Below are 72,089 nucleotides of genomic sequence, written 5' to 3' on the forward strand. Positions count from 1 at the left end.
TGTCTTCTAAATGGTCTCCTCTTCTGATGATGCTTTCATTTGAGTTTTTAATTTGGTTTATTATTTCTTTCATTTCAAGCATATCTGTTTTTTTAAATAAGCTCTATCTCCCTATAAAGATGATCTTTTGCTTCTTGGATTTATTTATGTAGCTCATTGCCAAAGTGATCTTTCACTGTCTGTATTTGTTGTCTAATATCTTTGAGATCCCAAAACATCTGAATCATGTATATCCTGAAATCTTTCTCTGTCATTTTTTCTGCTGTTTCTGTTAATTCTTCTAATGATGTGCTGTCTTGAATTGTTTGTGGTACCTTCTTCCCTTGTCTTTTCATGTTGCTCTCGTTACTTTCCCATTCTGTGGGACTGGTGTGCTATTGTTTTTACCCTATAGATTTGTAGTGCTCTTTTATGGTTCCAAGATCCCTCCTTTGTGGAGAAGGACAATGTTGACAGTTTCCAATATAAACAATACATCACCTATGAGCAAATTATTGTTATTAAGACAATTATAGTTAGTCTCTATGTCTAGAAATGCTGGATTCAATTATTTTTTAAAATATAATCAGTAGTTTCATACAAGGTGTACAGTTTCTGCTGGCAGACAGAGAACTGGGGGTCAGACATATGACGCTGTGTTAAGGGGGAAAGATGTGAGGGTATGGGTTAATATAACTTAGGGAATTTGGAGGAGAACTCTAATGAATAGGGTTAGTAGCAAGGGAATAGACAGGAAGTAATTTAGGGTAGACAAGTACGTGGGAGGACAGTAGAATGCATAAAAACAAACACATATATGTATTTAGAAAATTACAAGAAGTAAAAATAGTAAAAATTAGGAGGTTGAAAGAGGAAGAGAGGGAGGAAGGAAAATAAAAAGGAAAGAAAGAAAGAGAAAAGAGAGAGAAAAAAGAAAAAAAGGGGGGCTTATGCAATTTCTCTGTATTATATTATTCTGGTTACTGAGTTCTTAAAGTTCTATTTCATGCAAAGTTCTTGGTTTCTTATATGTTGGGGTTGTGAGGACCAGAGGAGGAAGGGTAGAGGAAAAAGAAAGAGGATAAAATGGAAGAGAAGAAAACAAAACAAAACAAAAACAAAACAAACAAAAACAACAAAAATGCTCTTAGAATTTCATTTTCTTCTCTTCCAGTAGGTGGAGTTGTCTATTCCAAGCTTGAGTCTCTGCCCTCAGGGTGGTGGAGGTAACCAGTGTGAGAAGAGTTGAGCTCTCCCTCTCCTGCCTGGAGCTTTTCTAATCTTGTTCTCTCTGAGTTGCTCCTGGTTTTCATACCCCCTCCCCTCTCTTATTAGGTCTCAACTGCGTGACCTCTTGCTCTCCGCCCTAGATTTGCACCAGGTGGGCAGTGCCCTGGTCCTACTGAGCTCCTGTTCAACTGAGAGCTGTTTTTGTGATAGTCACTGTGCCGAATTATCACAGCTGGGGGAGGGGGAGTTGGAAACCAGGTACCTGTTCAGTCGTAGATCCATGCTGGTAGCCACGCGCACCAAAATATGGCGAGAAATGTTTTCCAAGGTGGAGTCTGTCTGTTTCCTGCGTTGGGATGTCTGGTGAGTTTGGGGGGAGTTGGGATGTCATCCTGCTGTGGCTAGAATGCCGTCTGGTGACTTGCATGGGAGCAGAGCGTGGCCTGGAGTTCTGCCGCTCTGCCGAGGTGCTGATTTGGTGTTTCTGCTCCACTGCTTGTGCTCAAACTTCGGCCTTTGGGACTGGAATCTGGAGTCTCACCAGAACACAGAGGCTCTGAGTTTGGCTCAGTGTTTGCAGCTCTGGTGGATTCTGCGAAAATCTGCTGTATGGGGTCCTGTCACACGCTCTGAGATGTTTATTTCATCAAGGTGAGACCCTGTGGAGAAGTTGCCTGATAGATTTCTTGTATTCGTGCACAGAGCAGCCAGAAACGGTATCTCCTCTACTTCTCCATCTGGGATCCTCCCCTGGTAAAAGACTTTTCATTGGTGCTTCAGTCTCATTGCTTGATAATGGTCTGTATATGTTTTCTATATCTTCTTGGTTCAATTTTGGAAGGTCATACATATCCAGAAATGTGTTAATATCTTCTAGTTTTTCCAGTTTATTGATTATTGGAGTATAAATTTTTAAAATAGTTCCTAATGATCTTCTGGATTTCAGAAATGTCTGTAGTGATCTCCTTCTCTCTCTCTCTCTCTCTCTCTCTCTCTCTCTCTGTGTGTGTGTGTGTGTGTGTGTGTGTGTGTATGTTTTGATCTCAGTCTTTTCTCTTTTTCTTTTGGTAAGTTTTCTAAGAGTTATCAACTTTGTTTATAGTTTCAAGGAACTATCTCTGTTGCATCGATTCTTTGGACTTTTTTATTCTTTATTTCATTCATTTTGTCTCTGATCTAATTATTTCATATCTTTTAATAATTTTTGAAATTAGTTTGCTCTTGCTTTTTTTAGGGACTTGAGATATAACAGAGTATTTATTTGGATATTCAGAACCTTTTATTTTATGTTTTTAAATAGGCATTCAATGCTAACTTCCCTTTTAAAACAGACTTCATATTGTCCCAGATATTTTGATATGTTGTGTTTTTATTCTCATTTGTTTATAAGATTTTTTTATTTCTCCCCCGATTTCTTCCATGACCCAGGCCTCTTTCAAACCTTTTTAATTTAATTATTTAATCTCCATGTATTAAAATGGGCTTTATTTTTCCTTTATTGGTTTCTAATTTCATTCCCTTACAATCTCATAGGGTTGAAGGAACTCCATTTTTTTTTTTTTTTTGGTATTTCCTAAGACTTGTTTTGTAGTCTAAAATATGGCCTATTTTAGAGAAGGTTCTATGTGCAGCTGAGATGACAGTGAATTTTTTTGTTGGTGAATAAAATATTATTAATAAAATATTATTGTCTGGTTAGGTCCATTTGATTAATAGTGGGTTTTAGTTCTGAAGAGTCTTTATTTAGTATATGGATAATATGTTATTGAGACAGGTGTGTTGAAATCAACTGGTGCTATTGTATTGGGGTCAATTCAAATCTCTATATTGAGAAGAGTTTGTTTTATTATGTAGGTACACTGGCATTTGGTGTATAAATATTTACAATCATTATATCTTATTGTTGGATGATTCTCTTAACCTGTATAGAGTGACCTTCTTTGTTATTTTCAGATTACTTTTGGCTTGAACTCTACTTTTTCAGATGAGCATAGCTATTCCTGCCTGCTTTTGGTCTCCATTTGCATTGCATATCTTTTTACATCCTTTCACTTTCAGTCTGTGTCTCTTTGCAAATAAGTCAAGTCTCTTGTAAAAAACATATGGCTGGATCATGTTTTTAAATTCAATCTAACAATCTATAACTTTTGATTGGAGAGTTTAGACCACTTACACTCATTGTTATTATAGAAAGATGATTTTTTTATTTCCTGTCATTTTGATTTATTTCTAATATTTAATTCAGCCTTAATTCTCCTTTGTCTATTCTTCTAGTGAGATACATCTGCGCACTGGTGTGATGCTTAGTTTTTATTTCTTGTGGGTGTAATATTTATTTAAGTATATTTAATAGTGCTAGCTTAATTGTTATGAATTCTTTTAGTTCTCATGGAAGGTTTTTATCTCATCTTCAATTCTGAAGGAAATCTTTGCTAGATATAGTTGTCACACTTATACTTCAGGGGTTGGTATATATCTTTTCAAGCACTGCTGGTGTTTAGAGTGTGGGATGAAAAATCTGAAGAAAGTCTAACTGGCTTACCTCTAAATGTGAATGGCCATTTTTCTCTGATGGCTTTAAAAATTCTATACTAGTTCTGTATAGAATTTTAATTATGATGTTTCTTGAAGATTATCTTTTTTATCTTGTCTATTTGGAGTTCTAAATTTCTCTTTTATTTGAATTTCCACCTCATTAATAAAGTTCAGAACATTTTCTGATATTATTTCATTGAACATTTATGCATTCCTTTAATTTGTATCTTGGTGTCTTCTTCTATATTATGATTTTTAAATTTGGCTTTAAATATTTGTTCTAATTAGTTATGCATGATAGTAAAATGAGTTTTGACACATAATACAGAAATGAAATAGAGGTTCTCATTTTTCTGGTTGCACATGATATAGAGTTACACAGGTCCTGTAATCAAATATGCACATTATTACATAAGGTAATAATGTCTGATTCATTCTACTTTCATTTCTACTCCCATGCCCCCTCCTCTCCTTTCACTTCCCTCTATTTAGAACAACTAAACTCCATTCTCCACCCACACCACGTTGTGAATTAGCATCCATATATCAGAGAAAACATTCAGCCTTTGGCTCCTTGAAATTGGCTTATTTTGCTTAGCATAATATTCTCCAGTTCCATTGATTTACCAAAAAAAAATGCCATAATTTCACTCTTCTTTAAGACTGAGTAATATCCTATTGTGTATATATACTACAGTTTGTTTATCCATTCATCTGTTGAAGGGAACCTAGTCTTGTTCCATAACTTAGCTATTGTGAATTGAGCTGCTATAAACATTGACATGGCTGCATGACTGCAGTATGCTGATTTTAAGTCCTTTAGGTATAAATCTAGCAGTGGGATGACTGGGTCAAATGGTGTTTCCATTTCAAGCATTCTGAGGAATCTCCATATTGCTCTCCAGAGTGGTTGCACCAATTTGCAGTTCCACTAGCAATGTAGCAGTGTACCTTTTTCCCCACATCCTCACCAACATTTACTGTTGCTTGTATTCTTAAATGATTACCATTTTCATTGGAATGAGATGGAATCTCAGTGCAGTTTTGATTTGGATCTCTAATTGCTAGAGATGTTGAACATTTTTTCCATCTACATTTCATGATCCATTGTCTTTCTTCTGGTGTGAAATGTCTGTTTTTTTCCTTTGCCCATTTATTGATTGGGTTATTGATTTTTTTTTTGGTGTTAAGTTTCTTGAGTTCTTTACATATTCTGGAGCTCAGCACTGTATCTGAGGTGTGTGTGATAAAGATGTTTTCCCATTCTGTAGGCTCTCTCTTTGCATTCTTGATTGTTTCCTTTGCTGTGAAGAAGCTTCTTAGTTTGATTCCATCCCATTTATGAATTATTGATTTTACTTCTTGTGCTTTAGGAGTATCGTTCAGGAAGTCAGGTTGTAAGCCATCATGAGGAAGATTTGGGCCTACTTTTTCTTCTGTTAGGCATAGAGCCTCTGTTCCAGTGCCTAAGTCTTTGATCTACTTTGAGTTGATTTTTGTGCAGGGTGAGAGATAGATGTTTAATTTCATTTTGCTACATATGGAATTCCAGTTTTCCCAGCACCATTTGTTGAAGAGGCTATCTTTTCTCCAATGTTTATTTTTGGCACCTTTGTCTGGTAAAATAATTGTATTTTTGTGGGTTTTCTCTATGTCTTCCATTCTGTACCATTGGTCTACATATTTGTTTGGTGCAATACTATGCTGTTTTTGTTACCATGGCTCTGTAGTATAATTTAAGTTCTGGTATTTTAATGCCTCCTGCTTCATTCAAATTGCTAAGGATTGATTTGGCTCTTCTGGTTCTCTTATTTTTTTTCAAATAAATTTCATAATTGCTTTTTCTATTTCCATGAAGAATGTCATTAGTATGCTAATAGGAATTTTGTTTAATCTTTATAATGTTTTTGGAAGTATGGGAATTTTGACAATGTTAATTTTGTCTTTTCAAGATCATTGGAAATCTTCTTTAGGGATCAGTAGCTTTCATTGTAGAAGTCTTTCACTTCTTCTGTTATATTTATTCTCCATTTTTTGAGGCTATTGTGAATGGAGTAGTTTTCCTAATTTCCCTTTCAGTGGATTTATCACTGGTATAAGGACCACATTTTTATTTATGGGTGTTAATTTTATATCCTGCTACTTTGCTGTAACTTTGCTTTAAGTCCATTTTATCTGATATGAGGATAGAAACCCCTGTTTGTTTACATAACTTATGTGAGTGATGTTTTTCCCATCCTTTCACCCTCAGTCTGTGGAGGTTTTTGTCTATGAGGTAAGTATCTTGGAGATACTTGGTTCTTGTTTTTAATCCAATCTACCAGTCTACATCTTTTGATTTATGAGTTTAGGCCATTATTGTTCAAGGTTATTATTGAGATATGATTTTTGTTCCCAGTCACTTTGACTTATTTCTAGTTTTTAATATGAATTGATTTCTCCTTTGATTGACTAATCCTTTAGTGTAGTTTCTCCCTTTGCTGGTTTTCACTTTTTTTTCTTCATTTTATCTTCATGGAATATTTTGTAGAAAATATTCTGAAGTGTAGGCTTTCTGATTGCAAATTCTTTTAATTTTTATTTATCACAGAAGGTTTTTTTTTAATTTCATCTTCAGATATAAAACTTAATTTTTCTGGATGTAGGATTCTTGGTTGGCACCTATTTTCTTTTGGAGCTTGGTATGTATTATTCCAGAACCTCCTAGTTTTGAGGGTCTAGGTTGAGAAGTCAGCTGAGATTCATATTGTTTTCCCACTGTATATAATCTGATATTTTTTTCTTGCAGCCTTTAAAATTCTATCCTTATTCTGTTTGCTAGGCATTTTTATTATAATGTGCCTTGATAGGTCTGTTGTACATTTGGGGTCTTATAAGCCCCTTGTATTTGATTTTCTATTTCATTCCTTAGATCTGAAGAATTTTCTATTATTTCATTTAAAAAATGGTTCCTTCCTTTGGTTTTTATCTCCACCCCTTCATCTATGCCGATAATGTTAAATTTGGTCTTTTCATGTTATCCCATAATTCTTGGAAATTCTGTTCATGGTTTTTTAACATCTTTTCTCTATGGTCAACTCTATTTTCAATATTATATATTTTTCTTTGTTGCCTGAGGTTATGTCTTCCAAGTGGTCTAGTCTGTTGGTGATTCATTACATTGAATTTTTAATTTGGATTATTGTTTCCTTCATTTCAAGGATTTCTGTTTTTTTTTTCAGAATCTCTATATCTTTATTGAAGTGATCTTTTGCTCCCTCTATTTGCTCTATTACATCATCTTTTACTTCACAGATCAGTTTAACTATGTATATTCTAAACTCCTCAGACATTTCTTCCCCTGTTGTGTCAATGGATTCTGTTACTGGAGTATGTTGGTTTGCTTGGGGGGAGTTGATCTCATGCTTTTTCATGTTGTTTGTGTGTCTACCCATCTAATAGTATGGATCTGAGACAGTAGAGTTTCTACCCTGTGGACTTTTATTGTCCCTGAAGGTTTCCAGTACCTCACTGTTTAGGGGGAGATGACTAATAGCAACAACCAATGCAAGCATTATAGCAATCATAATTATAGCATCAAACCATATAGTTCCTACTATGTCATCTACAATGTTAATTATCACAATAATAAAAAATGATATGATCAGTTATTGCCTATAATAAAAGCACCAACCTGCAAAAGATTTTACATTTTCAAATGGTGGATAGGGAGAAAACAGAAGTGATACAGGACGTGATGATTATGAGTGAGGAGGAGAGAAGACAGAATAAACAGATTAAAGTAAGAGCAAAAGAGAGAACAATAGAGTTTAGCAGAGGAAAAAAGATAATCAAGGAAAAGAGGTAAGAGAAAAAATATATAAAGCAAAAATTTAAAAAATTAAAAATAAAAATAAAATAATTAAGAACAAAACTAAAACATAATAATTTAACAGACTAGTTCACAAAAACTAATCCATGTAAAATAATTGGCTTCAAAAATGCTAGAGATAAGAAGAAGAAAAAATAGGAAACTGTATAAATGTCCATGTACATTTAAGTCATAATTAAATGGAGAAAAAGAATTTAAAAAGAAAAAAATATCATCATCATTCAATTTGGGAAAATTATATGACTCTAGAAATTTTTCATGCCTTCAATATTTTCTATTTTATTAGAGTACAGGTTTTCAAAGTAATTTCTAATTATCTTATGTATTTCTGTAGTGTCTGTTGTGATATTTCCTTTTTCATCACACGTGTTAGAGACTTGAGTTTTCTCTCTTCTTCTCTTCATCAGCATGGCTAAGTCTGTCAATTTTATTTATTTTTTTAAAGAACCAACTTTTTGTTTTGTCAGTTTTTTCAATTGTTTCTTTTGTTTCAATTTCATTGATTTCAGCTCTGATTTTAATTATTTCCTGTCTTCTGCTGCTTTTGGTGTTGATTTGCTCTTCTTTTTCTCAGTCTTTGAGATGTAGTGTTAAGTCAGGTATTTGTTGACTTTTTCTTCTTTTAAGAAATAAACTCCATGCAATAAACTTTCCTCTTAGAACAACTTTCATAGTATCGCAGAGATTTCTGTATGTTGTATCTGTGTTCTCGTTCACCTCTAAAACCTTTTAAATCTCCTCCTTGATGTCTTGTGTAACCCATTATTCATTCAATAGCATTTATTTAGTCTCCAGGTATTGGAGTGGATTTTATTTCTTCTTTTATCATTGATTTCTAATTTCATTCCATTATGGTCTGATAGAATGCGGTGTAGAATCTCTACTTTTTTATATTTGCTAAGAGTTGCTTTGTGGCATAGTATACGGTCTATTTTAGAGAAGGATTCATGTGCTGCTGAGAAGAAAGTATATTCTCTCACTGAAGGTTGGAATATTCTATATATATCAGTTATGTCTAAGTTACTGATTGTATTATTTAGTTCTATAGTTTCTTTGTCTAGCTTTTGTTTGGAAGATCTATCTAGTGATGAAAGAGGTGTGTTAAAGTCACCCAAAACTATTGTGTGGTGGTCTATTTGACTCTTGAACTTGAGAAGATTTGTTTGATGAACATAGCTGCTCCATTGTTTGGGGCATATATATTTATAATTGTTAAGTCTTGTTGGTGTATGGTTCCCTTGAGCAGTATGTAGTATCCTTTTTTATCCTTTTTAATTGACTTTAGTTTGAAGTCTACTTTATTTGATATGAGAATGGAAACCCCTGCTTGCTTAAGCAGACCATGTGAGCGATTTGATTTTTCCCAACTCTTAACCTTCAGTCTGTGAATGTCTTTTTCTATGAGATGACTCTCTTGGAGGCAGCATATTGTTGGGTCTTTTTTTTTTTACCCAATATACTAGTCTATGTCTTTTGATTGGTGAGTTTAGGCCATTAATATTCAGGGTTATTATTGAGACATGATTTGTATTCTCAGCCATTTTTGTTTATTATTGATATTTAGCAAGAGTTGGTTTCTCTTCTGGTTAGATTTTTCTTTAGTGTAATCCTTTCCTCTGCTGATTTTCATTATAGTTTTTTTTTATTTCCTCTTCTTGGAATACTTTGTTGAGGATGTTCTGTAGTACAGGCTTTCTAGTTGTGAATTCTTTTAATTTTTGTTTATCATGGAAGGTTTTTATTTTATCATCAAATCTAAAGCTTAGTTTTGCTGGATATAAGATTCTTGGTTGGCATCCATTTTCTTTCAGAGTTTGGTATATGTTGTTCCACAATCTCCTGGCTTTGAAGGTCTGGGTTGAAAAATCTACTGAGATACAAATTGGTCTTCCCCTATATGTGATCTGATTCCTCTATCTTGCAACTTTTAAGATTTTGTCCTGATTCTGTATGCTAGGTGTTTTAATTATAATGTGCCTTGGTGTAGCTCTGTTGAAATTTTGTACATTTGGTGTCCTGTAAGCCTCTTGTATTTTGTTTTCCAATTTGTTCTTCATGCTTGAGAAATTTTCTTATATTATCTGATTGAAGAGATTGTTCATTCCTTTGGTATGAAACTCTGGATCTTTCTCTATCCCAATAACTCTTAGATTTGGTCTTTTGATGCTATCCCATAATTCTTGGATGTTCTGTTCAGGGTTTCTAACTTTCTTCTCTGTGTGGTCAACTTTATTTTTCAGATTGTAAACTTTGTCCTCATTATCTGATATTCTTTCTTCCAAGTTACCTAGTCTGTTGGTTACACTTTCTATTGAGTTTTTCTTATTTGATTTACTGTATCTTTAATTTCAAGGACTGGGTTTTCTTTTCAGGGTCTCTATCTTTCTCTTGAAGTAATCTTTTGCTACCTGTATTTATCTCATTGTTGGAATGATCAATTTTTGCTTGTATTTGCTCATTTAGGTCATTCTTTAATTCACAGATAATTTTAATTATGAACCTTCTGAACTCCTTCTCCAACACTTCATCAACTTTGCTGTCCATAGGTTCTGTTATTATAGTGTCCTGGTTTGTTTGGGGCAGTTTCCTCCCTTTTTTTTTTCATGTTGTCTATGTATTTTACTTTCTTGCAGTGTGGATCTGAGATATTTCAGTTTCTTCCCTATATCCTTGTAGTACCCATTCAGATTGTCTGTCCCTCACCTTGATGTTGGGCTTCCAGACCCTGCTGGTGTCCCTCAATGGATGCTACTGCATCCTTGATCTGGGACCTGCATAAATTGGAGCGGGTAAATCTGGGCCACTGGGGTCGACCTCCAGTGGTAGTCTGATGGTCAGAGGGGGCAGCCCTGCACCAGAGGCTAGGCTCTGGTGAGTGTCTGCCCCACTGGGAAAGGGGTGGACCCAGCCTGCTGTGTGCCCAGCCCTGCAGAGGCTGGTGTGAGTGTATCTGGGCTGCTGGGCTTGACCTCCTGCGGTAGTCCGCTGGTTGGAAGGGGTGATCTTGCACCAAAGGCTAGGCTCTGGCAGTCTCTGCCTCACTGGGGGAGGGGTGGACCAGGTGTGCTGTGTGCCTGGGCCCTGCAGAGGCCAGTGAAAAAAAAGAAAAAAATAATCTTGATGAAATTTCAATAATTCTTTGCATTGCAGTTCAAAATATTCTCAGCTTTTCTTCTCAGTAGTTTTAAGTGGGGTCTTCTGGAGTGTGATGCTCCACCCTCTGGATTGCTGAAGTGAGAGAGGTAATCCTGTAGGCAGAATTCTTAAAGGCAGGGTTTAGGCTTAGGTGGGTTTTTGGCTCCAATCTCATCACTGGATGATAATTGGTTTGGAGATTTAAAATCAGCACACCTCCAGTGCCCAGTTATTGCTGGTTTACACTGGAAAACTTTATCCCAGGTATACTCCGGTTTCACTGCTGTGTGGGGGAGCCAATTTTTGGTTCCCTACATCACCCACAGACCCCACAATCCCTGGTATCAGATTCAGCCTCCAAACACTTTTTCCCACCCTGCCCTTCTAAGTTCCCGGTCAGATGTGTCTCTCCCAGCTGGTTCTACAAGCAATGGGATTGGAGATGGAGGGGTAAAGTGGGTGGTTTCCACAACCAGTTGTTCCCTGTGTAAGTAAACCTCTCTTCACATTTGATTTTCTTCTGGTCACTTAAGCACACTCTATTTCATGCAGTGTATGTTTACCAAGCCTGTATTTTGGGCCAAACTCAGGTTTGTCAGGAATTGGCTTCCTCAGTTGCCAGCCCCCATGCCACAGCTGCAAAATGTTTTCCTACTTTGATTTCTGCATGCCACTTGGAGAGATGGTGACTTCTTTCCCCACACATGAGTATCATGCAGCAAATCCTTTAGGTTTATTGGGCAATGTCCTTCATTTCTAAATGCTCCATATCAAGACACACCTTGGGTCTCCCCCAAATGCAGTTTCCTTTAATTCCCTTATCCCTCTACTATGCTCACTGAGGGACCTCTCTGGCTGGAGCTTCTGGCCCAGCTCTGGCAGTGGCTGTGGCAGTGACTGTGCTGTGGGTTTTTTCCCCTTATTTTATTATCCAATCTCCTGTGTCCCTCATCTACTGCGAATGTCCAGTTTTAGGTTCCAGTAACTCCCCCCCTTCCCATTTTGTTCACCCACCTTGCAGAGAAGCTGCCTGTCTGCTTTCTTGTTTTCATGCCATGGAACAGAAAGGAACACAATCTCTATTCTTCCATCTTGGATCTTCTTTAAATTTGGTTTCTTAATGTCATTCCAGATTTCTTGAATATTCTGGTCAACATCTACTTTAATTTCAAGATTCTGTACTTGTCTTTAAGGCCTGAAGATCTATCTTCTATCTATTAAATTAGACCATGTTTCAAATAAATTTATAATTTTATTTATTTCAAATAAAATTTTAATTTAATTTATTGAATCATTTTCAGCATTTCTGTTTGGTTATTTTTTGGAATATATTGTTTCTTTACTGAAATGTTCTTTCACTTCCTCTATTCGCTCTCTTAGTTCATTCCTTACTTCTTCTTTTAGTTCATTAAACACTTTACTGTTAATTTTCTAAATTCTTTACCTGACATTTCATTCACTGTGGTGTTAATTGGATCAGTCGCTGTGGGCTGTTGAGGGTGACTTGTTCCCTTGCTTTTTCAAGTTTAATTTTTGTTTCTATCCATCTGCCAGGATGATTATCTCTTCTACTTTTATGCAAGGAGTGTTTAGTGAGATTATTTCTCTTAAGACACCTAATCCAAGTTACTGTAAAAGTATTGATTCTCCCACCCACTGTGCTATGCCCACTATCCAGTACCAATTTATTAGAAGATACTAAACCATATGAACTGTGATCACTTCAGAGAAAAACCACATAGTAATAAACCTTAGAAAAGAGTTATTGAAATTTTTTTCCACAACTCCTTTAATCCAAGTATAAAATTATAGTAATGTTCTTTAATAGGTTGAGAAATTAGTTATTGAAGAGTGTAAAATTACTATTAAACTACATAGTGGTGGAAGGGGGAAAAGAGAAAAAATGGGCAAAAAATAAAAATGAAAGAGAAAAGAAAAGAAAAAAGAAATGCAAGCTAAGATAAAAAGAAGAAAATATGACAAATGGGAGATGGGTTTGTGGCAGGAGCCCATAAAAGAGGGAAAAGCAAAATTAAAAGGAGTAAATGTAAACCTGAGCTAAGAAAGCAAAGATAGGAAAAAACCCCAATTTTACTTAACCTTTTAAAGCATTAGAAGAAAGCCAATCAATTGTTTTGAGGGCTACAATATTGGCTAATAAGGGAACATATATCAATTCAATATACAAAGTAATACCTATAAGATCAAAATTGACTTTAGAGTTGTTTATGATATTCCATACTAAGCTATTTGAGGTGGGGAAATTTCTTATGGATTCTATCTGATCTGGATTTCATCAAAATATGGGCCACTCCTTGGATTTACCTCTAAGTTTTCCTGGGTTTGTAGTTAGAGATCACATCAGTTTACCTCTAAGAGAATTCTAGGAGGCCTTTTCTGATCTTTGGTGTGTTCAGATACCTACTAGTTTTCTGGTGGGTGAAAGAAGATGGTCCCTAATGTGACTGAGCAGCTAGGATACTCCCAGTTAGGGGGTGCAGTCTTGTGTTCCCTATTGAAGAAAATCTTTGTTCATCTAGCATTGTCAAGTCCAGTGTGGGCTCTCCTGGGTATACTTCAGAGTGGGGTGTGGTATTCTAAGGTAGAGGTACTGTGGTCTGGTTGAAGTGGTCTGAGTGGCCCATGGGAAGCATAGGGCTGCTGTCCCCTTTGGAGTGCACAGTTTTCAGGTTGATGGGCTTTTATCTGGTCACACTGGAAGTGGCTGGTGTCTGTGGGATTCTCCTCCTTAAGTCCTTTTGTGGGGTGTACTGCATTGAGTACATGTGAGGTCCTCTGTTGGCTGCTTGGGATCATTCTCACGAAATGCCTTTTGTAGATCCCTGCATCTGAATTAGCATTGCTTTATTTGGCAACTCTGGGACTTGCAGTTGTGGACTTTCTGAGAGGTCCTGGGGCATAGGACCCACCTCCCTGGTTCCTCCATTTTTCTTAGCAGCTGGTGCTTATTAGACTAGGAAGCCCACATCTACTTGTTTGGAGAGTGCTGCAACTGCTGGTTGTTTCTGTTGGGTGCACTGGTGTAGGGTTCAGGACTGCCACTATCTACTGTGGATCCTTGAGTTCTTGCTTTCTTCCACTGGGGCTTATTTGCCTCCACCCTGGAGGCTGCAGAACACTGGGTTTTACCCATCCCTGTGACTCAGGAGGGTGTTTGTTGGCCTGTCTTTGTCTGAGTTTCAAGGTCAGGTACTGTGACTCACTGAGCACTCACTCTCTTCTACTGGGGCTTGTTTGCAGTGGCCCTACCTAAGAACTTTGTGACTATCTGTAGCTCTTGGGCCTATTAGTGTGGGCTCTCTCTGGGTAGTCTGTGGTACAGAAACCTCAACCCTGGTGGCTGCAGACCACCAAAGGTTTACTAGTTCCTGTGATTGGGTTAGGGTGTCAGTTGGTCCATCTTTGCCTCAGCCCTTGCAGAGGCTCCGGGGAGTGCTGGGTTGGGATTAGCACTTTGTGAGAGTAATTTACTCTTGGGTCAGCTTCTCCCTACTCCCTTCTCTGTGGTGGTGATGGGTTTTGGTAAACTTTTGCTAGCAGCAATCCCTCTACAAGTTTCTTTTAGATAGATTGCTGAGAAACCCATTTCAGGGTTGTTCCTTATGGTTTTGTTTGTTACTATCTGTCAGTGGGGAGGAGCTGCATTGATTCAACTATTTTCTAGCTATAGACTTTACAAAATGGCTACTCTACCTGAAAGATTTTTGCCAACACTCTGGGATAAATTGTGCAATCTCCTTCAATATCTTTGCTGCTATTGTCCCATTTTAGCTTGGCTTGCTTTTCTTTTCAAGTGTCACTAAGGAAGTAAATTTGTGTGCTTCCCCCTCTCTCTTTCTTTCTTTTTGATCCTCCCTTGCTAACCCTACCCTGGTCAGGGTTCAGAGTTGAAAATTCTTTCCATATTTTCTGCTTCATTAACCAAATTCCAAGTTCTTCCTAGTCTCAAACTGTCCAATAATAAGATTTAGAGTGTTTACTCTGTCACTCATTTTTCTGGTCATCTCCTATTTTACTTATTTATTTTTGGACCATGGAGGAGTTGAAGGTTGTTGCCTAGATCCACTGCATCATCTTGAGCTCTCCCTGATACAAATTCTTCTAGATATACATCCAAGGTGGAATTTCTGAATCATATGGTAATTCTATTTTTGATTATTTGAGGAACCTCCACTTTTTTCCATAGCAACATCCCAGTTTGGCATTCCCTTTAACAGTGGAAGGACTCCCATTTCTAAACATCCTTGCAAGCACTTTTTGGGTTTTTTTCATAGTAACTATACTAATAGTTGTGAGGATATCTCAGTAAAATTTTGATTTGAATTTCATGAATGATTAATGATGTTGAACACCTTTTTTACATGCTTGTTGGCAATTTTTACATCTTTGGAGAAATGCCTGTTTAACTGCTTTGCCTATTTACTTATTTATTTATTATGAACACCCCAGTTGACTAATGAATTCAACACATACAACACCAGATCTCTATTCAACATGTTAAGAAGTATTTTTAAATTTTTGTTTATTTTTTATTCATTTATTAGTTTTTTAGAGCTTTATAGTTATATGTAGTAGTTGGGTTCAATTCAACAAACTCATATATACATGGAAATAGATTTCAGCTAATAATTTCCCCCTTTTCGCTCCCCTCTCCCATTATTCTTCTACTCTACTAGACTTCCTTTTGCTCATCTATTAATTTGCACTTGATTGATTCTTTATGTTATCTGATTCTTCCCACACACTGTCCTTTATTTTATTTTAGCTTTTGCATATTTGAGTTTCTAAATTTATCTAATTTCACTTAGCATGATATTCTCCATTTCCACCCATTTACTGCCTAATGCCATAATTTTATTCTTTTTTTAATGGATGAATAGAACTCCATTGTGTTCTACTACACATACCACAACTTCTTAATCCAATCATATATTGATGGACATCTGGGTTGATTTCATAACTTAGCTATTATGAATTGTGCTGCTATAAACATTGAGGTGGCTATATTGCTGTAGTATGCTGATTTTAGATCTTTTGGGGAAATACCCAGGAGTGGAATATCTGGATCAAAGGATGGTTCCATTCCTAATGTTCTGAGGTATCTCCATATTGCCTTTCCACAGTGGTTGTACTAGTCTTCAGTCCCATCAAAAAGTGTACAAGTGTGCCTTTCCCCCACAACCTCACCAACATTTATTGTATTCTTGTATTCTTGATCATTGCCATTATCACTGAAGTGAGATAAAATCTTAGGATAGTTTTGATTTACATCCCCATGATTGTTAGAGATGTTGAACATTTAAAAAATATATTTGTTGGATATTGTGTTTTTTTCTTTTAAAAAGCTTCTGTTTAGTTTTTTTTTTTTTTTGCCTATTTATTGATTGGCTTATTTCTTTTGTTGTTATTAAATTTTTTGAGTTCTTTTATATTCCGGATAGTAATCCCTTATGTGAGGTGTAGCTGGCCAAGATTTTTTCCCATTATGTATGCTCTCTCTATGTTCTTAATTATGTCCTTTGCTCTGTAGAAGTTTTTTAGTTAGATGGCATTTCACTTATTGATTCTTGGATTTACTTCTTGCTTTTTGGTGGCCTTGTTAAGGAAGTTGGTGCCAGTATTTATATGATGAAGTGTTAACCCTAAGTTTTCTTCTAGCAGTTGTAAGTTTCTGGCATAATTCTGGTCTTTGATCCATTTTGATTTGAATTTGGTGTAGGGTGAGAGAGAGGGGTTTGGTTTAATTTTTCTACATATAGCTATTCAGTTTTCCCAACACCATTTGTTGATAGTCTCTTATCCAAAATATGTTTTTGGCACCTTTGTCAAATATCAGACAACTATAGGTTTGTGGGTTTTTCTCTGTGTCTTCTATTCTGTTACATTGGTCTATTTTGATGACAATACTATGCTATTTTATTACTACAGCTCTGTAGTATAATTTCCGATCAGGTATTTGCTATGCCTCCTGCTTTGCTTTTCTTATTTAGTATTGTTTTTGCTCTTCTGGGTCCCTTATTCTTCCAAATGAATTTAAGAATTTTTTTTTCCAAATCCATGAAGAATGTTATTTTGCTGGGGATTGCTTGAATCTGTGTATCACTTTGGGTAGTAGGAACATTTTGACAATATTAATTCTGTCAATTCAAGAATATAGGGTGTTTTCCTATCTTCTAAGGTCTTCTTCAATTTCTTTCCTCAGTGTTCTATAATTTTCATTGTAAAGCTCCTTTACCCTCTTAGTTAGATTAATGCAATTTTTTATGAGGTTATTGTAAATGGGATGGTTTTCCTGATTTCTTACTTGGCCAAATAACTCTTGTGGTATACAAAATATATTGGTTTATAGGGGTTGATTTTGTATCCTTCTACTTTTCTAAATTCACTTATTAAATCTAGAATTCTGGTGGAGTTTGTTTTGATCTTCTAGAGAAAGGATTATGTCATCAGCAAACAGAGGTATTTAAACTTTTTATTTTCTAATTTTTATCTCTTTGATTTTCTTTTCTTGCCATATCTCTCTGGTTAATATTTTGAGGATTATATTGAATAGGAGTGGTAAGATTGGACAGCCTTATCTTTTTCTTGATTTTAGAAGAAATGCTTTCTTCCCCTCCATTTAGTATTGTGTTGGCTTTAAGTTTGTCATAAATGGCCTTTACAATGTTGAAATAAATTCCTTTTATCCCTAGCTAGGGAGAGTGTTTTTTAACATGAATGGATATTGGATTTTATAAACTGTCTTTTCTGCACCTATTGAGATGATCATGTAATTTTTGTTTTTAATTCTGGTGAATCACATTTATTGATTTGTATATGTGGAGCCAACCTTGCATGCCTGGAATAAAATCCACTGGATCATGGTGATTTATCTTTTTGATGTGTTTTTGAAAGTGTTTTTTTAACATTTTATTAAGAATTTTTACTCTACATTTATCAGGGATATTGGTCTGTAGTTTTCTTTCCTTGATGCATCTTTGTCTGGTTTTCATATTAGGGTTATACTGGCTTCATAAAATGCATTTGGAAGTGTTCCTTTCCTTTCAATTTCATGGGATAATTTGAGAAGTATTGGTGTTAGTTCTTCTGTAAAGACCTGATAGAACTCAGCTGCTGAAAATCCATCAGTCCCTGGGTTTTTCTTTTTTGAAAGGCTTTTAATTGTTTTTCAATTTTATTACTCAGTATTGGTCTGTTTAGGTTCTCTATATCTTCCTGATTCAATTTTGGCATATATGTCTGGAAAATTTTCAATACTTTCCAATTTTTTTCAGTTTATTGGAGTATAAATTTTCAAAATTGATTCTGATAATCCTCTGGATTTCGGGTGATATTCTCTTTTTCATCCCTGACCTTGTTGATTTTCATCTTCTCATCTTTCTTTTCTTTTTTAGCTTGGCTAAGGTTTTGTCATTCTTATTTATCTTTTAAAAGAACCAACTCTTCATTGCATTGATGCTGTGTTTTTTTATTTTCAATTTTATTGATTTTTGGCTCTGCTCTTGATTATTTTCTGTCTTCTACTTGTTTTAGGGTTAGTTTGCTTTTCTTTCCCCCTAAAGCCTGGAGATGTAACATAGCATCTTTATTTGGGGCATCTCTAATTTTTAAATGTAGGCACCCAGTGATGTAAATTTTCCTCTTTCATACTGCTTCCTGCTTTCATACTGTTCCAGAGACTTTGATATGTTGTATTTCTGTTCTCATTCATTTCTAAGAATTTTTAAACTTCTATTCTTATTTCTTCTTTGATCTATTCTTCATCTAAGATAGTATTGTTTAATTTCCATATGGTTATGTGGTTTCTATCATTTTTCTTCCTGTTAATTTCTAGCTTCATTCCCTTATGATCTGATAGGATACATGGAATTATGTAGGTTTTTTTTTTGTATTTTCTAAGATTTGTTTTGTTAACCTAGAAATTTTTACTTAACTAAAAGTAAGGATGAAGATCAAGAATGAAAGTGAAATTGAGATATTTTCACAGAAACTTACCAAGACCATCATTGAAAAGGGCTATTAAAGAATAACGTGAGGAACAAAGAAACAAAACATGGAAGGAGAATAATACAAGAAATGTTAGTTATAGAAATAGCAGCAAACATAAGGGTAAATAAAAACAAAATTAGATAATAACTTTGGGAACATAAAAACAAAGTGTTATTATGGAATTCATGATATATTCTAATAAAATCCATTTATAACAACAACAACAACAACAAAAAACCCAAAGTGTAAAAAAGGAGAGGTAGGTGATTGTCATTAACATGTTCTAAGAGTCTAGCATCATTTAGAAGAAAATAGATTCTTTACATTTTGTTTAGTCAGACATATGTGTATATTAATCATGGTTTTGTAGAGAAAATGAACCAATAGTGTACATATTTATGGGAATTGATTATAAAGAATGAGAAGCTCACAATTTTCTGTCTGCAGAATGGAGAACCAGGAAAGTCAATGTCATAGTGTGTAGGTCCAGTTGGAAGGTCTGAGAACTCAAGAACTTGATGATGTAAATCCATGAGTCCAAAGGCCTGAGTACCAAGGAGACAATGGTTGAGAGTAGAAGAGGGATGTTCCTACTCAAACTGAAGCAAATTTATTCTTCCTTTATCATTTTGTTCTATCCAGTCTCTCAGTGGATTAGATCATGCCTAATCACATTGTTGATGGTGGTCTTCTTTACCTGGGGTGCCAATTCAAATGATGATCTCTTCCTGAAACCCAGACAGACACACCAAGAAATACTGTTTTACTAGTTATTTGGGCATACTTAAACCCAGAAAGTTGGTGCATAAAATTAACTATCACAGCATGTTAACAATAAAATGTAAAAAACGAAAATAATAGAAATAGAGTCTAAAATTTTCAAGTTAGAGAAGTAAAGAAAAAAGAAAAAAAAACCCCAGTCAATTCCGTTTAAAAATGGGAAGATAGAAAGAATAAGGAATGAACACAGCAAGTAGTAACCACAAAACTCCATTTAGATAATAAATTTAAATATGTTGGAAATCATAATAATTGTAAATAAACTTCAGACAGTTAAAATATGAAAACTTAGGGCTACAGTTTAGGTCAGTGGAAGAGCACAGGCTTAGCAAGTGTGAGACCTTGGGTTCTATACAAGCACCTAAAGAGAAAAAAATTTAAAAAGAAGAAAAGGAGAAAGACAGAAACTCATATTCTGGAATAGAAAAATCAGAAAAATCAAAGAAGAAATATTAAAGGAAAGTGTATTTGTACAATAGATACTTAGTAAAAGCAATTATGGTATCTGGGTGTGGTGGAGCATGCCTGTAGTCCCAGGAACTGAGGGGGCTGAAGCAAGAGGATTGCAAGTTTGAGGCCAGTCTGAGCAACTTACCAAGACCCTCTCATAAAATAAAAGATAAAAGGGCTGGGAATGTATCTTAGTGGTAAAACACCCCTGTATTCAATCCTCAGTACAAAAATAAAATGAAATAAAATAAAAAATTAAAAAAACAAAGACAAACAACAACAAAAACGATTTAAAAAATCAAACCAAAAAAAAAAACAAGCAAAAAACAAGTCAGGTAACAGTATTAATAATGTTAACAATCAGCTTGTCTATGCCAATTTCTTTTTCTTTAAAAAAATATTTTTATTGGTGCATTATAGTTATACATAAACACAGGACTTCTTGTTTTTACCAGTTTCCAAAATAAAAAGCATTGTTGAGGATCATGTCTTAAGGGATTTTCAAGATGGTGGAATAGAGAAGTTTGCTTTCTTTGCTGCATGAAACCAAGAAAGCAGATAGGCAAGATTGGTAAATAAATAAATAAGTAAATAAATAAAGGAGGACCTTACTTGAATTTAATACTGGACATTCAAAGCAGATCAGGAACTCAGGAGGTTGGATATAATAAAGTAAGAAAGAAATCCCCTATGCCACAGCTGCTGCCAAAGCATTTCCTTCATGAGCAAAGTGGAGGAAAAAGGTAATTGAAGGAATCCACACTTTTTAGGAAGCCTGAGGCATGACTCACCTCAAGCAAACCAAGGTACTCCGATAACAGAATCCACCAACACCTCAATTAAAAAAAAATATCAGAGAATGAGTTTAGAATGTATAGTTAAACCAATCTGTGAGGTAAAGGATGTTGTAAGGCATGACTTCATGGAGAAAATACAGGAAGTAAAGAATCACTTTAATAAAGAGACAGAGATTCTGAAAAAAAATCAAGCAGAAATTCTCAAAAAGAAGGAATAAATCAATAAAATTAAAAATTCAATTGGAAAATCAGCAATAGGCTAGACCACTTGGAAGACAGAGTTTTAGGCAATGAAGACAAAATATATAATCTGGAAAATAAAGAAAATATGTTAAGAGACCATGAATAGAATGTCTAGGAAATGTGGGATAATCTGAAAATATCAAATTTAAGATGTATCATATAGATGAAGGCGTAGAGATACAAACCAAAGGAATTAACAATGAACAAAATTTCAATAAAATAACATCAGAAAGTTTCCCAAAACTTCAGAATAAAATGAAAAATCAAATACAGGAGGTATAGAGTATCCCAAATATACAAAGTTACAGCCCTACACCAAGGCACATTATTATGAAAATGCCTAACATAAAAAATGATAAATTTTTAATGTATCCAGAGAGAAATGACAGGTAACATTTAGAGGGAAACCAATCTGGGTCTCAGCTGATTTCTCAACCCAGACCCTCAAGCTAGGAGGTCTTGGAATAATATATACTAACCTCTGAAACAAAATGGATGCCAGCCAAAATTACTATACTCAGCAAAATTAAGCTTCAGAATTGATGATGAAATAAAAACTTTCTATGATAAATAAAACTTCAAAGAATGTACAATTAAAAAGCCTGAACTAAAAAGCATACTCATTTAAATACTTCATGAAGATGTAATAAAAAATAAAAGTGAAAACCAGCAAAGGGAAGAACTACACTAGAAGAATACTCAATCAAAAGAGAAATTAACTCAAATTAGAAAACAAAAATAAATCAAAGTGACAGGGAATAAAAATCATTTCTCAATATTAACCTTTAATGTAAATGGTCTAAAATTATCAATTAAAAGACATATTATGGCAGATTGGATTAAAAAAAAGACCCAACAATATGCTGTATCTAAGAGATTTACCTCACAGGCAAAGATATCCATAGACTTAAGGTAAAAGGATATGTTTTGAATAACCAATAAAAAAAATAATAAATAAAAAAAATGATACAGAAAAAAACATATCAAGCACATGGATCTTGTAAAGAAGCTATGCTCATATCAAATAAAGTGGACTTCAAGCCAAAGTTATCAAAAGAACAAAGAAGGACGTTTCATACTGCTTAAGGGAATTATACATCAGAAAGAATAATAATTATAAATATATATACCCCCCAAAATGAAGCATCTACATACTTCAAAGGTTCTTCTTGAGGAATCTAAGATTGTGGGCCAGAGGGAGGCAGCATCCTATGTCATTCCATGACCTGGGTCTCAACTAATGGGAATACTGCTTCTCTGAGAGTGATAGAGGACCTCTACACAGCTGCTCTTGGCAGAAATCACCGGTGCTGTGCTCATGTGCAGGGTTCTGGGCCTCAGCATTAGAGTAGGACACCCAACTCCTGACTTATTAGCCCACACAGAGCTCATGAGTGCCTTAGCAGAATCACTGCATCAGCACTGACATAGAACTCAGATGCCACTCCACTTCAGTTCAGGACAATCAGCTGCTACCCACCCACAGGAACTCTGGCCACCTCTCCCCTGTGGATACCAACATGGGGCTCCCCCAGTCATCTCCATCTTGCAACTCAGCAGCTATTGCCATAATCCCCTATCTTCAGTAGTCTGCCTGCACCTGGGGACATACCACAGGCTCTGAAGACAACCAAAAGCCACAGCACTGAATGCCACAGAGCTCATCTCTGAACACATTGCATGCCATCGCCTAGCTCTCCCCCGACCTGACACCCTGGTGCTATAAGCAGCCCGCCTCCATCTTGGGTCACCTTCCCTGTCATCTTTGGTGGGGGCAGCTCCCAGATTGGAACTCCAGCTGGCCAGGTACCCAGTTTCTAACTCCCCCCTATCTAGTGGCTGATTAACTACCCAACACAGAATACGGGGAAACCGTGGGCTGGACACACTCAAAGTGACAGTGGGTGTGGATGGGACCCTCTACAAGCTACAGTGGGATGGGTGTGCAGTGTAATCAGGGCACTGCCCATGGGAGCCCCATGAGAGAGGTCCCTAGAAGAAGGTGCAACAGTTTGGAGACTAACAGAGAGACCAGGAATTGGGAAACCTTCAGGCAAGATGACGAGATAGGACTCAAGACTAAATAATATGCTAACAAACACTTCTCTGTAGACGATTCATTAATCAACAACTATATGAAAAAATGTTCATCACCTCTAGCAATTAGAGAAATCCTAATCAAAACTACTCTAAGATTTCATCTAACTCCAGTCAGAATGGTAATTATTAAGAATACAAACAACAATAAGTGTTGGTGAGGTTGTGGGGGGAAAGGCACACTCATACATTGCTGGTGGAACTGCAAATTGGTGCAGTCAATATGGAAAGCAGTATGGAGATTCCTTGGAAAACTGGGAATGAAATCACTTTTTGACCCAGCTATCCCACTCCTTGGCTTATACCAAAAGGACTTAAAAATAGCATATCACAAGGACACAGCCACATCAATGTTTAAAGCAGCACAGTATACAATAGCTAAACTGTGCAACCAACCTAGATGCCCTTCAGTAGATGAATGGATAAAGAAAACGTGGTATATATATACAATGGACTATTACTCAGCATTAAAAGAGAATAAAATCATGGCATTTGCAAGTAAATGGATAGAGTTGGAGAAGATGAAGCTAAATGAAGTTAGCCAATCCCCCCCAAATCAAAAGACCTCCTGTGTGTACACAAGCAACCCCTGCTCCTGTTGGATGGGGGAGCAGTATGGGAGGAATAAATGAACTTTAGATAGGGCAAAATGAAGGGAGGGAGGAGAAGAGAGGGGGTATGGGGGTAGAAAAGATGATGGAACGAGACAGACATCATTACTATAAACACATGTATGAAGACAAGAATGGTGTGACTCTACATTGTGTACAACCAGAGGCATGAAAAATTGTGCTCTATTTGTGTAATATGAATTGAATTGTATTCTTCTCTCATATATAAAAAATTGGAATAAATAAAATTAAAAAAAAAATTCTTCTCAAATTTAAGAATCAAATAGACAACAATACAGCAATACTAGGCGACTTTAATACACCTCTCTCACCACTGAATACTTCCTCCAAGCAAAAACTAAATAAAGAAGCTATAGAACTAAAAATGCAATTAAAATTTAGACTTAACAGAGATATATAGAATATCTCATCCATCAATGACTGAATACACTTTTTTTTCCTCAGCAGCACATGGATGCTTCTCTAAAATAGACCATATCTTAGGCCACAAAGCAACACTTAGCAAATACAAAAAAAGGCAGTCCTTTGTTTTCTATCAGATCATAATGAAATAAAATTATAAATAAATAATAAAATAAAAAATAAAGCTAATTGACTACACGGAGACCAAATTATATGCTATTAAATGACCAATGGATAGGGAAAGAAATTAGGGATAAAACTAAAAAAATATGTAAAGGTAAATAATTATAGCAATACAACATATCAAAATCTCTAGGACACTATGAAAGCAGTACTAACAGAAAAGTTCACTGCATTGACTCATTCATTAAAAAAATAGAAAGTCAACAAATAAGTAACCTAACCTCAAAGCCCTAGGGAAAGATGAACACATCAACACCAAAAGCTGTAGAAGACAGGAAAAATTAAAATCAGAGCTGAAATCAATTAAATTGAAACAAAGGAAACAATCCAAAAAATTGGCAAAACAAAGTTGGTTCTTTGAATAAATAAATAAAATTGATAAACCCTTAGTCACACTAATGAAGAAAAAGACAGAAAATTCAAATTACTAAAAGTTTTGAAGTAAGTTAAAACATCACAATGGATACTACTGAAATACAGACATAACCAGAAACTATTTTGAAAAATTATACTCTAATAGAAAATTTGAGGAAATCTGTGAATTTCTACAGACATATTACCTACTCAAATTGAATCAGAAGATGAAGAAAATAGACACAAATAAATTTCTAGCAATGAAATTGAAGATGCCATCAAAAGCCTACTAAGAAAGAAAAGCTCAGAACCAGACAGATTCTCAGCTGAGTTGTACCAGACCTTCAAAGAAGAACTAACATCAATCCTCCTCATTCTTTTTCATAACACAGAAAAGGAGAGAACCCTTCCAAACTCATTCTATGAAGCTAGTATCACCATGATACCACAATCAGACAAAGACACATCAAGGAAAGAAAACAGAAGACTAATATCCTTGATGAACATAGATGCAAAAAATTTCAATAAAATTCTGGCAAATCACCTACAAAACTTATTTTAAAAATGTACTATGTTAAGTGGAGTTCACTTCACAGATACAAGTTTGGTTCAATATGTAGAAATCAATAAATGTAATTCATCATATCAATAGACTTAAATACAAGAATTATATAATTATCTCAATAGATGCAGAAAGAGCATTTGACAAGATTCAGCATCCATCCAAAACAGAAGAAAAACTAGGGGTAGTAAATATGGATAGCTCAACAATTTAATAGCTATATATGCTAAACCCAATGCTAACATCATTCTAAATGAAGAAAAATTGAAAGCTTTCCCTCTAAAAACTGGAACAAGACAGAAATGCCCCTTTTCACCATTTCCATTTAAATAATCCTAGAAACTCTAGCTAGATTCAATTAGAAGAAAGAAATTATAGGGATATAAATGGGAAAAGAAGAACTCCAACTATCCTTATGTGCCAATATTTAGAAGACCCCAAAAAAATCCATCAGAAAACTTCTAGAACTTATCAACAAATTCAGCAAAGGAGTAGAGTATGAAACAAACACCCATAAATTAATTGCATTCTTATACCTCAGTGATAAATCAACTGAAAGAGAAATTTAAAAAATCTATACATTTACAACATCCCCTCCAAAATTAAATACTTTGGAATCAATCCAACAAAAGAGGTGAAAGACCTCTACAATAAAAACTACATAACTCTAAAGAAAGTAATTGAAGAAGATCTTAGAAGATGGAAAGATCTCTCATGTTCTTGGATAGGCAGAATTAATATAGTCAAAATGGCCATACAACCAAAAGCACTATACAGATATAATGTAATTGCCATTAAAATTCCAATGACATTCTTCATATAAATAGAAAAAGCATCATGAAATTAATTTGGAAGAATAAGAGGCCCGGAATAGCCAAAGCAATTATCAGCAAGTAAAGTGAAGCAGGAGTCATCATAATACCAGATCTTAGACTACAATACAGAGCTATAGTAACAAAAACAGCATGGTATTGGCACCAAAACAGATATGAAGGCCAATGGTACAGAATAGGAGACACAGAGACAAACCCACATAAATGCAGTTTTCTCATAGACAAAAGTGTCATAAACATACATTGGAGAAAAGATAGCCTCTTCAACAAATGATGCTGGGAACACTGAAAATTCATAAATAACAACACAAAATTAGACCCCTATCTCTCACCCTGCACAAATCTCAAGTCAGAATATAGACATTAGACTATAGACCTACTAGAAGAAAAAGTAGGCCCAAATCTCCATCACATCAACTTAGGAACTGAATTCCTCAACAAGACTGTTAAAGTACAAGAAGCAAGATCAATAATCAATAAATGGGATGGTGTCAAAATAAAAAGCTTCTTTACAGCAAGGGAAACAATCAAGAATGTGAAGAGAGAGCCTACAGAATGGTAGAAAATCTTTGCCACCTGTGCCTCAGATACTGCATTGATCTTCAGGATATATATAAAGAACTCAAAAACTCAACCCCCCAAGAAATAATAATAAAAAACCCCACAAATGAATCAATCAGTAAATGAGCATAGGAACTGAACAGACACTTCACAGAAGAAGAAATACAATTGGTCAACAAATATGTGAAAAAAATGTTCAACATTTCTAGCAGTTAGAGAATTGCAAATTAAACCTATACTGAGATTTCTTCTCACTCCAGTCAGAATTACAATCATCAAGAATACAAGCAACAACAAATGTTGGCAAGAATGCAGGGGAAAATGTACACTCATATATTGCTGGTGGGACTGCAAATTTTTGCAATCACTATGGAAAACAGTAAGGAGATTCCTCTGAACACTTGAAATGAAATCACCATTTGACCCAGCTATTCCATTCCCCAGTTTATACCCAAAGGAATTAAAATCAGAATCCTACAGTGATGCAGCCACATCAATGTTTATAGTACCTCAATTCACAATGGCTAAGCTATGAAACCAACCTAGTTGGCCTTCAACATATGAATAGATAAAGAAAATGTGGAATGTATACACAAAGGGATATTAATCAGCCATAAAGAAGAATAAAATTGTGGCATTTGCTGAATGTATGGAACTGTATCATGTGATGTAAGACAATCCCCCCAAAACCTAATGCCAAATATTCTCTCTCATATTCAGATGTTAAATGACAATAAGAGAGAGAGAGAGAGAGAGAGAGAGAGAGAGAGAGAGAGAGAGAGAGAGAGTAATAGAAATTCACTGGATTAGACAAAGGGGAATGAAGGGAAGTGAGTGGAAATTGGAATAGAAAAGATAGTAGGATGAATCAAACAAACTTTCCTATGTTCTTTTTTTTTAATGGTTTAAACATTTTAAAAAATATTTTGTTTTTAGTTGTAGACACAATACCTTTATTGTGTTTATTTTTATGGGGTGCTGAGGATCGAACCCAGCACCTCGCACATGTTAAGTGAGTGCTCTACCGCTGAGCCCCAACCCCAACCCCTTTCCTATGTTCTTTAATGAATACATGACCAGTATAACTCCACATCATGTAAAAATAAAATTTTTTTAAAGGATCATATTATATGATATAATTTAAGGAATGTGCTCCTTGTATATTCATTTCTATTTGCATATCCTTTGTTAATGTATGCTAAAGGCCTAGTTTCTGGACTGTAACACCATTGGGAAGTGGTGGGGCCTACTGGGAGGATATTATGTCATTGGGGGCATGCCCTTGAAGGGACTATTGGGACCCACTTTCTATTTTCTCTCTCTCTTTCGCTTCCTGGCTGCTATGAGTTGAGCAACTTTGTTCATCCATGTGTTTCCTGCCATGATCTTCTGCCTCACTACATTTCCCCCAAACAATGGAGCCAATCAACCATGGTCTGTGTTATGATTGGGACATAAAATATTCCCTAAACACTAACACTGAAGGCTTGGTCCTCAAGGTAGGGACTTTGAGGGGTGAGGGACTTTGGAAGGTAATTGCATCATGAGAGATCTAACCACATTAATGGATTAATCCATTGATGAATTCATAATTGAAAGGACTACTGAGAAGTGGTGAAAATTTTAGGAGGTGGGATCTGGTTAAAGAAGTAGATCCTTGTGGGAATGCCTTTGAAGGCTACATCTTGCCTGGTTTCTTTTAATATCCTCTCTCTCTTTGTGCCTCCCAGATGTCATAAGGTAAGCACATTTGCTCCATCATATCTTCTCTTTTATGATGTTCTGCTTTATCATACGTCCAAAACCAATGAAGCCAAGTGACCACAAAACCTCTGAAGTCATGAGCCAAATAAGTTCTTATTTCTTTGAGTTGATTTATTGCAGGCATTTTGTCACAGCAATGGGAAGTTGAATAACATAGTTTGAAACATCTGAAACTGTGAGCCAAAATAATCTTTCCTCCTTTAAGTTGTTTATCTTAGGTATTTTGTCACATTGAGAGAAAAATGACTAACACAGACCTAAAAATATAGCCTCAAGGCAAAGCAGAAACAAAAGAAAACAAAATAGAACTATAAGAAAAAATGGACAAATCTGCAATAACTATAGAATATTTAATCCATCTAAACTATTTATCATTTTTAGATAAAAATTAAGACAGGAAAGACTTTAATAACACAATGATTTTCATTTCTTAATAGGATTATTGAATATGTTAGGAATGTAATGGACATTGAGCCTATTTCATTATTTACAGAATACCTGTTCTTTTTGAGCACATATAAAACATTTATAAATCCCAACAAGTACTAGGTCAGAAAACAAGTCTCAAAATATTCCAAACCAAATCTATAAAAACCACATTCTCTGGTCACAGCGCAATAAAAATACAAAACCAATGGCAAAACAACAACATTTTACCCTTTATACACTTGAAAATTTTTTGAGGGTTGAACCTGACACTAGTAAAAAATGTATTTTAAAAAGAGAACAATTAAAAATACTTTTTGTATAAAAACACTAAGACAGAAAGTAGTAAATATTTAGTGCTAAACATCACTGAAGAAACTGCATATGGGCTGGGGTTGTGGCTCAGTGGTGGAGTGCTTGCCTAGTACATGTGAGGCCCTGGGTTCAATCCTCAGCACCACATAAAAATAAATTTTAAAAATGTATTAATAAAAAAGTTGCATATGAAATTGGTAAACGAAATATTCAGACATTTATGATCTCAAATAATGCAATGGAGAAAAAAAGGAAGAAAATCACTGAGCATTTCATAGCATCAGATTGGCAAAAATGTAAGACTCTTAAAACTTCAAATAAAGTCTACTACTCGGAATAATGGAAATTTTCATAATGGTGGGAGGACTAACCTGATACTACCAGCTTAGAGAACAACTAGGTAACATGTACTTGAGTTGGTTTTTTAGGGCCCAACAATTGTACTTCAAGATATGTATGTTCCAGAGTAACTCAAGACAGGCACAAACATCTTCCAAGAATGTTCATAGCAGCATTATTATTATTGCCAAAAATTGGAATCCAACGTAAATATTTACCAGTAAGAAAATGGACAAATAAATCTGTTATCTTGTATTAATCAGCTTTGTGCCACCGTGACAAAAAAATACCTCCTAAAATTAACTTAGAAAAGAAAAGGTTTATTTTGGCTCATGGTTTCAGAGGTTTAGTTCATGGTGGGCTGACCCGATTGCTCTGGGCCCAAGATGGGGCAGCACACACATCATGATGGAAGGACATGGCACCTGCTAATGACCTGACAACCCGAAGGTAAAAAGAGAGAGCAGGGAGAAGGGGCCATGGGGAAGATGCAGTCTTCCAAGGCGTGCTCCCTGTGGTCCTCCTCCTCTAGCTATGCTGCAGCTGCCTACAGTTTCCAACCACTCCCTCCAAACTAGGGTGAATTGATTATGTTACAGCTTTCACAAGACAATGATTTTACCTCTGAACATTCCTGCATTTGGGGTAATTTTGAGAAATATTTCTTGTCAAAATCATATCATTCCACCCCATCCCCCAAAGTTCATGTCCATCTAACAACACGAAATGTACTTACTTCACCTCCAAGAGTCCCATAGTCTTTTTTTTTTTTTTTTTTTGTGGTGATGGGGATTGAACCCAGGTCCTTGCGCATGTGAGGCAAGCAGTCTACCAGCTGTGCTTGGTTTAGCCCTCACTCCCATAGTCTTAATGGTTCCAGCATTGCCCAGAATTTCAAGTTCAAGTTTCATCTGAGACCCAAGGCAAATTCTTGACTGTGACCTACAAAAAAAGATCAAAATCAAGTTACCTATATCTGGCATATAATGGCACACAAAAATCATGTCAAAAGGCAGGAATAGGGGCATAGAAAGAAGGTATAGGAGCAAAAATTACCCAAAACCCGGTCAGGCAAACAGATTCTATATCCCTGCATATAGCATTGAGGAAGTGTTGTGGTGATATGTGCTCTCCAAGGGGTTTGGAATGTCCTGTCCTCCTGACCCTTTGGCCCTTATAATTGCACGGCACATGGGCTCTCTTTTAACCTGGTCCCCTCTGTGACCAGCAGATTTCCTCATAGAGGATCCATGTTACTAGCATCTCTTAATTCTTGGAGTTTTCATTCCAGCATCAGCTTCACATTCACAGCTTCATGCATTGCTCTCTTGGACCCAGGCCTCAGGAATTTCAACCCTGCTGCATTTTTCCTGGCCTCTTAAGTCTTCCTTTCAAATCTGAACAGAAGCCTCCATGACCTCTAACTCCAGGATCTTTCATTCATGTAGAACCTTCATTGTGTGTATGATGCCAAGGTTTACTACCAGCTCTTGCAGTAGCTGCCCACCTCCTGGGATCAGGGCTGCAGCATCCTCTGAGTTCCCAGGCTGCTGTGTATAGTGAAACAATTTTTTAGGGCCCCCTGAACAAGTGGGATGCTCCTAGAATCTCTTCTCAAAGAATTTCCCCCGTTATACCCTGGATCCTGTAATGGGTTTACTCTTATAAAAATTTCCGAGATGCGCTCAAGGGAACATTCCCATTGTCTTCATAAAAAATACTTAGCATCTCATTAGGGGCTATAATCTCTTCAACAACTACACTTTTCTTGGCTGAAGTTTTAATTGCACCTTTTTGGTCAAACTGCTAGTTTTAAAAATTCTTCATCTCTGCTTTAAGTTCCTGATTCTTACAGTAAATCTGGTTAAAAGTTTTCAACAAAATCCATGCCACTGACTAGATGCTGTGCTGCCTTGAAATTTCTTCCACTATATTAATTAGCCTATCATTTTAAAATTTAGCCTTATGCTGTCTCAGGTCATGGGCCAAATATACACAAGTTCTTTGTCAGAGTGTGAAACAAATAGCATCTATTTCAATTCCCAATAAAATCCTCATTGCCCTCCATAACCTCAGGAGCAGTCTTTGCATTCCTTTTGCAATTCTGTTTTTATTTTCTTTTTTTAGTTCCCACCCAAATCACCCATTAACCTTTGCTTACAACATTCTAAAACATTAAAGCATTTCTTCAGCCTGCATCTCCAAGCACTTCCAAACTCCTCCCACAAGCCAGTTCCAAAGGCTTCTGATTCACATGGTCAGGTTATTTCAGCAACAACCTGACTTCTTGATATTAATTGCATTAGTCAGCTTTGTATTGCTGTGACCAAAATATGTGACAGAAACAAGTTAGGGGAGAAAAAGTTTATTTTGATTCATGATTTCAGAGATTTAGCCTATGGTAGGATGACTCCACTTCTCTGGACCCTTGCACATCATGGTAGAAGGGCATGGTGGAGGTAAGATGCTCAGAACATGATGTACAAGGAAGAAAACCCTTCCAGGACATGAACCCAGTACCCTCCTCATCCAGCCTTGCTCCAGATGCCTAGAGTTGCCATTCAGTATATTAAAACTCAAGTGGACTGATTTTGTTACAGTTCTCACAATCCAGTTATTTCACCTCTGAAAACTCCTGCATTAACACAGGAGCTTTTGGGGGGACACTTCATATCCAAACCATAACATATCTTAAACTAATATATGAATAAGTGACAACTCTCCAATTAAAAAAAACATAGGCTGGCAGAATGGATTAGAGAATAAGATTCAACTTTCTTTGCAAGAGACTCACTTTATAGGCAAAGACAATCACACAATGAAAGTGAAAGAGTGAGCTGAGCGTGGTGGTGCATGCCTGTAATCTGAGTGGTTTGGGAAGGTGACACAATAGGATTGCAAGTTCAAAGCCAGCCTCAGCAACTTGGCAAGGCCCTGAGAAACTTAATAAGACTCTGTATCAAAATAAAAAATAAAGTGGGCTGGGGATGTGGCTCAGTGTTAAGTGCTCCTACATTCAATTCCCAGTTTAAAAAAAAACAAAGAAAAAGAAAAGAAAGTGAAAAGATGAAAATTATACCATGCAAGTGAAGTCCCCAAACAATCAGGACTAGCTACTCTCATATCTGAGAAACAAGACTTCAAGCCAAAATTAATCAGAAGAGACAAAGAAAGTCACCTCATACTGGTAAAGAGAACAATCCAACAAGAAGATTAATAATAGTAAATATTTATGCCTTCAACTTTGGCACACCTAATTACACAAAACAGACACTAATCAAGTTAAAGACTCAGACTCTGGGTGATTTCAGGACACCGCTCTCACTAATGAATATGTAAAAACTCAGTAAAGACTCTTCAGACCTAAAAATATAAATCAAATAAACCTAATAGAAATAATAGAATATTTTATCCAACAGCCAAACCCTTGTTTTTCTCAGCTGCTCATGTAATTTCCTCCAAAATGACCAATTTTAGGTCACAAAGCAGATCTTAGAAAATATAATAAATTGATATAGTTCATGCATCTTATCTGATTATAATGGAATGAATTAGAAATCAAGACACACACCACACACTCACACTAACACTCAACCCTACAGAAACCATATGAACACATGGAGATTAAATTTTGATGAATGATGAATGGGTAGAAGAAATCAGGGGAGAAATTAAAAGATTCTTTATTCAAATGACTCTAGTGATACAACATACTAGGACCTAGGGATACCATGAAGACAGTTCTATGAGTGTCTATTTAAGAAAATTAGAATCATACAAAATAAACAACTAATGATGCATCTCAAGGCCCTTGAAATTCAAGAATAAACCAATTTCAAAGTCAGTAGAAGGAAGGAAACCATTAGAGGTGAAATCAAGAAAATTTAGAATAAAAAAAATACAAAGGATCAATGAAACAAAGAGTTGGTTCTTTGAAAAGGTAAACAAGATTGATAAACTATTAGCAAAACTAAACAAATGAAACAGAGAGAAGACCCAAATTCATAAAATTAGAGATGAAAAAGGAGAAATTACCATCAACGTCACAGAACTACTTTGAAAAAGTATACTCCAAGTAAATTGGAAAACCTAGGAAAAATGGATACATTTTTAGAGACACATGACCTACCAAAACTGAATCAAGAATACCTAGAAAAGCTAAATATACCAAAAGCAGCAATGAGATAGAAGCAATAATAAGTCTTTCTACAAAGAAAAGCCCACTACCAGAAGGATTCCCAGCTAAATTCTACTAGACCTTTAAAAAATTAGTGACAATTTCCCTTAATTTATTCTATAAGATAGAAAATGATGGAATACTTCCAAATTTATTCTATGAAGCCAGCATCACCCTCATAGTAAAACTAGACAAAGACATTTCAAGGAAACAAAGGTATGAACCAATATCCCCAATGAACTTAAATGCAAAAATACTTAGTAAAAATTTAGCAAGACACATTAAAAATGCATTAAGAAGATTATATAACATCATCAAGGGGGTTTCATTCCAGGGTTGCAAGTTTAGTTTCAACCTGTACAAATGAATAAATAATTTACCACACAAATAGAATTAAGGACAAAGGTCACATAGTTATATCAATAGATGCAGAGAAAACCTTTGACCAAATTCAGCACTTATTCATGAGAAAAACACTGAAGAAACTAGGGATACAAATATCTTACCTCAACATCATAAAGTTTATATATGTCAAGCCCCAAACCAACATCACGGTGAGTGGGGAAAACCTAAAAACATTTCCCTTGAAATCCAGAACAAGAAAAGAATGTGACTTCTTGAAATTTTAGCCAGAGCAATGAGGCAAGAGAAAGAAATTAAAGGGATATGAGTAGAAAAATAAGAAGTCAAATTATATCTCTTTGCTAATGACAAGATCCTATACCTAGAAAACCCAAAAATCTCCACCAGAAGACTTCCAGAGCTGATAAAAAAAATCAAAATAAGAGACTATACAGAAATTAATAGCTTCCCTATACACCAATAATAAATATGTAGACAAAGAAGCCAGAAAAACAATCCCATTTACAGTGGCCTCAAAAATACCTAAAAATATATATAATCAAGGAGGTAAAAAGACCTCTATAATAAAACTTATGGACCACTGAATAAAGAAATGGGAGGAAATGAAAGCAATCTTCCAAATTCATTGATATTCTTAAAGGTCCACATTCCAAAAATAATAACAGATACAATGCAATCTCCATTAAAATATCCAGGATATTCTTTACAGGACTAAAGAGAGGTCCTAAAATTTATTTGAAAACATAAAAGGCCCAGAATAGTCAAAGCAATTCTAAACAAAGAATGCAATGCTAGAGGCATCACAATACCTGACTTCAAATTATACTACAGGAATAAAAACAAGCATAAGAACAGGCAGAGAGGTCAATGGGACAGAACAGAAGAGATGGAGAAAACTCTGTACAGACACAGTCATCTGACCCTTGACAACTAGAAACATACATTGGAGAAAAGAGCCTTTTAAACAATGGTTCTAGGAAAACTGGTTATCTATATGTAGAAGAATGAGACTAAATCCTTATCTCTCCACCCTGAACAAAAGTCAACTCAAAGTGGATCAAAGACCTAGGAATTAGATAAAAAACATGCAACTCCTCTGAATAAAATATAGGGTCAACAGGCTAACATAAAAGTGCAGCCAATGACTTTCTCAATAGGACCCCTAAAGCTCAGGAAATAATGCCAAGAATTAATAAATGGGATGGCATCAGATTAAAAAGCCACTGCATAGCAAAGGACACAATTAAGAATTTGAAGAAAGAGCCTACAGAATGGGAGAAAAATCTTTGCTAGCTACTCTTTTGAGAGATGATTAATATCTATAATATATAAAGAAATCAAAAATCTTAACATCAAAAATAACCCAATTAATAAATAGGCAAATGAACTAAGTGGATACTTCTCAAAGGAAGAAATTCATGTAAAGATATCCCATATTTTTAGCAATTAGGGAATTGCAAATCAGAACTACACTGAGATTTTGTCCCACTGCAGTTAGAATGAAAGCCATCAATAATACAAACAATACAGTATGAAAATTCTTCAAAACCCACCTTATGGCCTAGCTGTTTCACTCCTTTTGGTATCTTTGGCATTTCCCCCCAAAAGATCTAAAATCAGCATACCATAGCAATACAGCCACCTCAGTGTTTATCGCTGCAAAATTCATAATAGCTAAATTATGAAATCAACCTATATGACCATCAATAGATGCATGGATTAAGAAATATATATATTTACTGATAAATGCCATAATTTCATTCGTTTTTTATGACTGAGTAGAGCATTTGTCAGTAAATGGATCAAAATGGGGAATATCATGCTAAATGAAATTGGCCAAACTCAGAAACTCAAAAGGTGAATGTTTTCTCATATGCAGAAGCTATAGTAAAATAAAGGAAAAGGGGAGGGAAGGATAGGATAATACAATGAAATACAAATTAGCAGATGAGCAAAAGGAAGTCTAGTAGAGTAGAGGGAGGAGAATGGGGGAAGTACAATAGAGAAAAGGAGGAGAGAAATGGGGTATCATGAGCTGAAATCTATTTTCATGCATGTATGAATTTGATGGGATTAATCCAGCTACTATGTATGACTATAAAGTTCTAATAAAAAAGATATTAACAATAATAACTAATAATAAAACAAAATAATTATAACCAAAACAAAAAATAATACAAACAGTAATAAATTCTGGAGAGGATATGAGAATAAGGAACATTTGACACCATTGGTGGGATTGTAAATTAATATAACCATCATTGAAATCAGTATGGAGTTTTCTTCAAAGACTAGGAAGGAACCATCCCACTTCTAGTTATTTATCCTAAATAAATAAAATAATAATATTAAGTCAATACATGCATACCCATGCTTATAGCAGCATAATTCATCACAGTCAAACTGTGCAACCAGCCTAATTGTCTGTCAGCGGATGAATGGATAAAAATAAAACATGGTATATATACACAGTGGAGTTTTATTTAGCCATAAAGTAGAATGAAATTTTGTCATTTGCAGAAAAAATGGATGGAACTTGAGAACATTTTTTTTTTAAGTGAAATAAGCGAAACTCTCAAAGTCAAGAGTCATTTTTTTTTTCTCTCTTATGTGGAAGCCAGATAGGAAAAAGGGGAGAACCTCAGGAAAATTGAAAGGAGATCAGTAGAGTGAGGGGACCAGTGGGAGGGAGGAGGAAAATGGTAACATATTGGGGAATGATATTGGAAAAATTATATTGTTGTATTGTGTGCATATTTACAAATATGTAACAACAAACCCTCCATTATGTATAATTATGATGCACAAATAAAACATAATAACAAATAAAACTAGAAGAAAACTTAACAATTTTAAAATAAAAAATGAGTAAGTATTCATACTATATGATATATCAGTTAAATGAACTAACTGCCACCTAGTTTATTCAGTTAAATTTCAGCTACTTAATTTGAGCACAATGAATGAAAAGCAAGTTTTAGAATGATACATAGAATGTGATTCCATGTATGTTAACATTTTTTATTTTTACCTTTTTAAATACATAGACTTATTTCTTAGAGCAGTTTGAAGTTACAGAAGTACTAAAGCAGTGTATTAAATAAGTGAATTCCATTTATTTTTGCATAAGACATTGAAAACAAAATGTAAACCACAAACACTTTAGATTATTTATGTCAATGTAAGACTAACACTGGATCCATATTACTTTGTTAAAGTCTTCAAATTACTCAGAAGTGTCAAACCTAGTTTTAGAGCACAGATTTCAGATGGGCTTGGGGGTGCATTTCAGTAGTCTTAGTTGTAGAGGAGGCTGAGGCAGGACTCTCTCATGAATTCAAGACTAGACTGGGCAATATAGAAAGACCCCATTTCAAAAATAAATACAGAAACAAATAAACAAAACCAAACCCCCAAAGCAAAAACAAACAAAAATATCCCAAAGAAACCAAAAACCCTAAAGAGTTTTGAAAATCAAATTGTTCTTTATCTTTATAGTTCTTTTTTATTTTAGTTTTTTCAACAAGACAAACATTGAAGATCCATCAATTTTCACTGTGGAAAAGAAGAATGCCAACAGGTATTTTATATTTTAATAAGCGCTTTATATTTTAATACATTTCCATATTTGTTAGGGTTCTTTTGTTTCAACTTGATGAACTCAATCATTTCTTATAAGGTAAATCTAGTAATGTGGAACTCCCATAGCTTTTATTTGTCAGACAAAAATCTTTTATTTCTTCTTAATTTTTGGTGGACAGCTTTGCGAATTATCATATTCTTGGTTGGCACTTTCTCCTGAACTATAAGTTTTCTTTATTTTTTCCTGTTCTTTTTATACATGATAGTAGAGTGTACTTTGACATGTTATACATACATGGAGTATAACTGATTCTAATCAGGCTCCCATTCTTGTGGGTTTTTTCTTTTTATTTATTCCTTTTAGATGTATATGACAGCAGAATGTATTTTGAGATATTTTACATATGCAGAGTATAACTTCCCATTCTTGTGGTTCTACAGAACATGGAGGTTTACTGAGCATGTATTCACACATGAACATAGAAAAGCTCATTGAATTCATTCTACTGTCTTTCCTATTCCCATTCCTCTTCCTTCCTCTTTATTCTCCTTTATCCAATCCAATAAACTTTTATTCTCCCCCACTCCCTTATTGTGTGTTAGCATTCACATATCAGAGAAACTATTCAGCCTCTGATTTTTTTTTGGGGGGGGGGCATTGGCTTATTTCACTTAGTATGATAGTCTTCAGTTCCATCCATTTACCAGCAAATGCCATAATTTCATTCTTCTTTAAGGCTGGGTAAAATTCCATTGTGTATATGCTTGACGTTTTCTTAATCCATTCATCTGGTGAAGGACATCTATGGTGGTTCCATAGCTTAGCTATTGTAAATTGAGCTGCTATAAACATTGATGTGGCTGTGTCACAGTAGTATGCCAATTTTAAGTCCAATTTTAAGGAGTGGATAACTAGGTCAAATGGTGGATCCATTCCAAGTTTTCTGTGGAATCTCCACACTGCTTTTCAGAATGGTTACACCAATTTGCATTCATACTGGCAATGTATGTGTGAACATTTTCCCCCACACCCTTGTCAATATTTATTATTACTTTTATTCTTGGTAATTGCCATTCTGACTGGAGTGAGATGGAAATCTCAGTGTAATTTTTGGGGGAGGGAGTTTTTCTTGGTACCAGAAATTAAACTCAGGGGTGCTTAACCACTGAGCCACATCCCCAGCCCTTTTTTGTATTTTATTAAGAGACAGGGTCTCACTTAGAGCATCGCTAAATTGCTGAGGCTGGCTTTGAATTAGTAATCCTCCTGCCTCCGTCTCCCTAGCTGCTGGGATTGCAGGTGTGTGCTACCACACCCAATTCAGTGTAGTTTTAATTTGCATGTCTCTAATTGCTAGAGATGTTGATCATTTTTTTTCATGTATTTGTTGGAAATCCATATTTCTTCTTTGGCTAAGTGTCTCTTCAGTTTCTTTGCCCATTTATTAATGGAATTATTCATTTTATTGGTGTTAAGTTTTTGAGTTCTTCATATATCCTGGAGATAAATACTCTATCTGAGGTGCAGGTGGCAAAGATTTTCTCCCATTCTGTAGGTGCTCTCTTCCCATTCTTGATTATTTCCTTTGCTGTGAAGGAGCTTTTATTTTGACACTATTCTATTTATTGATTATTGATTTTATTTCTTGCACTTTAAGAGTCTTGTCAAGGAACTCAGCTCCTAAGTCAACATAATGGAAATTTGGGTGTATATTTTCTTCTAGTAGGCTCTGTCTAATGTGTAGGTCTTTGGCCCACTTTGAGTTGATTTTTGTGCAGCGTGAGAGAGAATGATTAAATTTTATTCCACTACATATGGGTTTCCAGTTCTCCCAGCACCATTTGTTGAAGAGGTTGTCTTTTCTCCAATGCATGTCATTGGCACCCATGTCTAGAATGAGATAACTGTATTTATGTGGGTTTGTCCCTGCGTCTTCTATTCTGTTCCATTGGTCTTCATGTCTATTTTTGAACCAGTACCATGCTGTTTTTGTTCTTATTTTTCTGTAGTAAAATTTAACATCTGGTATTGTGATGCCTCTGCTTCACTCACTGAGGATTGCTTTGTCTATTCTGGGCCTCTGATTTTTCCAAATGAATTTCATGACTCCTTTTTCTATTTCTATGAAGAATAACATTGGAATTTTAATGGGAATTGCGTTAAATATATATAGCGGTTTTGGTAGTATGACCATTTTGGCAATATTAATTTTGCCAATCGAAGAACATGGGAGATCTTTCCATCTCCTAAGGTCTTTTTCAATTTCTTTCTTTAGGGTCCTGTAGTTTTTATTGTAGAGGTCTTTCACCTCTTTTGTTAGATTGATTCTGAAGTATTTTATTTTGGGTGGGCTATTGAGAATGGGAAAGTTTTCCTGATTTCCCTTTCAGTTGATTCATCATTGATGTATAGGAATGCAAATGATTTAAGGGCATTAATTTTATATCCTACTACTTTGCTGAATTCATTTATGAATTCAAGAAGCTTTCTGATGGAGGTTCTTGGGTCCTCTAAATACAGAATCATGTCATTGGTAAATAGGGATAGTTTGAGCTTTTGTTTTCCTACTCATATCCCTTTAATTTCTTTCTTCTCACTAACTGCTCTGGCTAGAGTTTCCATGACTATGTTGAATAGAAATGGCAAGAGAGGGCATCCTTGTCTTATTCCAATTTTTAGAGAAAATGATTTCAATTTTTCTCCATTTAGAATGATGTTGGCCTTGGGTTTAACATATATAGCTTTTACAATAGTGGGGTATGTTTTTACTATTCCAAATTTTTCTAGTGTTTTGAGCATGAATGGATGCTGTGTTTTGTCAAATGTTTTTTTTTTCTGAATCTATTGAGAAATCATGTAATTCTTATCTATAAGTCTATTGATGTGATGAGTTACATATATTGATTTCTACATATCAAACCATTCATCCATGAGATGAACCCCACTTGATGCACTATCTTTTCAATATGTGTTTGTATGCAATTGACTAGTATTTTATTAGGAATTTTTGCATCTGTGTCAATTAGGGATATTGGTCTGAAGGTTACTTTCCTTGACGTGTGTCTGGTTTTGTTGTCATGTTGATACTAGTTTCATAAAATGAGTTTGGAAGCATTCCCTTCTTTTCTATTTCATGAATAATTTGAGGAAAATTGGTGTCAGTTCTTCTCTGAAGGTCTGAATCCATCTGGTCATGGATTTTTTTTTTTGTAGGCTTTTAATGGCATCTTCAATTTCATTGCTTGAAATTTTATTTGTTTAAATTTTCTGTGTTGTCCTGATTCAATTTGGGTGGGTTGTATGTCTCTAGAAATTTGTCATTATAATCTTCATGATTTTCTACTTTGTTAAAGTATAGATTTTCAAAATAGTTTCTGATTCTTGCCTGTATTTCTGTAGTGTGTGTGATATTTCCTTTTTCTTCATAAATTTTGGAAATTTGAGTTTTTTTCCTTAAGCTTGGCCAAGGGTTTATGAACTTTATTTATTTTTCAAAGAACACACCGTTTGTTTTGTGCACATTTTGGATTGTTTCTTTTGTTCAAATTTTATTGATTTGAGCTCTGATTTTAATTTTTTACTGTCTTCTACTGTTTTTGGTGTTGATTTGTTCTTCCTTTCCTAGGGCTTTGAGATGTAAGGTTAGGGTATTTATTTGTTGACTTTCTATTCTTTTAATGAATGAGCTCAATGCAATGAACTTTCCTCTTAGCACCATCTTCATAGTGTCCCAGAAATTTTGAAATGTTGTATCATTATTTTTATTTATCTCTCTCTATTTTTTAATTTCATCCCTGATTTCTTCTCCTATATGTTGGTCCTTCAATAGCATATTATTTAGTCTCTAGGTTTTAGAGTAGCTTCTATTTTTATTTTATTATTGATTTCTTATTTTATTCCATTATGATCTGATAGAAGGCAAAGTATTCTCTCTCTCTTTCTTTCTCTCTCTCTCTGTATTTACTAAGAGTTGCTTTGTGGCCTAAGATATAATCTATTTTAGATAATGGTCCATATGATACTGAGAAGAAACTGTATTCAGTAATTTATGGATGAAATATTACACACACACACACACACACACACACACATATGTATATATATGTTAAGTCTAAACACTTAATTATATTTTATATTTCCCTAGCTCTTTGTTTATGGTTCCAGGGATTAAATCCACCAGTGTTTAACCACTGAGCCACATCCCCAGCAATTTTTGTATTTTATTTAAGCATTGCTTAGAGCCTCATTAAATTGCCGAGGCTAATTTTGAACTCACAATCCTCCTGCCTCAGCTTTCTGAGCCCCTGGAATTACAGGTATGTACCACCATGCCCAACTCTATAGCCTCTTTATTTAGTTTTTGCTCAGAGGATCTATCCAGTGATGAGAGATACATGTTAAAATCTACCCAGCATTATTGTGCTGTGGTCTATTTATTTTTGAAATTGAGAGGGATTTGTTTGATGTATGTAGATGCTCCATTGTTTGGGGCATAAACATTTATGATTGTTATGTCTTATTGATGTATAATTCACTTAAGAAGTAGGTAATGGCCTTTTGTCCCTTATGATTAACTTTGGTTTGAAATCCACTTTATTTGATCTGAAGATAAAAACCCTTTTTATTTAACTTCCATGTGAATGATAATTTTTCCCATTCTTTTACTTGTAGTCTATGGATGTCTTTGCTTATGAGTTGAGTCTCTTGGAGATTGTATATTATTGGGTTTTATTTTTTAATCCAATCTTTCAGTATATGTCTTTTGATTTATAAGTTTAGGTCATTTACTTTCAAGGTTATTATTGAGATATAATTTTTATTTCCTGTCATTTTTATTTATTTATTTTTTGTTTCTAATTGGAGTTAGTTTCGCCTTTGTTTTTTTTAATTAATTTTTATTGTAGGTTGTTCAAAACATTACATAGTTCTTGATATATCATATTTCACACTTTGATTCAAGTGGGATATGAGCTCCCATTTTTACCCCATATACAGATTACAGAATCACATCAGTTGCACAACCATTGATTTACATATTTAGTTTCGCCTTTGAATGAGGATTCCTATAGTATAGTTCCTTCTTTTGCTAGTTTTTACCTTTATTTTTTATTTCTTTTTCATGAAATATTTTATTGAGTATGTTTTGTAGTACAGTCTTTCTAGTTATGAATTCTTTTAAATTTTTTTGATTATAGAAGTTTTTTTTCCCCTCATCAATCCTGAAGTTTAGTTCTTCTTGGTATAGTATTTTTTGTTGGCATCTATTTTGTGTCAGAGTTTGATATATATTATTCCAAGACCTCCTAGCTTTGAGGGTCTGAGTTGAGAAATCAGTTGAGATCTAGATGGGTTTCCCTCTAAATGTTACTTGTCATTTTTCTCTAGTGGCCTTTAGAATTCTATCCTTATTCTGTAATTAGGCTTTTTCATAATAATGTGCCTTGGTGTAGGTCTGTTGTAATTTTGTATATTTGGGATCCTGTTTGCCTCCTGTTTGCCTCCTGCATTTGATTTTCCATTTTATCCTTAAGGTTTGGGAAATTTTCTGAAAATATTGTGCATTCCTTTGGTTTGTACCTCAAATCCTTCATCTATCCCAATAAATCTAAAGTTTGTTCTTTTTACATTACCCCATAATTCTTGGAAGAGCTACTCACGGTCTTTTAAGATATTTTCTTTGTGGTTAACTTTATTTTCAAGTTGCATGTTAAGGTTACCCATTATTAATGTGCTGTGGTTTCTTTCCTGCACAAGGATATTGTGCAGAACACCTTTCAGGTTCACTGGGCTGTGTCTTTGATCTCTGATTTGTTCATAATCAAACATACCTCAGACCTCCTAAAAATGTGAATTCCTTTAATTGATGTATCCCTCCACTATTTTAGTGCAGAGATGATCACACCAGCAGGCACCACTGCCAGTGGCATCAGCATTGGGGATTTCTTTTTTATTTTGTTATATCCAACTTCCTGAGTCCCCAGTCTGCTTTGAATGTCTAGAATTAATTTCCAGTTAAGTACCACCTTCTCATCTTGCCGAGAAGCTGTCTGATTTCTTGGTTTCATGCCAGGAGCAATCAGGAAAACAACCTTCTCTAATCTGCCATTTTGAATTGCCCCCTGACATGGAATGTTTGTAGTAAGAAATCTATAGATAATTTCATGGTGGTTTTCTTGTATGTGATCAATTATTTTTCTCTTACTTTCAAAAATTCTTTGTCTTCACTGCAAACTAAGGAGATCAACCTCAGGAAAAAACAACTCATGGGCACCTAGATCTAGAACTATGAGAAAATAAATTTGTTTGTTTCAACCAAAAACAAACAAACAAACAACAACAATAAAAACCTACCTGATAAAAATTCTTTGTCTTTGACTTTTGATAATTTTGTCATGATGTGTCTTGATCAAGATCTCTGTATATTTAAATATTTGGGATGTTTGACTTTATGAGTATGGATGTTTATTTCCCTCTCCAGATTTAGTAAGTTTTCTGTCATTATTTATTTAAATAAGATATTTTTCCTTTCTTTCTACTTTTCCGCTCCTTTTGTGACTCCAACATGTGAATTTAATTGTGAACTTGGCTTCCTCGATGGTGTCCTATAAGTCCCACAGTCCTTTTATTCTTTTTTAAAATTTATTTTTTTAAAAAAATTTCCTACATACATGGCAATAGTGGAATACATTACAATCATAATTATACATTCACAGCACAATTTTTCATAACTCTCTATATAAAGTATGTTCATGCCAAATTATGCCATTATACTTGAGCTCTCCTCCTCCTCCTCCTCCTCCTCCTCCTCTTCTTCTTCTTCTTTCTATTATTATTATTATTGCATTACAATTCTTAATGCATCTTTATACCATAATTTATTATATCTCTATTTGTATATAAGGTATGTTGACACCAAATTCACATCTTCATACATGTATTTTGTATAATGAAGAGGGTCTTTTAATCCTCCCCATAACCTCTTTATTACTCTGGGTAATTTCAAATAAACTGTCTTTGAGTTCACTAATTTTTTTCTTACACTTCATCAAGTCTGCTCTTGAAACTCTTTATGAAATCTTAAAATTTCAGTCTTTAAATCATTTAGCTCCAGGATATTTTATTTGATTATTTTTCAATTGTCTCTATCACTTTGTTTCACTTCTCTTCTTGTACGTGTATTCTTTCCCTGATTTCATTTAGTTGTCTGTGTTCTCTTGGATCTCACTGAGTTTTTTTAAAAGCAATTATCTTGAATTCTTTGTTGGGCAGTTCATAGATCTGAATCTTTTTACGATCTGTTACTGATACTTTAGTTTTGTTTTTTTCATTTGGTAGTGTCATGTTTCCCTGAAGAAAGTTTTTTTTGTGTTCCTCATGGACTGGTGATGTCATCCGCATATATAAAGAAATAGGAACTTCTTACAACCTTTAGAGACTGATTTTATTAGGTAAAGTCCTTCACTAGTCAGGCCACCCAGAGATCATGGACTGGCCACTTGAATAAACTTATGGACAGCTTAATGTCTGGAGCCCTCAGATGGGCTGCCTGTTGCCAGAGTCAATAGTTGGGTGAACCTGGATCCTGGCTCCACAAGGGTTAACCTGATATCTGACTCCCAAGGGGCCACTTTATAGAGGAGCTCATGTGTATGGGGGCTGGGCCTGAAGTCTAGGACTTAGATGCAGGCCTCAATCTCATGTCCATGGAGAGTGTTGTAGTTTGGATATTGTTATGGTTTAGATATTAGATGTCCCCTAAAGCTCCTATGTGAGATAATTACAAGAAAGTTTAGAAGTGAAATGATGAGGTTATGAGTGTCTTAACCTAACAAGTGAATCAATCCCCTGATAGGGATTAACGGAGTGGAAGCTGAAGGCAGGCAATGTGTGGCTGGAGGAGGTGGATCACCGGGAGCCTGCCTTTGGGGTATATATTTTGTATTTGGTGAGTTGAGTCTCTTCTCTCTGCTTCCTAGTGCCATGTTCCTGGATGCTTTCCTCTGCCACACCTTTTTGCTATGATGTTCTGCCTCTCTTCCAGCCCAGAGCAATGGAGTGGGCCATATATGGATTGAGACCTCTGAAACCGTGAGCCCCCAAATAAACTTTTTCTCCTCTAAAATTTTGTCATAAGATCTTTTGATAACAGCAAAGCTGACTGAAACAAATATTAAATGTCCTCCAGAGGCTCATACATTTAAGGTTTGGATCCTATCTGAGGAGCAACTGGGTGGTTCTGGAATCTTTAGTAAGTGGCGCCTAGTGAAAGGAAGTCAGATCATCAGAGATGTCCTTTGAAGGGGATTTTGGGACCTCAGACTCTTCCTGTCTCTTCTTTTATTTTTGGTAACCATGAAGTGAGAAGTTTTCTTCTGCCATGTGCTTTCACCATGAGGTTTTGCCTTACCATAGGCCCAAAGCAATAAGGTCAAGCAGCCTTTGACGGAACCCTCTAAAACCATGAGCCAAAATAAGTCTTTCATCCTTTTAAGTTGTCTCAGGTATTTTGTCACAGTTACAGAAAGCTGCCTATCACAGGGAGTCAGCTTGAAGCCTGGTGTTGAGGATGCCAAATTGGAACAGGGGTGGGCCTTAAGTTTGAGTCCAGTGGGGTCAGACTGGTGATTGTATCCAACTGGCTCTGAGATCTATGGGCTTTGGTCTGTAGTCTTGGGCTTTGTGAGATGGTCTGACACTGAAGGTGGCCTAAAGTTAGGGTCTATGAAAATTAGGCACTCATTTTACTCTCTTTCTCCCATTTTGATATTATTTCTTTTCAGGCTGCACTGAGACTGGTTTGGATGGGGCGGGCAATGTAGGTAATGTGAAATTGTTCTTTCTACCCTCTTCAATGCATCTAATTTTTCTTCTCTACTCATATGCAATAAACCACCATCTAGATTCTTTAGCTTTTGTGTAGGTATTTTGCATATTTACAGTTCTTCAAATCATGTTTCTGCAAGGGGATGAATGTGATAGTTCTATTCTACAATATTTCTTATATTACATCATTTGTAATGAATTTTAAAACATGCACAATAGTGCTATATATTAATTATGGTTGTACACATGCATAGTAAAAGCATAAAGGCACATGATAACCTCTAAGTCAGTATAATGTTATTTCTGAGTGGGAGGAAAAGAGGAACTGAATGTCTCCATAGCATGTATACATTTTAAGGAATAGTGTCTATTAAATTATGTTCTATTTATTTTGCAAGCATGAGATAATTAAGTACTGAGTAAAATTTATTTGTCCAGAGAGGAAATTATGGAAGAACATGGAGCAAGCTCATTAAGTAGGTGGAGATTTGTAGAGACAAGAACAAAATTTAAGAGTATGAATCAAAACTAAAAGCTAGGTTTTTATAAAAGAGATAAACCTCTAAATTTGATCAAGATGGAGAGGAAGTAAGAAACTTTAGTTCTGAAAAAGGAAATAGCTACTGACCCAGTGAAATAAATACATCATAAGAGCACACCATAAGCAACTTGATGAGTCTGAAACTTACACCAAAATGGACATATTTTTAGTAACAACAGATTCAAGATAAAATAGAAAATCTGTGTAGACTTATAACCACCAAAGAAACAAAAGAGTATTAAATCTACTCATTTAAAAATTTTCTAATCCTAGCTTGACTGGATTTTATAGGCGAGTTTTTTCAAGTGTTAAGGAACACCTGATTATAATTCTGTATAAATTTCTTACTTAATAGTAAGGATGAAATGCTCTAATTTGGATACATTCTTGAACAGAGTAAAACAATTACATTCTGAAAACAACTATGAACATAACTTTAAATTATGTTTTTATGTTTATTTAGAAATTATAAATAAATTATTAGCAAAGCAATTTGAACCAAGCAATAAATAAAACAATGCATCATGATTAAGAGGACTATTTCAGGATTCTAAATAAAGAAGCATTCATGCTAGATAATATTTAACATAATTTAGCTCATTGATGGAGTAAAAGAGAAAAATTCATAATAAGCCCAATAAGTACAGAAAAAACATTTAATAAAAAAAATCAATATCCACTGCTACCGATTGAATTGTATTCCCCTAAAACGAACACATCGAAGTCCTAAATTTCAATTTGATGATATTGGGATATGATGGAGTCTGTGGGAGGTAATTAAATTTAGATTAGCTCATGATGGTAGAATCCTCATGGTAGAATTAATGGCTTTATAAAGACAGGAAACGTGCGCGCTTTCTCTCTCTCATCTAATCCCTTTGTCTAGGATTTCTAGCCTTTGGAATTGTGAGGAAAACATGTTTATTGCTTAAGCTACCCATTCTGGGATTTTTTTTTGTATGGAAGCCCAAGATGACTAATATATACATCTGTAATAAAAATGTATACAAAACTAGGAATATAAGAAAACATCTTGAAACTGATAGCGCCTTCTAAATACTCCCGAAGTTATAATTAGTAGTAATAATTTTGTAAATATTTCTCTTAAATTCAGTGTAATAAGAACAAATAAAATATCAGGAGTTAAAGAAAGTAACAACTCTTCTAATTCACAAGCTATAAAATTTTCTATGTTGAAAATTCAATAGCATCTAGCATAAAATCATTACCAGTAATAGGAAAGTCTAGCAAATTTGATAGCTCTAAGATTAATGTACTAAAAACGAGTATACTTCCAGGTAGCAAAAACAACTAGCAAATGTTTATTTTGACAAATGCATAAAGTTGTGAAACCACCACCATCATTCTCCAAATTTTCCTCAGAACCCTCTGTAGTCAATCCCCTATTCTTACATCTCATGTGATCAATTTGATTACTCTCTCTGTAGTTTTTCCACCCAGAAATAGAAGTAGAATAATAGAAATGATAGAGATTGTAGTCTTTGCTGTTAACATGTATATAATATAATATAATATAATATAATATAATATAATATAATATAATATATATTAGGGGTCTGTCACCTTTTAGTCCATGGTAATATTCTATTGTATATATGTGATCACTGTTGTTTCCCCCCACCCCTCCGGCAGAAAAACTTTTACCAAAGTTTTTATATTTATTTATTTATTTATTTATTGGGAGGGGGGTACTGCAGATTGAACTCAAGGGCACAGCACCACTGAGCCACATCTCCAAAACTTTTTAGTATTTTATTTAGAGACAGGATCTCACTGAGTTGCTTAGCTCCTTGCTGTTGCTGAGGCTGGCTTTGAACTTGCAATCCTCCTTCCTCAGCCTTCCAAACTTCTGGGATTACAAATGTGTGCCACTGCATGTGGCTTTTATTATTATTTTTTTTAATTTTTTAATTTTTTAATTAGTTATACATGACAGTAGAATACATTTATGCACTTTAATATATCATACATGGATGGGGTATAATTTCTCATTTTTCTGATTTTACATATTGTAGAATCACAGGTCATGTAGTCATATGTGTGTGTGTGTGTGTGTGTGTGTGTGTGTGTATAGTAATAATGTCTGTTTCATTTTCATTCTACTATCCCTCCTATCCCCACATTCTCTCCCCTGCCCTCCCTTCACTCCCTTTTACCTAATCTAAGGTAAATCTATTTTTCCCTAGTGCTCCCCCTTATTGTCAATTATTTGTACAATCATGTGACCACTGTCTTTTACAACCAAACTACTTGTTAATGGACACTTGAGTTGTGGTGGTTATCAAAATGAGGCTGTAAAACTTCTCTACAGTTATTTGTACGAATATGTTTTCTTTTTGGACAAATATCCAGGAGTGGAGACCACAAGGTCATTTGGTTTGAACATGTTTAATTTTATAAGAAACTGTTAAACTGTTTTCCAAAGTGATTCTACCATTTTGCTTTCTCACAAGCAATGTATGATAGTATGATATCCCCCACTCCTGCATGAGCACAGCCTCCTATATTATCAAAATTCCTACTGGAGTGGTACATTTATTACAATTGGTGAATCCATATTGACATATCATTATCACCCCAAATTAATACCCTGCAATAGAGGTTGCTTTTGGTGTTCTGTAGCCTATGGATTAGAACAAATTTAAAATGATATGTATCTACCTTTATAGGACAATACAGTGGTTTTGCTGCTATTTACCCCTCCACACCACTGCTCCCATGGAAACCACTGATGTCCTTTTGTATCCACAGTTTCACCTATTCCAGAGTGTCATACAGTTGGAATCATACAGTTTGTAGCCTTTTAATATTAGCTTCTTCCACTTAAAAATACACATTCAAGGTTTCTGCTGCTTCTTTATGGCATGATAGCTCATTTGTTTTTATTATTGAATAATATTCCATTTTCTGGTGGTGCCATTTTTTTTTTACTCATTTACTTATTAAAGGATATCTGGGTTATTTCTAAGTTTTGGTAATTATAATTAAAACTACTTAAACATTCTGGTGAAAGTTATTCTGTGGCCATGTTTTTGATTCCTTTGGGTGAATACCAAATGTGATTTGGTATTACCATGTGATTGTTGCATCACATGGTAAGAATATACTTAGTTTTAAAAGTGTCTTAGTCCCTTTCAGGATTCTGTAACAAAATGCTTTAAACTAGGCAGTTTAAAAATAAGAGAGATTTTTTTTCCTTACAGTTGTAAACTAATAAGTCTAGGCTAAAGACACAGGCACATTCAATATCTGGTGAAGGTCTGCTTCTGTTTCACAGAATTGTGTTATCTTACTATAATCTCACATGGTGGAAGGGGTGCATGGTCTCTTTTTGGCTGCTTTATACTAATCCAATTTATGAGGGTTCTATCCTTGTGACTCACTAGCCTTCCAAAGGCTCCATCTCTCAATATAATTACCTTAGGGTTTTAAGATTTCAACATGTGAGTTTTGAGGGGGACACAAACATTTAGACCACAGGCTTAGGAAGCTGGCAAGTTCTCTTCCTAACTCGAGTTCATGTTGCTCCGCATTTTCACCAGCATTGCTGGGGTCATTGTTTTGGATTTTGCTCCTTCTAGTATGGATGTAGTGGTATCTCATTGTTGTTTTAATTTCCATTTTCCATGATGACATATGATGAGCATTCCATCTTATGCTTATTTTCTTTGGTGAGATGTCCTTTAAGGTCTTTGGTCCATTTTTACATAAGGTTGTATATTTTCTTATTGTTGAGTGTTAAGACTTCTTTGCAAGCAGATGGTCCTCAGCTTAGCACAGTTTGACTTACAAAGGCTTGACTTATGAGTTTTGATTTTATGAAGGTGAGAAAGCAATTTGCATTCAGTAGAAACTCTACTTTGAATTTTGATCTTTTTCCTGTGAGAAATCAATTTGCATTCAGTAGAAACTAGACATTGAAATTTTGATCTTTTACTCAGCTAGCAATGTTTTAATATACAACGTTTTAATGATACTGAGTAGCTACGTTGAACTTTTACTCTTAGTCACAAGATCACAAGGGTTAACACCCAAGACTCTACAGGGCACTGTATTTTTAACCTGTGATGTTCAATTTGTTAGGTGTACTAAATGCAGTTTTGACTTATGATATTTTCAACTTATGATGAGTTTATCAGAATGTAATCCCATCACAGGTAAAAGGGACATTATTTTGGATAGTATCCTTTATCAGATATTTCTTGCTCAAATATTTTATTCTAGTCTGCAGTTGTCTTTTCATTCTCTTGACAGTGTCTTTTGCAGAGCAGAAGCTTTTATTATAACAAAGTACATCTTAGCAATCCATTCTTTCATAATATTTTTTTGTGTTGTATCTAAAATGTCATTACCAATAATGGTGTCAGTTTTCTGAACTTCTCCTGTGTTATCATTATGAGTTTTATAGTTTTGCATTTCATATTTATGTCTGTGATTCATTTTGATTTAATTTATGCAAAGGGTTTAAGATATGTCTAGATTTATTTACTTATTTTTGCATGTGTATGTCCATTTGTTCCAACACCATCTGTTGAAAAGAATTTCTTTTCTCTGTTGTATTGCCTTTGCTCCTTTGTCAAAGATAAGCTGACTATATTTGTGGGGGCCTACTTCTGGGAATTTTATCTGAGCCATTAATCTATTTGACTCTTCTTTTGCCAATTTTGCCAATTGCCTTGATTGTTGTAGTTTTATAGTAAGTCTAACTTTGTTCTTGTCCTTCAAGTCTATTCTAGCTACTTTGCCTTTCCACATACACTTTAAAATCAGTTTATTGGGGCTGAGGTTGTGGCTTAGTGGTAGAGTACTCACCTACCATGCATGAGACACGGTAGTGATCCTCAGCACCACATAAAAAAATAAAAAAGATATTGTGTCCACCTAAAAAACTAAAAGATAAATATATTAAAAATAAAATAATATCAGTGTATTGATATATATATAAAATAACCTGATAGAATTTGACTGAAATTACATTCAACATAGATAAAGTTGTCGGTTTTTGACATCTTGACCAAAATGAGTCTTCTTATCCCTTCACATGGAATAGTCATCCATTTATTTAGTTTTTATTTGATTTCCTTCATTAAAGTTTTGGGGTTTTCCTTATTTGGATCTTGAACATATTTTATTAGTTTTATACCTATGCATTTCATTTTTTGTGGTTCTAACATAAATAGTTGCTATTTTCAAATTTTACTTGTTTGTTGCTATTTTAGGAAAACAGTTTATTTTGACCTTGTATCTTGTAGCCTCATTATAATCACTTATTAGTTATCGGGTTTAAACTAATCTATTCCCTTGGGTGATGCTGGCATCATAAAAAAGGGATTTAGGAAGTAGTTCTTTTGCTTCTGTTTTCAGAGATTATAGAGAATTTGTATGATTTCTTTCTCAGTGTTTGATAGAATTCACCAGTAAGCCCATCTGGGTTTGGTGTTTTCTGTGTGAAAGGTTACTAAAATTTGATTAGATCTTTGATAAGGTAAAAGCCTATTCAAATAGTTTCTTCTCTTTTTTGGGGGGGGGGCAGTAATCAGGGATTGACTTCAGGGGCACTCGACCACTGAGACACATCCCAAGCCCTATTTTGTATTTTATTTGGAGACAGGGTCTCACTGAGTTTCTTAGAGCCTTGCTTTTGCTGATGCTGGCATTGAACTTGCAATCCTCCTGCCTCAGCCTCCTGAGCCGCTGGGATTACAGGCATGGGGACGGTGCCTGGCTTCAAATAGTTTCTTCTTGTGTGAGTTTGGCATATTATGTATTTCAAGGAATTGGTTTATTTTGTGTAAGTTATCAAATTTACTGATATATAGTTTCTCATAATATTTCTTTATTGTCCTTTTAATACCCATGGGATCTAAAGTGATGTCTTCTTTTTCATTTCTAATATTAGTAAATTTCTGTTTTCTCTATCTCAGTCTGGGTAGAGGCATCCCAGTTTTATTTATCTTTTCAGATAAAAAGATTTGATTTCATTGATTTTATCTCTTGATTTCCAGTTTTAAATTTCATTGATTTATTCTTTAATTTTTATTATTTGGGTTTTTAATGTTTATTTTTGGCTCAATCTATTCTGTTTTCCTAGTTTCCTTGGTTTGAAACTTAGATTAGTGTTTTTAGGTCTTTCTCTTTTTCTTCTACATACATTCCATGCTCTAAAATTTCTTCCAGGCATTGCTTTTATTTTTATTTAGTTAAATATTTCAAATTTTATCTTCAGATTTTTTCTTTGACTCATTATTTAGAAATGTGTTGTTACTGAAAACAACATTGAAGACGCTAAAAGATGGTAAGTCCTCCAATGTTCATGGATAGGCAGAATTATATTGCTAATATGACCATATTACCAAAAGCAATCTAAAATTAAATACAATCCTGGTGAAAATAAAACCCCAATAATATTATTCACAGAACTAGAAAAAACATAAGAGCCATATGGAAGAAAGAAAGACCCAGAATAGACAAGGCAATCCTGAACAAAAGAACAATGCTGGAGGCACCACAAAATCAGAGAAATGCAAATTAAAACTACTCTAAGATACCATCTCACTCCAGTAAGAATGGCAGCCATTATGAAGTCAAACAATAACAAGTTCTGGCAAGATCCGGGGAAAAAGCTATACTCATACACCGCTGGTTGGTGCAGCCAATTTGGAAAGCAGTATGGAGATTCCTTGGAAAACTGGGAATGGAACCACAATTTGACCCAGCTATTCCTCTTCTCAGACTATTCCCAAAAGACCTAAAAAATGGCATACTACAGGGACACAGCCACATCAATGTTTATAGCAGCATAATTCACAATAGCTAAACTGTGGAGCCAACCTAGATGACCTTCAATGGATGAATGGATAAAAAAGATGTGACATTTATACACAATGGAATATTACTCAGCACTAAAAAATACAAGCTCATGGCATTTGCAAGGAAATGGATGGCATTAGAGCAGATTATGCTAAATGAAGTTAGCCAATCCCCCCAAAAAACAAATGCCAAATGTCTTCTCTGATATAAGGGAGGTGAACTCAAAATGGGGTAGGGAGGAAGAACATGAGAAGAAAATTACCTCTAGATAGGGAAGAGAGGTGGGAGGGAAAGGGAGGGAGAAGGGGAATTGCATGGAAGATGGAAGGAGACCCTCATTGTTATACAGAATACATGTATGACGAAGTGAGGAGAAAAAAAACATGAGAGAGTGATGGGAGGGGAGGGGAAGGAAAGGGGGAAATGGAAGAACAGCAGAATAAAATAGACATTATTATTGCTGTGGGTATATACATGACTGCATGACTGTGATTCTGCAACCTGTACACTCAGAAAAATGAGAAATTATATCCCATCTGATTCAAATGTATGAAATGTCAAGTTCATTGTACTGTCATGTGTAACTAATTAAAACAAATTTAAAAAATCATTTCAAATTATCCTACATAGTGATATAAAGGTATGATACCAGTGTAAATACAGACATGTAGACCAATGGGGCCAAGTAGAATACACAGAAGCCAATCCACAGAGCTACAATTATCTGATTCTTGAGGAAGGCGCATAAACATACATGGTAGAAGATAACCTCTTAGAAGTGGTCCCGGAAAAAACTAGTTATCCTTCTGTAGAAGAGTGAAACTAGATCCTTATCTCTCATCCTGTACGAAATCCAACTCAAAATGGATAAGGCTTACGTAGAAGACCAGAAACTTTACAACTCTTAGGAAAAATGAAATTTCCTCTTAGAAATAAAACTTCAACATATGAGGTTAGGCAAAGACTTTCTAAATAGAACCCCTAGGGTTCAAAAAATAAAAGGAAGAATCAATAAATAGGATGACATCAAATCAAATAGCTTCCAGGAAACAACGAACAGAGTGAAGAGACAGACCGACAGAACAGGAGAGAGTCTTCCCTCGCTCTTCTTCTGACAGAGGACTCATATCCAGAATATACAAAGAGTGGGAAAAAAACCCCTCAACACTTAAAAAGAAAATAATCTATTGATAAATGGGCAAGCTAAATGGGCTTTTCTCAAAAGAAAAAGTACAAATGGTCAAAAACGATGTGAAAAAAAGTGGAATGATGTCTTAAGCCATCAGAGAAATTCAAATCAAAATTATACAGATTTCATCTCACTCCCGTTGGAATGACAGTCATCAAGAATGCAAGTAACAAAAAATGCTGGTGAGGATCGAGGGGTAAAGGAACTCTTGTACAGCTGCTGGGAAAGGAAATTAGCACTGCCCCCACCAAAGTCAATTTGAAGCCTCCTCAAAAAGCGAAAATTAGAACTACTATCTGGTCTAGCTATACCACTGCTTGTGTTTATTCAAAAGAATGAAAGTCAGCATACCTTAGAGATAGGCACGTGCCCATGTTTGTTGTGACACAATTCACAATAGCCAAGTCACGGAACTAGCCTAGGTGTCTGTCAACATATAAATGGATAAAGAAAATGTATATATGCACAACGGGCTTGGAGCCACCAAGAAGAGTGAAATTATGTAATTTTCAGGAAAACAGAACTAGAGACCCAAATTTTGACTGAAATAAGTTAGACACAGAGAGGAAAGTATTTTATGTTTTCTCTCATATATGGAAAGTAGAGGGGGGAAAAATCAAAGAATAAAAAGGAAGGCATGAAAGTAGAAGGGTAACTATTAGGTAGTGAGAAAAGGAACAAAACTGATCAAATTGTGTTTTTTATGTATGCACCCATACGCCACAATGAACCCCACCATTCTGTACAACTGAGATGCACCAACTTTTTGTTTTTCCCACATATTTTTTTTTGGTGAATTAGAGTTGTATGTACTGATGGAGTTTGTTGATACATATTCATACATACACACAATACACAATGTAACAATATAATTTGGAATATAAAGCGATTTTTTAAAAAAGAAGCTGTTTAATCTCCTGATGATTTATGATTTTTCCGTTTTTCTCTGTTATTGATTTCTAGTTAAATTCCACTAGGCTGACAGCAAATATTGTGTGAGTTTTTTTTTTTTTTGGTGGGGGGATGGCAGGTACTGGGGATTAAACTCAGGGACACTCAATCACCGAGCCACATCCCCAGATATATTTCATATTTTATTTAGAGACTGGGTCTCACTGAGTTGCTTAATGCCTTGCCATTGCTGAGGCTGGTTTTGAACTGCCTCAGCTTCCCAAGCCCCTAGGATTATAGACATGTGCCACCCTGCTTGGCTGATTTTTGTTCTTTTAGATTTGATAATGGAGATTTTATGGCCCTGAATGTTGTCTATCTAGGAGGATTTTTAATTTAATCTTGAGAATAATTTGCATTCTATTATCGAATAAAGTAGTCTATATATGTCTCATTTTTAAGAAAGTCTTCCTTCTAGTAGATATGTAGTGTTATTTCATTGTAGTTTATTATATTGCTTCAATGATTAATGATATTGCATGTCTTTTCATGTGCTTATATGTTATTTATATATCCTTTTTAAAGCATTTTTATTAACACATATTTTTCCATATTTTATCGATGTGTTATTGTTGTACAAAATGGTGGGATTTGTTGTTTGTACATGCACACTGCATTAACACATATTAATTGTACCTATTAATGGGGTTCAGTATAATATTTCTATACATGCATATACAGCATGTTCTGATCAACTCCAACCATCATTTCTCCCTATCCCCAATGTCTTTTCCAGTTTCTAGTGATCACTATTCTCCTTTCAGATCAATATTCTTTTTAATTTAATTTTTAGCTTCCATGTAAGAGAGAACATGCAGTACTTATCTTTCTGGATTAACCTCATTTCACAAAATATATTGTCCACCAGAAATGAATGGAAGTATTCATTTTGCTGTCAACAATAGGATTCCATTCTTCTATATGGCAGAGTAATAATCCATTGTGTATGTATGTATATGTATGTCACATTTTCTTTATTCATTCATCTGCTGATTGGCACCTAGGCTGAGTGCATATCTTAGCTATTGTGAGTAGTGTCACAATAAATGTGAGCATGCAGGTATCTTTTTGGTATGCTGATTTCATTTCCTTTGACTATACACCAAGAAGTGAGATAGCTGGATCATATGGTACACTTATTTGTGTGTGTGTGTGTGTGTGTGTGTGTGTGTGTGGTCCTGGGGATTAAACTCAGGGCTTCACACATGCTAGGCAAGCACTCTACCACTGAGCAACACTACTAGCCCTATTTTTAGTTTTTTCTTTTTTTTAAGGAACCTCCATACGATTCTCCATAATGGCTATGCTAATACACATTCTATCCAATAGTGTATAAGAGTTCTTTTTTCTCCACATCATTGCCAGCGGTTTTTGAAGCTGTTGTTCAAATCCTATGCCATTTTTTCCTTTTTGAATAACAGTTTTATTGTTGAGTTATGAATGTTCTTTTTATTACTTATTTTATTACTATTTTTATTGATTCTTTTTAGTTATACATAACTGTAGAGTTTATTTTGATACAATTTTACAAGCATGAAAAATATCTTATTCTAATTAGGACCCTATTCTTGTGTAGGTCCCTGATAGGAGGATTCACTGTGGTGCATTCACATATGTACATAAGAAAATTATGCCAGATCCGTTTCACTATCTTTCCTTTCTTGTCCCTTTCCTCCATCCCCCTTTGTCTAATCTACTAAATTTCTATTCCCTGTCTGCTCTGCCCCCCGCCCCCCATTGTGGGTTATCTTCCACATATCAGTGAAGATATTTGACTTTTGGCTTTTGGGGACTGGCTTATTTCACTTAGTACATAGTCTCCAGATCCATCAATTTGCTGGCAAATGTCATTAAGGCATTCTTCTTATTGACTGAGTGATACTCCATTGTGTATTTTCTTTACCCATTCACCTGTTGAAGGGCACCTATGTTGTCTCCCTTGCTTCTCTATTGTGAATCGAGCTGCTATAAACATTAAATGCCCTTTTTGTATTCTGAATAGAAGTTCTTCTGTATGTGTTTTCTAAATATTTTCTCTTTGTGATTTGTCTTTTCATCTTATTTTCAGTGTCTTTTGAGGGACAGAGATTTTACTTTGTTGAAGTTTATCAAATTGTTTATGGATTCTGGTGTTATATGTATGAAATTTTGGTTTAACATAGTGTTGCAGATCTTCTTCCACACTTTCTCTTAGAAGCTTTAAAGTTTTAGGTGGTATGTTGAGATGTATGATCCTTTTTCATTTTTAAAAATATGGCACAGGATATGAATTGAGGTTTGCAGTTTGTTTTACTTGGATTATTCTAGTATCATTTGTTGAGAAGACTATCATATCTTCACTGAATTATCTTAGCACCTTTGTCAGTACACCACATAAAGTGGATCTATTTCTGGATTCTGTTTTCCATTCCACTGATGTATGTGTATGTCTGTCCTTATGCAGTCTAGATTATTCCAGCTGTACAGAAAGTTTTAAATCAGGTTAGTATGAGTTCTCCAACATTTTCTTATTTCTCAATATTATTTTGAGTTTTACTAGATTCTTTGCTTTTCCATGTAAATTTTAGAATCAGCTTGTCAATTTCTAATAAAAGTTCTGCTGGGATTTTCACTGAGACTGTACATCAATTCGTAGTGAAATAACATCCTGACAATACTGTCTTCCAGCTCAAGAGACATATTTCCATTATTTTAGGTATTCTTTGTTTAATTTTTTCTTCATTAAACTGAAATTTTGGAGAGGTGATAGTTGATAGCCATAAATATCTTCCCTGTCTACTGTTTTCTGCCCAAAGATTCTAGTGCTTAGGAAATTTTTGGTATATAGCTAATACCCAATGAACACTATTTTGAGTAAGGAGCTGGTACACAAGACAAAATTTGTTTTTCTGGGACCATGTTAATAATCACTTCATAAGATTATTGAATGAAATAGATAAGTGTAAAAGTGAGAAACACTTTTGAATACTTAGAACAATTGGCACTTGATAACTATTAATTATATTAAAAGAAGGCAGAAAATAATTTCATATTAGCTATGTGATCCTATATTTCCAAAGTGAAGAATAAAAAACTAACAGGTATTTTGAGACAGGTAAATGGCAAAATTTGGGTTAGAAAAACACTGTAATTTAAATCAGATTAAAATAGATATTTGTACATGTCTCCTTATTGGTGTATGGAAAGACGGTATCATCGGGTAGATGTCTATACTTCAAAGCAAAGCAATTTATCTCTTGCTTTATTCAGAGTGGGCAGCCCTGTGAATCTTTGCTGGCCAAAGAACATTGCAGTAGATCAGGATTTACCTCATAGAAGTCACTCTCTGTAACACTTCTCTTCTGTGTATCCAAGCCCTTCCACAATGTCCCACTGAAACAGTCCAGAAAGCTCAGAACAGTGCAGTTAGGAAAGTAATAAAATAGACAGACAAGACACAGGTTCTGAATTTATGCAGACCTGCATCTGAGTCCTGCCCCACCACTTACCACAACATGACCTCTGAATCTCAATTTTCTTGCTGCAAAGTAGGGAAAATGATAATTACTTTGTGGATTTTTCTTAGACTTAAAGGAAACAAGATATGAAAAATGCTTAGAACACAGTTGCCATTCAATAAAAATGATCCCTGTCCTGGAAAACCCTGGGTAGAGTATTCTGTATGAAATTTATGCCCCAAACTTCAAGAATGCTCTGTTGAAATAAATAGCCTTTACATCATTAGGGTTTCTTAGGTTATTGATTAAAAACCTGGTTAAATCATGATGCCCCCTCAGAAAACTGAATACAACAACAATAATAAGCAACAACTCCACCTCTCAAAATAGCATATGCAGTCTCCTCTCAATCCCACCAAAAAGTCCTGAAAGATCATCAGCAGCATGAGACTCCAGACTCAATACTCAGCAACTTTTTTTTTAGTGAGGTCCATAAACAAATTTTACTCCCCTCTTAAATTTTAGTGTCTTTGTTTTCCTGCAGTGCCGTATGGCACTTTTTACTTCTTTCTTGGAAGCATCATCATTAAATGTGGGAGATGGATAGGTGCTGTGAGCTTGCTGCCAGCATGCCATGTCCATCCCCTGTGCTGTGAATGCTCCTCTGTGGATGCTCCTTTCTTAGGGGTCAGAGGCTGGGGAGGGAGAGGGTTGAGGTGGGGCCAGTCTGGTGACAAATTAGTGAGTTCTTTCTGAGTGAATCCTTTCCGCTAGAGGGGAAAGATGGATGCTGGCACATTTAGGAGTGTTTTCTGAATCACTTTGAGCAGTCCTGGGAGTAGATTTACAAAGAGGCATATGTTCTCAGTATTTGACTAAACACAGACAGGCACTAAAATATGGTGTGCTCACAAGCTGTGCACAGGTATTGAATGTTAAATAACTGGCACTCTTGGGCATCTATTCAAGGAGAAATCTAAGCTCTCAATACCACAATCTTCCTCTTGTAACACCAGCATGGCAGAGATTGGCAGAAAATGCTTGTGGAAGGAATAGGGCAAGTGTGGGGAGAGGGGAGAGGAGGAAGAATAGGTGGAAGGAATAAGGGGAGGGAGGTGAGAGGGAACAAAGGAAGCAACGGGGAGAAGAGAATTCTTGAGCAGCACAGAGGAAATGATAATACCTGATCCTTTAAAGCAAAATCGCACAAGAATGCCTGGAGGTGGGGAAGGTCTGGTGACAAATCAGGGAGCTCACCAACAGCCATCACCCAGTGCCTCTCCAGAACTGATGGAGATGTGTACTCCTCATCTTACTTGTGTGGAGGTTCAGCTGGAGTCTGGCTCTGTCCTTTGGTCTTTGGTTGCTCTACCCCTCTTCCTGACTGTCTTGGAGGTGCTTAGGCAACAGCTCTGAGTTTGGTGCCTAGTATTTTCTCTCTGATCTATATTTGTCTGGTGGGAGGCCTAGTTCCTGCTCCCGGCTGACTTCTTTCCCAGGAATGTGCCCTCACGTTGGTTTACCAACAGCTTCACGAGTGACACCCAGATGAGCACCAGCTAGATTTCACTGGGCTCTGTAGCTGTGCACAGGCCATTTTTGTGTATACTTACATGTCTGGGTTATAGTAGGATAATTTGGTTCATAGATAGAATGTGCAATGATCAAGTCAGGATAATTTGTACTTCCATCTCCTCAAACAAATTTATCCTTTCTCTGTGTTGAGAAGCTTTAAACTCTTCTTGTTATTTTAAAATGCTTAATTATTATTGGTAGAAATTAGTGCTCTAGAACATTTGAGCTACATTTTCCTCTCTAACTGCATTCTGGTACCTGTCATCCAACCTCTATCTATCCCTCCTCTTCTACCTCTCTCTATATATACAAAAATCAACACAAAGTGGATCAAAAACCTAAATGTCAGACCTGAAACTACCAAACCACTAGAGGAAAATCAAAGAGAAACACTTATAGAACTTGGTAAAGAGAATGGTTATTTTTTTGTGATAAAACCTTACAAATATAGGCTACAAAAGAAAAATAGATAAATAGGATTTTGTCAAACTAAGAAGCATCTGCATAGCTAAGGAAGCAATCAACAAAGTGCAGAGAAACCCTGAAGAACAGGAGAAAATATTCATAAACTCTTCATCTGACTAGGGATTAATATCCAGAATTTGCTCAAACAACTCAATAAGCCATTTTAAGTTTTTTCTTTTCTTCTTCTCATTTTAAAAAATGGTGCATAGTTGTACATATGGATGGGTTTCATTGTTACTATTGCTGCATGCACAATATAACCATATGATTTGACCAAAACTGCTCCCTGGCATCTCCCCTCCCTCCATGCCTCTCACTCCTTGGTCTCTTTCCTCTAATAATCTTCCTTTGATTTTTAAGAGATCCATCCCCACCTTTGTTTTCCTTTCCTCTCTAGCATATGAGAGAAACATATGAGAGCAAATGTAGGACCCTTAACCTTCAGAGTTTGATTTACTTTACTACATGATGGTCTCTGGTTCCATCCATTTTTCTGGAAATGCCATAATTTCATTTTTCTTTTTGGGTCAATGAAACTCCACTGTGTAACTATACCACATTTTCTTTATCTATTTATCCCTTGATGGACACTTAGGTTGGTTCCATAGTTTGGCTATTGTGAATTGAGCTGCTATAAACATGGATATGCATGTCTCACTATAGTAAGATAATAGGCCATTTCTTGATAAGAGGAACATCCTGAGAGAGGGGATATCTGAGAGACTGGCTTAATGGTCATCACTGGGTGCATCTATCTTGTGATGGGAACACAAGAGACAATGCTACAAAAATTATTATGGGCTTCCACACCAGACAGCAACCCCCACCCAACCTTGAAGCCTTCATTTCTTCTCCATTTAAAACATATTTGCAGCAATTGCAACTACCAGATTTATCAGAATCAAGGGATGACCTCGGTTAGTTACTTGATTTCAAGATATTATATATGCACTGACTAAGAGGACTCCTGTCCCCTACTGTACAGGTTAGGAACTCTTATGGCCACCCCCACTGCTCTAACAGGCAAAAATTTCTCTTATCTGAAAGCAAATGCTACCCACTAGCACAGCTCACTGAAGACATGAGCCCATGGATCAAGAGCTATAATGGAGCATCTACTGAGAGTTGAATCTGCTGCAGGGTCCTGATCCAGACAGAACAGAAAAGGCCAGGACTTCAGTTTGGGGAAGCAGATGGACAACTGCACTTCTGTGTACCCACACCTCCTCTTTACCACACAACTGCTTTACTTCTCTGCCTCCCATTTCCAGGTAAAGGGGAGTGCTGGGGCAGGGTGAGGGTGCTGCTCATCCTGGTCCCTGCAAGCACACTGACAAGAGCACTTCCATAGGAGATCTGCAATTGGAGTTGAGAAAAAAGCACTTCCTTCTTTTCTGGCAGCAAAATCAGGGGCATGGGTTGTGGGGACAAGTGCATGAAGTACTGCATACATGGCACACGTTAAGGGTGTCTGAGTGGCAGACCACTCCCCTCATGTTAGGCGCATGAGCAGCATACTGTTTACCCCATAGGCACAGCCCTGGGCATGAGGCCACGGTCTGCAGTCCCAGTGCATGCTCCATGGCCTTCTCCTCAATTGGCCACTGCAAGGACAGTTTGCAAGAAATTGTATTGGTGGCTGCCTGTAATCTGCTTAGCTATTGCCTGAGTTTATATACATGGTAACTGTGCAATAAAATCAGACCTGTTTCCTGCTTGGTCTCTGGAGGTCTTGAAGAGCAATTCCTCAGCCACACTCGCCTCTACTCTATTCCATGGACCTCCTCACTGGACAAGAGAGAGCCCACACAGCTGGTGCCTGAACAGGGACCTGAGGTAAGTCTATATGAAAGGTGTGGCCCCTCACAGAGCTAAGGAGAAATGGGGAACTTATCGAGTTTCACCAAAGACTCACAGCTGCAAGTGCTGCACACTCTCTTAGATACTAGAGTTTAACTCTGAATAAGAGAGAAGCCCAGAAGTTCTGGGGTATAAACACCAGTCCATGGATAAGTGCTGCTGCTGTTTCTGATCCTACGATAATGGGACAAGATAATGGCAAATGCGTGGCAAGTTGAAGTGAGACAGGGGTATACTTTACCACTACATTTTTTTTCCTATTGTGACAGACATTCAGCAAAGTTTAGGGGTCTCAGCAACAGTCTCTTGCCATATCATGATGGTCCTGAGGGAAGATGAGGCTGTGAGAGACAGACGAGGAGAAAAAAGTGGGGGTGAAAATCTACCTCAGAGCAAGCAAGCACAATGGGTGGTCTGAGTTAACCAAGAACTTTGTTGCAGTCTGATAGAGAGAAAGTCTGCATGCAGAGTAAGCAAGGCAGATAGGCAAGGGAATCAGATGTAGAGAAAGAGAAGTTCTTTTAAATGATCAGAAAATAATCATAGGATAATGTGGAGACTGGATATATTAAACTCTTATTGCTGCTGTAATAAACTAAGACAATTCAGTGGTTTACAAAAACAGTTTTTATCTTCTCGTTCTGAAGATCCAAAGTTTGAGATGGATCTTACAGGCTAAAATGGCATTTTTTTTCAGAGCTGAATTCCTTCTGGAGGCTTTAGGGGAGAATCTCTCTCCTTGCCTTTTCTAGCTTCTAGAGGATTGCTGCATTCCTTGGCTCATGGTCCCTTCCATTTTCAAAGAACATCAGTCTGACCTCTACCATCGCATCTCTTTCTGAAATTCCTACTTGTCTCTTATAAGAACTCTTGTGATTACATTGTATGCAAATAAATAACTCGTGTCAAGGTCTTCTCAATTGATTAGCAATTTCAATTGTCAAGGTCTTCTCAATTGATTTAGCAATTTCAATTCCACCTTAAATCTTCCTTGCTATGTAACATACATATCCACAGGTTCTGGGGATTAGGACATGGGTGTCTTGTGAAGCCATTATTCTGTCTATTGCACCAGAGAATAATGATTGAACTTAATATCCTCCAGTCTGCAGAGGTGCAGGATAGGGGATGTGAGGTTAAAGGGGGCTCAAATAGAGGCTCCAGGGCTGAAGGCATAATTCATTCATAGGTAAACTCATGAGCTCACCCTCACTCCAAATGATCACATTATTTTTGTCCTCATATATGCACCCATTCTAAAATGTTAAGCCTTTTTTGTTGTTGTTAACTTCCCCTGGCTTTAGAATCTCTCACATTTATACTCATTTCAAAGATTAGGACACATTTCCAGCTCTTCTTTTCTGGCTTTACAAACCTTCACGATTCCTCTATTTACTGACTGGTTCTGCAGCCAGGACTGAAATTCCCTGTGACCCTGAGATGTCTTTGCTCTCAGGCTGGTACTCATTCACAATTTCCTTAGCTATTTAGGCCTCATTTCTTTCAGAACAGTGACTGTTCTGTCTGTTCTATGCACAGCCGTTCTGAAACAAACCCGGGTCCTACAAAATAAAGTTTGAGTTTATTTGCTTTCTGTCTGTCCTAACTTGGCATCATTAGCCCTCAGCAGTGTGCTCCTTACAGGGTTGATTTGCTCCAAATGGTTTTTAAAATCTTTTGTTCCCTCTTTACACACAAGTTTCATTCATGGGAAGAGCTCTTTGTGACACTGTTAAGGTTTTTCCAATCTTTTGTATTTGTTCTTGGTTACATGTCCCTCCTATTCCATTTTGTGTGTGTCCTTTTTATAGTGATTTTTTTATCTCCTAAAGTAGCTGATGAGTAGTGGGAAAAAGAAACAGCTTATCTCAGCACCCCTCCAGCCTACCCCCATAGATTGGTAAGCACTCAACACTGCATTAGAAAGAAAGCAAAGACCCACTTACTGCACGTAGAGGGTGCTTAATACACATAATAGCTAACATTCTTTGAGTGCTTATGCCAGACACCACATTTAGTGAATTATGTGTTTATTTATCTTAAACTTTCAACAGCATTAAGGAGTATTAACCTCATTCTACAGACAAGGAAACCGAGACACAAAGACATTAAATAATTTGTCTCATGTCACAGAGTTATAAAGTGACACAGATGGGATTCAAATTCAAACAGCCTTCCATATGCTTAACGACCACCCCACTCCTCAAAAGGAGGAAGGCACATTCCGGTCACCCACGCCACCCGTGGATGTGTGCTTTTAGAAGGATCCTCTGAGGTTCAGATCCTTTTCCTGGGGGTAGATAAGTCTGAGATGTTTGTAATATCATTCTCCTGGACCACGGTGTGACTTGGGCTGGATCCCCTCCAAGGGTGTTTGTTTGGGGGAAAGTCAAAGAGATAACAGTTTGGGTCTTGTGGCCTATCTGCTCAAGCAGGGTGAGTGAGGGCATCAAGCACAACGCTGTTAATGTGCGTGGCTGTCTTCTTACATCATTTCCACCATCCATCAGAAACAGAGGCCAGTTCTTCAGCCCTCCAGTTCTCCCATCAGAAGTGGGAGCATGGTTCCATGGTTTATTTGCTTTTTTTTTTTTAACCCTCATTAAAAACAAATGGCAGCCAAACAATTATTACCTTTACCTTTTTGTCTTGTGGAGGGTGACCAAAATCATTAACATCTGTATCAGTTTCCTAGGGCTGCTATGACAAACAGTCACAAACTGGGTGGTCAAATCCAATAGAATTTTTTTTTTCCTCTGGAGTTCTGGAGGCTAGAAGTCCAAAATCAGTGTAGGCAGGGCTGGTTTCTTCTGAAGGCTCTGGGAGAGGAGGTCTCCCATGCCCCAACTCACTCTGGACGCCAGAAATCCTTGCCCCCCCCCTTGACTTGTGGATGCAACGCTTCACTCTTGGCCTCTGTTGCCCACGTGGCCTTCCCTTGGTCTCTGTACTTTCACATGACCTTCTTATTCAGACATCGCCAGTGAATTTAGGGCCTCTCCTGATTCAGTTATGATCTCATCTTAATTAATTATTTCTGTGAAGGTCCTATTTCCAAGGAAGGTTACATTTTGAGGTTCCAGAAAGACAAGAATTTGGGGGGACACTATTCAGGCCATTACAACATCAAGACTTAGACATTCTTTGGGCCTGGTCAGCCACAACTCATGACAAATTGCTTCTTTTGTTTTCCTACTACAGTCCTTGATCCTTCATAAATAAACTTTGTCTTTTTCCTGCTTCCTAGACTGAGATGATTTCAATTAGGACTGTTAAAAAAAATCCCTAAACATTTTGAAATTGAGTGCAGAAAGGTTTTCTGGGTAGCCCCTCTGTGTATCTTCCTCGGTATCACTCCCCTACTCCACCTCTTTATTGGGTTTATTTGTAAGAAGATACTCAAGATTCTTCTTCTTCTTTTTTTAAAGAAACATAAAATCTATGCTTTCTCACAATCTCTGCCCAAGGGACTGTATGCATCCCCTTCTGTCCCTTTCCCTGATCCCTTTCTGGATCTAGTACGACATCAAACCATGTAGGTACAGGGTTCTTCTCCTAGGCTGTCCCTATTGCTAAAATGATCTTGCCCTTTCTCTCAAGTTCCCATTACTTCTACATTACCAACTAGTGCTTCCTTAGACTGTTGAGGATTAAACCCACGCCCTCCCGCCCCCCCAAACTGTTTATCTCATTGTATTCTTATAGTTTTAGACAGAAAATTATCAGCAAAGAGAGTCAAGAGTTTGTCAAAGAAATGTGTATGAGAAACCTCAAGTGTCCTTGTCCTTTGCTAGGGAACTCCATCTTTGGAGTTCTCCCTAAGAACATAATTAAGGCTACACACAGAGAACTAGCCATGACAGTACTCACTGGGGCACTGCTCATCAGGGTAAAGAACTGGAAACATTACTGAAATGTTGTGAATCTGGAAAGTCCTCCAGAAGCTCATAGGTTGAAGGCTTGGTCCCCAGTGCAGCAGTGTTCAGAGGGGGACTATCAGGAAGTGATTAGACCCTGAGGGCTCAGACCCCATCAGTGGATTAGTCAGTCCCTTGATGGGTTAATCATTTGGTGGCCTTTGTCAAGGGGTAGTGGAAACTGTTGGAGGTGAAACCTAGTGGAGAGATTGGGTCCTTGGGCCCGTGCACTGGAAGGGTATATCTTCTTCCCAGCCCCTTCCTTTTATTTTTTTAGTTAGTTAGTTTTGGTGATGCTGGGATTTGAACCCAGGGGTGCTTTACCGCTGAATCCTTTTTATTTTTTTTTTTATATTGAGACAGGGTTTCACCAAGTTGCCAAGGCTGGCCTTATACTTGATCCACCTGCATCAACCTCCCAAGTAGCTGAGATTATAGGTGGCACCACGACAGCCATCGAGGCCCCTTTCTTTCTTTCTCTACTTTCCTGCAGCCATGAGGTGAGCAGCACTCCTCTGCCATACTCTTCTGCCACGATGTTCTGCCTCTCCAAAGGCCCAGAGCCGTGGAACCCATCATCCATGGACTGAAACCTCTGAAACCACGAGCCAGAGTAACTCTTTCCTCCTCTAGGTGTTCTTCTCAGGTATTAGTTAGAGAGACAAAAAGTGACTTACACAATTACACATAGGTAATAGCAGTAGTTATATTAAATATGTTCCGATTCCTCCATGCAACAGGCTATTTTGCAGATATTAAAGTATTGTTGAAGGCCAGGCTTTGAGGCACATGCCTTTAATCCCAGCTCCTTGGGAGGCTGAGACAGGAGAATCACAAGATCAAGGCTAGTCCAGACAACTTAGTAAGACTGTGTTTTTTTTTTTTAAAAAAAGACTGGGGATGTAGCTCAGAGTAGAGCATCCTGCAAAAAAAATAAGAAAATTTTATTAAAGGAGTGTAAGGAAAATAAAAAGAGACACAGAGACAAGATGCAGAGGCTGGAGAGAAAGATGGCAGAATGGCCCAATGGCTTATTTATATCTATAGGTTACTTTAGGCCATTGGCATCTTAGTACATATTGTTCATTGTATTAGGAGGCAGGTTACAGACTTGGCAAAATTATGTAGCTATTTCTTAGTTACATACTAGGTTGCAATGTGCAATGTTAGGAGCTTTGTGTAGCTCTCAAGAAAATCCATTGTATAAAGTTACTGTTATGTGGACAAGTTTAGGCTCAGTGAAACATTGTGGTTGTCTAACAAGAGAATTCCTTTATTTCCAGGAGCTGTGTGCCTGAGATCAAGGTTGAGGCTGATAAGACTCTAGCACAGAGCCTCCTTGTGGAGGGTATTGCCACAGCAGCAGGCATTGCACATGTATTAGTTATCTTTCTAGTACGGAGGAGAAACTGCAGGACATTCTAAGGGTGGGAGACAGAGTGCCTCTTACCCCGGAGTGGGGGGTGTTGCTCACCAGAGGAATGCTTCCCTGTATATTTCCACAGTTAGAATCCCTACAAAGGAGAGTTGACCTGAAGTCATACCTACAAAGTTGCTCAAAAGTAGATTTAATAACCCCGTGACAGGGGCTGGTGTCTGACTTAGTGGTAGAGTATTTGCCTTGTATGCACAAGGCCTAAGTTTTAATCTTCTGAGTTACAAATAAACAAACAAAAACCCATGTGACAGTATAATCCCACTTTTATTTATGTAATTTCATTCTGTTCTTTGAAATGAATTTGTTGTGTTTGTTCATAGTTTTATTCTGATCCCATTTAAAAATAAAACTTAAGAAAAAATATATTTGTGCAGAGACATCTTGAAAGAATACATATATCAAAATCTTATCGGATCATGTCTGGGAAGTGAGATCAAGGAAAATTTTTATGTTTTTGCCCAACTTTTCTACAATGAACTTTTTTCATTGAGTAATTACTTAAAAGCACATTAAAAATGATAAATAAAACATTTATAAAATCCCATGTCTCTATGGCTAAAGCAGTGTTGCATCTGAGAAAACTACAACTGTAATTTAAGACAAAAGGTGCATGTCAGAGCCCCTTCCTTGCTTAAGTCTTCCCCTTATGTTTTCACCCTGCACCAACCTCAATGCAAACCTCAGTGTTTGCTCTCAGGGAGTGATCTGGACTCTATGGAAGTCTCACAGGAAGGAGGAAGGGCTGAAATGCAATCTGCAGCAAAGGAGCTAAAACAGCCTTCTTAGAAATTTCTCTTTACTATCCTACCTACTCAGGAGGCTGTGGCAGGAGGATGCAAGTTGGAGGCCAGCCTTGTCTCAACCTAAAAAGATGAAAAGCACTAGAGATAGAGCTCAGTGATAGAGCTTATTTGGGTTCCATTCCCAGTATCACAAAATTTAAAAGAAGAAGAAGAAGGAGAAAGGAGGAGGAGGAGTAAGTTTGGTGAAGAAGAAGAGCAAAGTTCTCTCCTCACTATAGTTTTTAGCTCTATTGCCACTTCCTGCCTCTGACCCCATTCCACTGACTCCTTCAGATCTCTCTCTCTCTCTCTCTCTCTCTCTCTCTCTCTCTCTCTCTCTCTCTCTCTCTCTTCTATAAGTCAGAGAAGTTCAGCTTGGGGTCTTAAACACTAACTGTGTGAAGGGGCAGACTGCCTTCATTTGAATCCCAACCCTGCCATTTACTATGTAACCCTGAGCCAAATCCTTGATCTCTCGGCCTCAATTTCCCCATCTGTAAAATGGGGAATGACAGTACTTCAGTGTGAGGATTTTCAAAGTCAGTCTCTCATACAAAGTGCTCAGCATGGTCTTTCCTCATAACAGGTGCACATGAACATCAGCCCTCAGGGAGCTTTGGTCTCCCCTTGCAGGCCAGCAGGGCCAGTTCTCATGTGAACATTCTTTTTTGCCTCTGAGTCCCTAGCAGATTCCCCAAAGGCTGAGAATTACAGTGCAGGTGCCAGGACTCCCATAATCTGAACTGAGGAATCGAAGCACTTGTGTAAGACAGTGGACGTGAGCATAAAGCTGGTTTGGCCAATGCAGTCCTCTGCCATCTCTAGCTATCTGAGAAGAGGTGGTGACATGGAAAAGGCAGGACAGGGAATGTTTGGAGAAGGTGCATCAGCTGGGAAGTCTCCCCGCTGACTTGGAGCTGAGGGGGGCGGGGTTCTCCTTCCCTACCAAGGACACCAGTTGGTAGCGAGGCGTGCGTCCCTCTAGAGTTGGGAGAACACAGGATCTGGTATTTGACTTGTGCCCGAGTGGTGTATAGGTGAAGGGCTGCACAGGGTGGGCCATGCTGTTGTGAGCTGCACTTTTAGCAGGCTGGGGCCAAGGAGTGGGTTTTCTGGGAACCAGATGTGACCCTTTGCCAGGGTCCAGCAGAAGAGTGGTGTACAGGTTTCCTGTGGCTGCTGTAACAAACACCACTCATTTCATCTCCTAAGACCACACACTTTTATTTTCTTCCCTTCCTGGAGATCAGAAGTCTGAAATGTTCCCCAGGACTGTGCTGCTTCTGGAGGCTTCAGGGGAGAATTTGTTTGTCTTCTCCAGATTATAAAGGCTGCTTGCCTTCCTTTGTTCACCACCCCCTGCCTGCACCTTCAAAGCCAGTGGAGTAGCATCGTCTCCCTGACCTCTGCTTTAGTCCTCACATCTTCTCCCTGACTGCGACTCTCCTGCTTCCTCTTGTAAGGACTCTTTTGATAACACTGGATCCACCCAGATAATCCAGGATAATCTCCTCATCTTGACATCCTTAATCACACCTGCAAATTCCCTCTTGCTATGTGAGATAATGTAGCTTAAGGTTTTAGGATTTGATTCATCCACATTATGTTGATGAAAAAGCTGATACCCACTGGGATAAGTAGCTTACTGAGGGTCCCAGAGACACCAGCACTTCCAGAGCCCTAGCAGTCACCTTGCAGGTGGAAATGGCCTTGCTTCTTCCCCTCAGGGCTAACTAGGTTTTCTGTGATGCTGTGATATTTTCAAGAATAATTGAAGGTCTGAAATCCTGGCATTTTATGGGTATGGCACTTACTTTTGTATTAAAAAAAACACTACCAACTGGCCCTAGGGATGTAGCTCAGTTTGTAATTTTGTTCAATGAACATGTGTTAATAGAAATAACACAATTCCTATCAAAATCAGAGCAATATTTTTTTCTGTTTTTATTGGTGCATTCTAATTGCACATGATAGTGGGATTGATGGTGGGTACCTGTTCATATATGCACACCATGTAACAATGTATTTTGGTCAGTATCATTCCCCAGAATTTCTCCTTCCTCTGCCCCACCTCCTTTTCCCCGTGTCCCTTTTCTCTGCTCTCCTGGTCTCCCTCTTATTTTCACGAGATTCCCTGGCCCCCAGCAACTTCTTTCCCCCTTTTCTGCTCTTGCTTCCACATGTGAGAATACATATGACCCTTGACTTTCTGAGTTTGGCTTATTTTGACTAACATAGTCTTCTTTTTAAATTTTTTTCATTTACATATTTATTTTTATTGATTTTATTCTTTTTTAAATACACGACAGTGGAATGCATTACAATTCTTACTAAACGTATTGAGCACAATTTTTCATATCTTTGTATATAAAGTCTGTTCACACCAATTCATGTCTTCATACATGTACTTTGTGGTTTTTTTGCATTATAATACTTATTACACATATATACCACAATTTTTCATATCTCTGTTTGTATATAAAGTAGGTTGACACCCAATTCGTGTCTTCATACATGTACTTTGGATAATAATGTCCATCACATTCCACCATCCTTGCTAATCCCCTGCCTCCTCTCTATCCCTCCCTCCCCTCCTCCCTATCTAGAATTCATCTATTCCTCCCATGTTTCCCCTCCCTTAATATAATGTTCTTAAGTT

Source organism: Callospermophilus lateralis, chromosome 18 (assembly GCF_048772815.1).
Source record: "Callospermophilus lateralis isolate mCalLat2 chromosome 18, mCalLat2.hap1, whole genome shotgun sequence".
Classification (NCBI taxonomy): Eukaryota; Metazoa; Chordata; class Mammalia; order Rodentia; family Sciuridae; genus Callospermophilus; species Callospermophilus lateralis.